Below are 68,805 nucleotides of genomic sequence, written 5' to 3'. Positions count from 1 at the left end.
AACAAGAATAAGACATTACGAAATAAATAATAAAAAGAGCGAGACCCAAACTAAATCACATGACTCAAGAGAAATTAAAGACAGGTACCCACAATGGGTTTGATTACAGACTGAGGACTCAAGACATCACTTTCAATCGGTAGGACTGAAGCATGATAATCTTCAAGGAACAACTGAGCAATGTTGAGAGATTCTGCGATAATTTGCCAGTCTTGATCTTCTTCTTCAGATTGTTTGTCCTATTCTGACATTTTCTTATTTAGACTTGATTCCCCTTCCTTGGCCAAGGTCGTATCGAGTTCAGATATTTTGAGATTTCCTTCTTCTCGAGTCATATATTCATATTCATTGCAATAGAGGGAAAAGTATTCATATTCTTGGTCCAATAAGTAAGGATTTTCTTCTCTTAAGAAATTGGGTTCTTCCAAGTCTATCTGTGTTGAAGCATACGTGATCAAAGTAGAGTTATCACGATGAGGTAGGAATAAGCAGTAGATTTCATCTGAAGTCAAGTTGAATGGCTCACAACCAGTAGTGAGAACTTCCTTGGGAACTATCATTCTAATAAGGGGAGGGCTAGGTGATTTATGATTGATTGGATGGATGAGGAGAACTGGATCAACTGGGAGACGGGTATTAGATACCATATTCAAGGTCTGAGGAGGTTGGTACGTGGGTAAAGGATTGGTGGTAACATCCGGTTGCACAGGGGTAAGGATGGTAATTTTTTTGGCATCAATGAGGTCTTGAACAGTATGACGAAGGGCAACACAATGTTCAGTAAGGTGGCCTGGATTTTGGTGAAACTCACAAAATAAGTTGGGATTGTGAGAAGCGGGGAGTGGACTTGGTAGAGGTCGAGGTTGAAGAGGGGTAATGAGCCCTTTACTTAATAACTTCTGAAAGACCACACTCAAAGACATCCCAAGATTAGTGAACTTCCTGCGCGGTCGAGGTTGATTGGGATTAGCCTGATTAATAGGTGAGATAGTAGAATGGATGGGTGTAGCAGATGTATTAGCTACATAGGCATGATTAATACTAGGCTTGGAATTGGGGAAGGGCTTTTTGAGCTTACTGTCGGAAGGATTGGAAAGGACCCCGGAAGCGAAGGCATCCTCGATTTGGCTACCGGCTTGTAACAATGACTCGAATGTGGGGAGGTATTGGGCGACTAAATGCTGAGCATAGCCTTGTGAAAGATTTTTCAATATGATCGCCACTTGTTCTTTTTCTGATGGTCTATCCCACATTTGTGCAGCTTTGGCCCTCCAACGACCAATGAAGTCAGTAAATGTTTCCCCGTTCTTTTGCTTAGTTGACTCTAAATCCCTTCGAGAGGTTTCGACCTCGGTACTATACTTGTACTGGTGCCAAAAAAGCTTTGACATATTCTCCCATGTCCCGATTATAGACGGATCCTGGGACATCAACCATCGTAAAGCTGATCCTGATAGGGTACGTTGAAATAGTAATGTCATATGCTCATCACTTAAGCCTAGAGTACGCATGTTAGTGACATATACTTTAAGGTGCGTTCTCGCACAACCTACCCCATTGAATTTTTCCATTTCTGGCATTACGAACTTTTCAGGCAAACAGATTCTAGGGATTTGATTTAAAGCCTCGATGCCTGCTGTGATTTCATCAATCCCTTTTATACTTTTCAAAGCTGTTTCCAGTTGGGTCATTCTATTAGCCAGTACCGGATTTTCATTGAAGTGTTCCTCATTTCCATCAAGCTCGTAGACATCTTCTAGATTTCTAGCAGTACTTCCTTCTGGTCCTTTGCCCCTTTGATCATCAGGGGGATTTCTTGTCGATTCAGAGATCTGTTCTAACACTTCTACCTTACTTTTGATGTTGTTTATATCCATTGCAAAGACGGTCAAGATCTTACGAATTTCTGCAAGTTCAGATTCAGAGGCCATTTCTGATGGTTCACTTGGTGCTGATGTTCGCTCTAACTGACCCGACTCTCGACTCCAACTAGATGGTAGACGCTTAAGCTTAGGAGCAATAATATCCTGAAACCCCATCAATAGTGGATTATTCGATGAAGAGCCGAGGGTAGGTTTTAACAATTAGAACTAAAGGTCCCTCTTGATAGCATTTATTAGATTAACCCCTTAGATTCAAAGTCCCTAACCGATGAAACATTCCGAGCAAGGGATTACATGAAGATGATTTGCTGATTGATCAAGGATCTTAGAAAATTTTGAATCATAATTAAGGATTGCACGACCTTCAAAAAGTAAGATCCAGATTGTACTAATCGATACATCCTTTAATAAGATTCTTTACTAATCTCGATTTTGTTGATTGTAAGATATTCAATCCATTGAATTAAATTGGCCAATAAAAAGTGATTGGGACTATGTACCCATTTGAGTTTGGGCCGGTTCGACCCAATGGATCTAAATATTCTACTTAAATCATTTCATGTAATATTTTTAAGCCAATTAGTCCAACCGGTCCACGTCTTGATCCATAAGATCCGTTTATCAATTGGGCTAATTGGTTTAAGTTGACATTGATCGGTATGTCTCACCAATTATTTATTTGGTTGGACCGGTATTGCGGGTTCAATTTGAGCGGTGTGGACCGGTCCACCCTCTTACCTTTTGGTTAATTAAGTAAAGCAACCCGGGAGCACTCTTAGTCGATTCGAGTCGTGGCCTAATGGGACCGCACTTAAGTTCAAGGTTCTAAGCTTACTATATGATTGAGGATAGGTTAGGACAAAGCTTAGATCACTTCAGCCCGAAACACCGATATACTATCCCAGTTTTACTTAGTCAAGCAGTACGTGGTGCTCCAGTTTGATATACCGGAATGTACTGTACTGAAGTTGTAGCGTTCACTGTCATCCCCTGTGTCCCGAAGGACCAGGTTAGCTTGGATCCGGCTACGGGGTTTGGAGGGACATGTTATGATGCAAATATGAATATGCATGCTCGTGAGTGTGTGCAAAGGGACAAAGTGCGCCCGGGGCATTTTCGCGAATATCCAATTATACAAATCACATTCATCCCCTCATCAAACCAATCACAACGAATACAATAATTGATTACATCCAATCACATCCCAATGAAAAAAAGGACAAAATCTAACCTAATCTATGAGTCTCATTGAGTCAACTGGGTTGACTCGAGCAAAATGTCAACCTAAGGATAGTCTTGGATCGGGTCAAGTTTGACCCTAATATCCCCAGTGGAGTCGCCACTGAAATCGCCTCGACCCTTTTTCACTAAATAGTGGATAGGGGTCTGATTTATTAAATGGGGGACTTTTGAAAAAAGGGAGTCGCCACCTAGTTTAGGTCTAGGAACCATAAATGACTCCAAATGGATATGGATCGGTCCACGGATTAGAGAATTGGGTAAGGGGTCAGGTTACGGATTTCGAAAGGTGTTAGGCACCGAACCCGCCCGATCAAGATGATCGGTCTCTACTACCATCCAAGATCATCCTATGGTCAACATACAAAAATTACAGTCAAGGTCACAGTCCAATCATCATCATCAATTTATGTTGGATTTTCTAATCAAATCCCATGGCTAAAAATTGTCCCAACTGTCACATGGCCCTTCTTTGAATTCCACAAAATATGGAAAGGTTTGAAAAAGCCTTAATTAGCTCCATGACCTGAAATTAATTAAGAAACTTCACCTGCAAATATTCCTCAAACTGTCCAAAATAGAAAATCATGAGAATATCTTAAATAAGAGGATTTCAAATAGAGACCTGTCAAATTGGGACTTAAAATATTTCCAAATTAGGAACATAAAATTTCCTAAATCAGAATTCAAGAGATATGTGCAGAATTCCCAAATTGGAAATTTCTTTTAAAAAAAAGAACATTCCTGAAATAGAAATTTTCCAAATATCACAAGTTTGAGTTAGAAACTTCTAAATTCATGAACTTTCTAAATACAAAATTGCAAAATCATCTAAATTAGAAATTGATGAGAAGTAAAATTCCTAAAATAGGAATTTATAAATATATTCCTTCCTCAAATAGACCATTATGCAATTTCCATATCAGAAAGTTCCAAATACAAATTTTGCAATGAGATTACAAATAGGAGTTTCCAAATCAAAGAATTATGAATTTATGATGAATCCTCAAATTGGAAATTAATCAAAATAACAATAGAAAATCCCATATTCAACCAATTCTCAAAATAATCAAACGGACATGTATTCACGATTTTCAATCTTTCCAAAATAGTTATCATTCAATAATATGCATAACTATCAATTCAAGGACTATGTTGATCACATGGAAAAACCTTAAAATAATACAAACACTTGAACATCATCATAGATCATGCACATCCAACTCGATCATAATAACTGTGAAAAAAGAAACCTATGATCCTACAAACATGCAAAAAAATAAAAAAATAAAAAGTAAAAATGAAAATAAAAATAAAAACACTAAGAAACCTACATAAAAACTAATGAATAAAAGATTCCCCTAACCTATCGACATGCAAAACAAACCCAACAATACATAAAAAAAAAAAAACAAACAAAACACAAAATTTATGCATGAAATAAAAATAAAATAAAATAGAAAGTCAAACATTCTCCCAACCCAATCCATATGCAAAGCAAATATGAAGAAGCCTCTAATCCTATCAAAGAAAAAATAACAAAAAAATAAAAAAAAATCAAACAAGAGAGATGCTTAAAAACGTTCCCGAATCTTACCGATATGCAAAATAACAAATAAAGCATAAAAAGGAATACATAAAAATTATCCTAATCTTATCGACATAAAAACACCAAAAACTACATAAAATAAAAATACCTTCCTAGTCCTCCTACTATAAAAATAAAAAAATAAAAAATAATAAAAATCCAACAATGAACATACCTATAAAATGAATTATCGGGCGTCGATCCCTTCAGGTATGACCCCCAAAGTTTGTGTGCACTGTGGCTGTGAAGATATAAACGGATAGCGAGAGGCGTTGCAAGCAAAGATGGAGATGTCCTTTTGCAGAGAGGAATTGAAAGAAGTTGCTGGGCATTGGGCAGCAAGAAACAGAAGCAGAGAAAGGCTGGGGTGTTGGTTTTTACGGCAACAAGTCGAAGAAAAGGGGCTGGGGAACGTAGTAGAGAGAGGGCAGAGATAGAGTGGCAAGGCTGACTGTGTAGAACGTGAGAAGGAGGGGGCTGTATTGAAGGGACTCCAAGGGAGTGTTGCAGCACCGTTAGAAGGATTTGGAGTGTTGGGGCAGCCAAAAGAAGAAGATGTGTGAGTTGAGCAGGGACGTGTGCTGAGAATAATGTGGGATGGCTGCAACAAGGTTGGAGGGAGAGATGAATTGCAAGGGGCTGTTGGGATGTTGCTGGGAGATGAGGGACGTGAGGAGAGAGAGGGCAGAAAGCAAAGAGAGACGAAGGAGGAATCCTTTCTTTCTTCTTCTTCTCTTTATTGCTGTCCAAGAGGACGTCAGGGAGATAAGAGGAAGATGAAGGAGAGGTTGTTGGGTGCTGGGCAGCAAGGAATAAAGAAAGAGGAGGGCTGGGATGTTGGGTATTGCAGCAACGAGTTGAACAGAGACCGGGCAGCGAAGTTGCAGGTTTAATGGTATAATGGAGTTGATGTCTGTGCCACACTTGAAGAGACGGCTGCGCTGCAATGGTCCTGATGCTGTAGAATGAGACGTCAATGGAGGAGCAGAAGAAGATGTGCGTGAGTGCTGGCTGGTTCAGCCCAAGGACGTTGAGAGAGGCAGCCCCTCCATGAAGAAGGAAACGTCCTTCTTTATGTAGCCAAATCTTTCTAATTTTTTATCTTTCTAATTCCTTTTATTTTTTTCTCCTTTTTTGTTCCTTTTAACATATATTTCTCTAGCTTCTTGCTTCTTTTTTGGGGAGAATGGTGGTGGGGTGATCTCCCGCTACTCGTAGCGCATTAGTGGTACCTTATTAGCCAATAGCAATTGGTTGATCAATTGGTTTTGTTTCGAATTTTTGTTGGTTGATTTTTTAATTTTGAGTTTTAGTATTTTGAATTTTTGGATTTACTTAAAAATTTTAACTTGATTTTAATCTTTTAATTTGATTTTTAATTGGCCATTTGATTTAGGTTTTATTTGGTTGATCGATTGAATTTGACATTTTTTATTGGTTGATTAATTAACTGAAAAAAATTTTTTATTGGTTGATCGATTTTAAAATTTTTTTAGTATATTTAATTTGTTGATCACGTTTTAATTTTAATTTGATCGGTTGTTTGATTTTAATTTTAATTGTTTAATTATTTGATTTTAATTGTTTAATTTGATTTTAATTTTTATTAAATTAGATTTTGATTTTTATTTTAATTTTTATTAAATTAGATTTTGATTTTTATTTTAATTTTTATTAAATTAGATTTTGATTTTTATTTTAATTTTCCTAAGGATCGAAGTCTCTAAGTTGAGTTTGGAGGCCGAGGGGCATTTCAGTCATTTTGTCGAATTTTACAGATTTTTACAAATTTTAACGTGAGATTTCTTTCAGTTTCAACGTGATTATTTCTAAGTTTCAAAGTCATATTTTCCTAGCGTAACGAGGTCTCTAGGTTATTGAACTGTGTAGCGAACCTAAGCGTGCGTAAATTTCTATGTCGAGTCGTAACGAGTAGGAGAGATGAAAAGAGTGGAAACGAAGGGAATTAGGGACAGTACTCACAAGCCTTCGAGTTCTTTACGATCATCATTAGGAATTCACGGTAATCGGGTGACGAATTGTCGAATTAGGCAGATGTCAAAATGGGGTGTCTACAGCCAACAAACAATAACTTTACGAAGATGTTTACTGTGATTCCTATGGATTCCAAAATCCTTAAGAATTCGAATTTCATCATCTGAGGCAGAGATCTTGTAAACTTAATACTCCTCCAACTCCCTAATCTAATTAAGGCTATATAGTATACCTTGAATTGAAGTCCATAAATCAGAAGTTAAACATATTTTACTAGGTGTATTTTGTAATAATTTTTTCTTTTTTATTTTTTTATTTTTAAATATTTTCATTACATCTCTTTTTAATGTTTTTCTAGAATTACTTTCAAAATTAGGAAAATACTTTTTTTGAATAAATTCTTTATAATGTATTTTTTCAATTACTAAAAATAGTATTTCTTTTATAATAATAAAATTTAACAATTTCCCGTCGCACCTTTTCTGCATCATATGACCACATGCTTATGACGTCGGTGGTTGATCAATTAAGTAGATTTTGAGTAATATCAGGTTGTTTTCTTCTTAGACACGTATTTTTTATGTGTTTATTTATTGTGCTCATTCCAATAGATGTATTAGAATAAGTTAAAAGAATTTCACAATAATTACATTTTACTTTTTTCGTTTTACTTTTGTCCAGATTTACAATATCTATTCAAGTAATATGTTATCATGCCTCGGATCGAAATCTTTTTTATTTTTTAGGAAATTAAGATTAGAAGGTTTGGAATCATTACTAGCCCCTCCCCCTCCCCCCTCGTAAGTAAATGAATTAAAATCAAAATTTTGAGGATCATTAAGATTTTGAAAATCATCGATATTAATATATTGAGAATCCATTATATAAAAATTAACAGTAAAATTAAATTTAATAGAAGTTGATTAAAAAGGAGAAAAAAAACTTAATCTAATAATATTAAGAATACAATTAGAACCACTACACCTTGTCAAAAAAATTGATGTTGATTGGTTAATCGTGACACGCGTCAATTTGATTGATTGATCTTGTTATGTAGAAGAAATTCTTGATCACTTGATGATGACTTGGTCTTGATCACTTGATGATGATTTGATCTTGATCTTGTCACGTAGAATAATATTCATCACTTGATGATCAAATTAATTGAACATAAATCTTAATTTAATCTCAATTTAATAGAGGCCTCAAAGAATTTACTATAAAATTATGAAAATGAATTAAAGAAATTGAGAGAATTCAGGGTATGTTTGATTACATGGAAAGTTACTTTCCATCGAATTTGAAATCCATGGAAAATTAGTTATGAAAAATAGGTAGGGTTGGAAAATCAAATTCCATTGTTTGATTTCACTTGGATAAAATCATGGAAAAAAATATGAGAAAAAAGAATAAGAGGAGAATGAAGAAGAAGATGAGAGGAGGGGGAGAGGAAGAAGAAGATGACGAGGAAGAGGGAGGGGGAAGGATGTGGCGACGGTGGCGAAGAAAGTGGTGGCGGTGACGGCGACGGTAGCAGCGATGGCGACGACGGTGGAGGCGGCGACGGAGGTGAAGACGACAATGGAGGTAAGTGAGGAAGATGGGAGGAGAACGTGGTGGTGGTGGTGGCGGAGGAGGTGAGGGATGGAAAAGGAGAAAAAGAAGAAGATAGAGAGAGAAGGTGGTCGGAGACGGAGCTGACGGGGACGGCGATGGTGATGATGACGATGACGACGAAGACAAGGTTAGTGTAATGGTGATGATGGTGGTGGTGGTGGTGGTAGGGAAGAATTGATGATGGAAAATATGGGTGGATTTCATTTTCCCACCCATATGGGTGGGAAAGTGAAATCCATGATTTAGTGGACTTTTTAAATGGGGTGGAAAATGAATTTCCATTTCCATGTGCAATCAAACACTTGAAAAATGTCATTTTCCATGGAAATTGATTTTCCACTGTGCAATCAAACATACCCTTAGTGTAGTGAATAATGGAATTGATTTTGGGATATTAATAAAAATAAAACATCAATGTTTAATCTCAGCCCCCCACCCCCCCCCCCCTTTCCCAACGATTTAAAAACTTTAATAATTATATTTAGGGGGGTAGGTAAAAAAAATTCAAAATTTTTTGTCCTTTTTTTTTTTGAAAAATCAGTTTCGGGTTTTATGTCGAGGGGGGGGGGGACAATAAAAATTTAAATTTTTTTTAAAAAAAGTTGGGTTTCTATTCGGGTTCGGTCTAGGGTAGCCATTCCGAAATCGGGTTCAATCCGGTTTGGGGGGTCAAACCGAACTCGAATCGATTTTTCTAGAGTTCGGACCTCAATTTTGATTTGATTTTCGCATCACGAGTAAAATGTACATCCCTATTTACCAGAGTATTACACATTCCAAACTATTAATTTACAAAGGCAATAAAAAAATGTTGGTAACTAAGTTGTATTTTTGAACAGTAAAAAAGGTACTAGTAAATATAGTAAATGCTCCTAATATTAATATAATGAAATGCTAAATTTACCCCTATAAAGTTATGTTTTTCAGACGATAAAAATTACCAAAACAATAGAAAAGTGCGATTTTGTAAATATTTTGGAGTGTGTACCATCACCATATTTCAAGATGATCTTGTCCATGAGTTGGTAAATTTCTTATGAATATAATCTTCACCTGCTATTCTAATTGCAACGTTCATAATGATCTCCATTTATACGCTCCTTTGAGATATGATCAAGCCACATTGTCCAATCCTATGTTACGTGTGGGTTCGCTCAATTCGAATTTAGGTTCTTGGTTTGCCAATAAAGAACGTACCTATTTCATAGGGGTAGATAGAGATGAGGGTCTTTAAATGTTGAAGTAATGAGTAGCGTAAAAATAGTTTGAAGAGGGTAGAACATTTTTATTTCAAAGTTTAAGATGTGGTATTTGGTTATTTTCCATCAGTTAATTAATAAAGAGAAAGGTCAAAGAAGCATGTTATTAGTTTGAAATTTTTGGGAGTATCCCAAATACTATTGATATGTGGAGGGGGTGTAAAAGAATTAACATAAAATAATATGTTGGATTTGATGAACGAAGAGCGAACCGTACCGCAATTTGCTTCAGTTTGAATCGGTTCAAGGTTCGGATCCTTAATATCAAATTAGGTAACTTTGGTCCAATCAAACACTCTTGGGAGTATCATTTATAAAAGATATGATTTAGTGACTACCGGCCCAGACAAACTCTATGATGAACACGACGCATCAGTGATATATTCACTAGCAAATGATGACCATCATTAGCATGATGAAAGCTCTTTGACAAAATCAAGTATTCATTAAATCGACTAGGGACTTTGAGGTTACTTTGTAACCAATCGTGCATTCTTTATCAAATGAAACATATGATTGAGGGAGTGTATTGGAGTAACTAGATATGATGTATTCTAATGAAGTGTATTGTGATACATCTTATCATATTCAAGAAGATTAAGATTAGGATTAGGCAGATTAGGATTAAGATTAGGTCAGATTAGGATCAGGTTGCTGATGCAAATCTTATCTTTATGACAAGATTCTCGCCTGTTATTTCCTATATAAATCCTCTTGTTATTGATCATCGATCAAATAATAAATCCAATCTCATTCTTTCACAGTAGCCTTCTCCTTGTTGGAAGAGTATTGAATCTTGGGGTACAAGTTTGCGAGTCTTGTAGAAAGACGTCAAGAGTAGAGGGAAACTTTTTTCCTTAGAACAACACATGCGATACATGCCTAAATCGAGAAGCCTGCTAATCGATAAGTCAAATCTCTTCTATTTTTAATTATTTGAATATTCTATTGTTGTTCATTGTTGATTGTTGATTTTCCATATGTTCTTAAGATCTGATAAGAGAACCTACACTTTGATAATAAGAATACTTTTCGTTTAATTCTTAAGTTAAATCAATTTTTGTTTGTCCTTGTTCATGAACTCTTTCAATTTAATTACATGTTTCTCCATGGGATTTATTAGGTTTTCTGCCTTATTTGTAGATTCTTGCCATTGTTGTGATGATTTATGGTTAATTTATGCAATTAGGTTGATCTTTTATTATTTTTCTTTTGTTTGTTAGTTATTATTTGTGATTAAATTATTTTTTGAATTCATAAAATTTAATTAAATGAAGGAAAATTACCTATCAAAAGCAATTTAAAATGCTAGACTGTCCAACATTTTAGCTTCCCATATTTATAACCCTCTACATAAATCGCTTGATTGTCCATTGATTTTAGAAAAATGAAGGACAATTGAAAGATTTATATAGGTTTCTTTTAGATATGTGAAGTGTTTTAAGTTGCTTTTAGTAATTTTTGAGAAAATATCATCTTTTAGGTAGATAAATAAAGCAATGTTGTTTTGGTCATTTTTGTTAAATAATTTTCTTATAATATACAATTTTTAATACACATGCATTTTACTAGCAACTTATAAATACTAGTCGTCTTCAAACAATTCATTGGTTTGCAATTTTGTCCATTTCATCCACAACTTGACTGTTTGGCTTCTTTAAACCTCTTAATCAATAGGTTGTTTTGACTGTCAATTGATATTAATCAAGTCAAAAACAGGAATATCCAAATCTGAAGTAAAAAAAAAACTATGATATCCAAACTCGAATTTGATTATCTTATCGGATAACCAATATTATATATAACATATCTAATAAATTATAAATATAATATACACATATTGTAATATAATGTATTATCTATAGTATGTATTATATGTAATATATGTTACACAAGTAATTTGTCTAATTGGGTTTTACTTGGATATTATTGGAGTAGATATTTGATAATCCAAATCCATATTCAATAAGGATTCAAATATAAAAGTCTTTCAGAATTAAAATCCAATATCTAAAAATTTCGAATAATAATATTTGATAATTCGAATACGGATTCGAATCATATTTGGATAATCAACTATCCATTGACAGCCTATCACTAGGGTGGCCTTTGAGTACGGATTTGCTGTTAACAAATTAGGGTGTTAAGCTCTTAAATAAATCACAAACTAGCTATCATGTGTCCCTAAAAGAGTGTAATTGAAGATGATTAATGGCCTCACCTTTTCACATTTTTTTTTTCGTGTGTTTCACTTACTTTAATTTTTATTTATTTTTTTGTTTGCAAAGTAATCGAGAATTTATAATAGAATAATATACCATTGAAAATGGGGAGATTCATTTCTCCATATTCAGTTCATCCAAATATGTGACATGAGTTTGATGTCGAGGCGATGGCTATATCTTTTGGCTTTAGTGTAGAACCATAGAATTTGAAGAAAAAAATGTATTTGCAACAACCAAATAGTGAGCCTACTCTTAAACCTTGAATTTGTACAACATGGCTTTGAAAGTAATTAGGACGATGGAAGAATTAAGGGGGTTCATCACAAAAGTCAACAGGACCCTGTATTGAGCCTATTCTTAAACCTTGAATTTGTTCCTGCAACCCGTTCAGTATTATGCTTGCTTACTAACCTGATCAGTAACACCTCTGTATCAAACCATGTGTTAGGTCCACGACATCAAGAAGTGTTAGGTAGTTTAATCAAGATTTCTCTAATGGAGGTCCAAGAGGGATCCTTCGTGCCATTTATGAAACATCCTTCAACATACCTATATTTCATTATACGAGAACCAAACTTTGCGGGTTTTGAGCTTGAATTTCTTTAGCATAAAATATGCTCAACTTTCACGGTTATATAATATGTGCTTAACAACTATTTCTAGAAGGAATGTTTATCACATAATGATTAGACCAAAATCTGCTTACAAACAATCCACACTTCAAGGTCTTGAGAAATAGTTGGCAATCACGTCGAAAGCAAGTCAAGATCTATTTTCCACACCTAGACCTTAAGAAATTGGATACAATTAAGGGGTTGTGGACCACTATTGCATGGGTTCAGATTTTCCACCCCAAGATTTCAGTATTTTATATATGGTGTCCTTTCAATTAAGAGTAGTGATGAATGCACCCAGTCTTGGTAACGGTTGGGTGCACAGGTGGTGTGGAAAGGGTACAGAATCATATACACAAGAAAAAAGATGTGCGGTTCTGTACCCTTGTCACGTCAGCCACATACCCAACCGAGTACGAAGACCGCATGCATTCATCATTATTCTTCCATTAAAAGGGTTAGAAGGCCAAGTTGGGAATGATTTGGGTTTTGGGCACCAAGCCAAACTCATTTGCATTCCAATGTAAATCTTCTTTAGAGCCTCAATGGAGCGAAAAGCTTATCATCGATCATCCTATTATCTTTTCAACACATATCATTTTTACAAATCATTGTTCCTCATTTTCGATCATACTTGGAATTGAACTATACTGATTGCTTATCTCTTACTTTTTCTCATAAATTTGGCAAATGAATTCTGATTAGTATTTAGGTTGATATGGTTTTGATTTCTTCTAGAAGAATTCTTGATATTTTATTTCTTTTTCATGAATTTTAGGTAAGACTTCTTCAAACCCAGTGCGTTTTCTAGGAGCCCAATATTTTTAGTTAGGGCATCACTTAGTTCTATGGTCATTTTATGTGGGTTTTATCCTTAAAGTGTGACTTGTCCTACGAGATCCCATGACATCTGGAAAATCTTGTCCATTAGAAATTGAGAAAGGTCTTTGAAGAGTGCGAGTTCCTAGGCCTATTTTGTTTGTCTAGGAGGGCACCTAATCTAGATCATGTTTCCCTCCATATAGGTTATACCAATCTTATAGGTTTAACTACACCATCATATAACTGTGGTAGTACATTCCCAGTAATTAGTTGGTCGACTCGTTCTTCCTTTCTTATTTTTGATAATTGATGTATGAGTTCTCTAGTCTTATTTAGATTCGACCTTCCCATTATCTCATTTTTCGGAAATTACCATGAGATATTAGGTACCACCAAAGTTGTCATTTTGATGTTTCAAGAAAGTTAAAATTTAGTACTTTATACGAAGCATTCACCAAATAGATCTGTTATAATTCTTGCTTAGACATCAAACAGTTTAACAGAAAATGGTCGTCATACCTCGAGTGATCACTTCTAGTCCCTAATCTTAATGGAAGTTGGGGAGCTAGCAAACTTTGAGCGTGTCTCTTTACATGTAGAATTCACTATTTGAAAAAAGGGGTAAACTCGACGTTAAGGTCCGTCGAATTTGCTTGCATTAAGTTAAATTCGACAATTCTTGGTGTCAAATTTACCCCTTTTTTTCACATAATGGAAATGGTGTTCCAACTAATTTCCTAATGTAGGCTACCTTCATCATGCCATTGAGATAATTATTAGCAGGAAAATTGTAGGAAGCCCATTCCATAGAATCAGCTTCGTTTTCAGGCCTAGCCGGTAATGTCAATATAAGTGAACCTTGACTTGGAATTTGAAGATCATGGCATGGGATATGTTCATTGTTGCTAAAGTTGCAACATAGCTTCAATGTATGTTTTGCATTTGAGTTATTTTATGACTCTTGCAACAATCAACATTTAATACTGAGAAATTGAAATCCCAGTAAATGTTCATTTATATTGGCATTTAGAGGCCAGGCTCTAAAGCAAAGTTCATTCTAGGGAATAATCTTTCTACTTTTCATGTTAATTAATTATCTAAATGGCATGATTCGGCAGCACATTAGGACATCAGTTGGTATACCATTTCAACACGTGAAGTGGCACGCACAAATTTTGCCAGATCCTCAACTGCCCATGGGATTAGGGATTAGAAGTAATCACTTGAGGTCGATCTGACGATCACTTACTGTTAAACCGCTGCATGTCTAAACAAGAATTTCAACAGATCCATCTGTTGAATGCTTCCTATAAAGCCCTCAATTTAACTATCTTGAAGATAACAAAATGGGAACTTTGATGGTATCCTGGATCTCTTGGGAATTGCTAAAACAATGAAATAAGAATAACAAGAATCCCTAAATAAGATAGAAATCAATCATACATCAGTTTATGTAGGAAAAAAAAAAAAAAAGAATTAAGGAACAGTAATTGGTCAAATACTGAGAACATAAATTTCCAGCATTATATAGTATACTCAAATCTGTATGATTGATACATCCAATACGGAGGGAAAGAAAATCATGATCACAATGGTTGGGAGCTTGCATTTAGCCTTCCTTAAATGTCAATAGACAAGATCGTTTTACCCATTGTCATGGAAGCTCGTAGAACAAGTCTTCTTCTAAGGATATAAAACGTACATGTAATAACAAGAACTTGATGATACACTAATAATAAATACAAGGCTCCTAAAAACTGCATCAAGTTTTCAGAACTTGTACCTAAGATTAAAAAGAAACAAAAAAATATTTAGAATTCATATGTTGGAGAAATTTAACCATGCATATCAATCTTAAACACTACTTCAAATTCATTTGCCAAATTTGTGATAAAAACTAAGAACTAAGGAGGCATTCTAGATTCAATTCCAAGTACGATAGAAATATTGACAATGAGGACTAATGATTCGTAATGATATAGTAGAATAGAATGATGTTAAGCTTTATGCTCCATTAATTGAGACCCCAAAGAACATTTCCAAGCTCCATTGGATAGAGAGTGGGTTTAGCTTGGAATCCTAAATCCAAGTCAAACCTCAACTAGGCCTTTTAAACTCTTTTAACTGAAAGAGCACCATGTCTTAGTATTCGAAATACTTAAAAATCTAGGAGCTAAAAAGCGCGATCCCTTGCATAAGTCCCACACAACCCCTTCAATCTCCTAAGATCCAAAGCATGGAAAAGTGACCTTGAGTTTACTTTCTATGATCTGCCCAGTAGATTCAGGGCCTTGAGATGTGGATAGTTTGTAAGCATGTTCTGGACTAATCTTTCTCTGATAAATATCTCTTTTAAAGACAGAGTACTGATAAGTGCAATATAACTCTAGAAGTTGAAATACTTTAGGCTTCAAAAATTCAAGCTCAAAACCCTCTAATTCCGGTATAGGTAGTTCAAATGGGCACTTCAAGTGTGGATCATATATGTAGCACGAAGGGTATCTTGTGGCTTTCCATCAGAGAAGTCTGGATTTTTTTAGCTCTTTAATGCTTCTTGATGCTGCGAACCTAACCCATGCTTTGATGCAATATATGATGGCACTCAGGCTGGTAAGTAAGCCTATGGCTGAACTAAAAAACCTCTGGCTGGAGGAAGTGAAGTAAGATCCTTTTGACTTATTCTCCTTCTTCTCATCGCCCTTACAACAAAAGTTGTGTCGTGCGGTTGAATGGTTCAATGGTAGGCTCACTGTTTGATTTTGTTATGACCCCATAGAGATATGGGCTTTCCACACCATTGATACTAAGGTATTTTTGTTGTATTGGTTTAATATCATTTGGCATCAGAGCCAATATTACATTTTGGATTTAAACCTGGGAAGAGTCACTAGTGAATCGAAAAAGATTGCCTAGAAGCCTTAAAAGAAGGATACCAAAGTACGAGCCGGTACAAAATGGACCATCACAGACATTGACTGTGAAGCATACTGGTATGCTACGACCACAAAGTGATATGGGCTTAACTTTCCATACAATTAACACCTAGGTATTTTTGATGTACCGGTTGGGTTGGTATCATGTTGTAGATGAAAAGTTTATCTTTTTGAGGTGAATATAAATCTAGGAAAAAAAAAGAAGATGAATTTTGAGAATCAAAATCCATGGTTTTCTAAAAGGGATTACAACAAGGTTGAGTAGAAAAATCAAGGGCTTTCTTGTCTAGAGGTTGAACATGAGGGCATTTAGATTATTCATCATTAGTCTGTAAAAGAAGACTGAGGTCAAGGAGCATGTCATCAATTTGAAAACATAGGGGTTTTCAAACATTCACGAAAACATAAAGGGGGTATATCTAAATCACCCCCTTATAACTCCCTTGTTCTCTAAAGACTACAACTGCTAAGTACGAATTTATTCCAAAACCCTAAACCCAAAAACTAACTCAATTTGCTCCATTTCTGTCTCTCTTCCTACCAATCTAAACCAGAGATAACGTCTCTCTCTCTCTCTCTCTCTCTCTCTCTCGCTTCATGTCTGTCTCTGCTTCCTGCGCCAGGTCCATTCTTCGCTCCAGCTCCTTCCGCAATGCAGCCGCGAGAATCAAAGCGGAAGCCAGAGCTGCTAGATCTTCCTTTGGCATCCCCACGCAAAAACCTCTTTCTCATCGCATTTTTAGGTTAGGGTTTTACTTTTGTTGAGAAATCTTAACTACATCTTTGTTTATTTGTTAAATTTATCATTTTTATACTGATTTGAAGGTCTCCTGTTGAGTTGAGTTGCTGTGTGGATTCTCTGATGCCATTTCATACTGTAACTGCTTCTGCATTGCTGACTTCGATGTTATCGGTATCTCGTCGGGCTTATGGTCGTCTTCCCGAAGGTAATCTCTCATCCTTTTGACAAAGATTCATTTCGTTCCCCTGTTTGATAATTTGAGTAGAAAATGATGAATTGTGCTGAATCAGATTGATTGATTTTGTCAATAAAGTTGGTTTTAATTGCTAGATTAGATGTGATCTTACCGATTGTATACTTAGTTTGAGTGGCACTCCTTTAATTCTATTTTTTATAATAAAAAAGCATTTTTTTTTATCTGGTTTAGTTCTAGAAGATCAAGTCATTCTATTGTTGTTTAGAAAAGTTGGCCAATGCTGTAGTTGGTATCGGAGGATTTCCACATTATTTATGACTTATTAATTTTATTTTTTGATTGGTAAGCCTGGTTTTAACGAGAGCAGTAACTCAGGCGGGAATTGAACCTAGTTGGTCTCAATATATCATTACCCATAGACTTCTTTTTTCACCAACTAATCAAGCTGGTTCATATTGCCTCTTTGTACCTGCATTAGCAGTTATTCATTAATAATATTGAGAGTTGTAATTTTGACTAAGCAAGTTGAGTACTTTCTCCTGTTTGTCAATGTAACTTATCGTATAAAAGGCCATGCTTTTCATATTATTCCCTCATTGCTTTTGTTCTATACAATGGCAGAAGGTGTCTTATCTTGGAATATTTTATCGAAGTAGGTTTTGGAAATCAATGCTCATTCTTATAAGAAGAACTTTGTTATGTTCATACCTAACCTAAAAGTTGGTAATAGATTGATAAGATCAGGTGACTTATTGTGTAAATGGGCATACAAGTAAGGGTGATGTCCAAGCGATAAATATTTGAACACAGATAGGGTAGCCATTGCATGAACTAAGCAAAAGTAAGGGGTGCAACTTGGTTCAGTTTGGGGTCAAATTGAAACCAAACCGACCTAGGTTGGTTCCACTAAACGAAGAGCCAGAATTGGACCGAATTGACCCTAGAACCGAACCAAACTAAGGTCGGTCTGGTTCGGTTCTTGGGTTTCCAATATCCTATAAACCTGCTTCCAAACAGTATTAAATCTGTTTTTTTGTAATTTTTTAAGATAAAAAGAAAGAGACCTGTGTTTGTATTTTACTTATGTTTTAAGCAGGTGGATTAGACTAACGACTTGGATTTTGTATTTGAAACCTGGGTGTAGAAATCGAATACATATGATATATATATATATATATTAAATTTAACATACAATAATTTATTTTATAAGGGTTCTGCATTTACCTAACCCATAGCCAAACTGAAACTTCTTCCAAAGCAGACCAAATGAACCCAAACCTACCGGTTTGGTTTGGTTCGGTTCACATTTTGAACCGGACCACGTTGAAACCCTAATCAAAAGACGTCAAATGGTAGTGTGGGGCTTAATAGCTTATTTGTGGAACCTTAGATTGATATGGATATTGTTTAATATGTTACCTAGTACTCAGAGTACTCAAATGCAAAGGATCCATCATTATTGAATATGCTGGCAGAGAAGCTGGAAAAAGGGATGTATTTATCATCCTCTTGAGAGTCCAAAGGATCCGTAAGGTGTTGAGTATCTTGGACCACCTGCATTTAGTAGCACTCGTTTGTATAGATTAAGAGATAAAAAAGTATCACACCGCATAACTATCTAGAGGGAAAGATGAAGGCTTTCTGTAGCTTTTTCATGCCTAGAAAACCAATCAATTTTCCAGAAGTTCTATAATAATCTCCATCCAAAGTATGTCTGTATATGGAGTATATTCATATGTTCTTACATGATACCTCTGCCTGTTAGGTTCGTTTGAGAACCTAATTAATTCCAACTAGGTTGAGAAGATCCATGAAGCAAGCAAATAAAATGAACATGGCCCGATGGTTTGTTCTAGCTCAATCTCCTGCTTCGGTACCTAGCTTTTTGTAAGTTGGCTATGCCATTTACATTGAAGCCAAATTTGTGTGTTGAGGCTGCTAGAGCCCATTTGGAAGACCATGAGTTGCCGAAGAATCTCAAATGCTAAGAAAAGAACAGTTGATTCTTTATTAGTTCCTTTTACAGTTGGCATGTCATTCCTACATCATCATTTCCCACTTCTCATATTTGGGCTTCTAAAGTCTCTCAAAGATTGTTTTCTTGCTTAGCTTGGCTCCCTAATTGATTACACTTGGGTTCCTATTACCCAAAAGTATTATAATTGACTTCTCTTCATGTGTAAAGAAATTGTGATATGGTGAATTGTCATATGTTTTAATGTAGCTGAGCTAGAAAACTTATGTGCTTGTTTTTCAGTCATTTTCGGATATCTTGATTTATGGCGAGATTTGTAGGAGAGATGTTTGACGGATGGATCAGCTAAACTATGTCGTCCAAAGATGGCATTCTTTGAAGAGTTCTTCCTATGATTATTAGGGCATTTTGAAGGAAAGATACGAAAGTATCTTTTTATGGCAATGGAGATGAGTTTCAGAATATTGTTCTCTTTGAGAAAAAACTTATGCATTAGTGGACCTTTATTGAATATAAGTGGTTTTTTGAAGATTTTGACTTTAGGTGAGATTTTATTGTTACTAAGGAGGGGTGATGTTTTTTGAGAGGTGTGGATTTTGTCTCCCCATATTTATTTTAGGGCCTCCTATATGATCACCTACTCATCTCTACCTCTAATTGGGTCAGTCCTTTTATTACCTTTACTTTTTCAGTAAAATCTATAGTTGAAAAAGAAAGAGATAAATATCTTTTCTTGTGCTTGAGGTTATTGAAACTAACTAATTCCATATGATGGAGAAGAGAGGTCCTCCTGATCCATGTGTTTAGGGAATTAGATGTGAGCTTCCAACCAAGATAAATTAGTATATGTACTTATTTTGAGAAGTTATATTTTGCTTATGATGCACCATTCATGAAATTAACAAGTGTTTAGGGGGTGAGAATAACCCTTCCCTTTTTTGTCCACCCAACTCTTTCTTCCTTGTCTTCGCACCCTTTCTTGTTCTTGTTTTCCATTGTTGAAAAAGATGCACCAGTGGAGATTGTTGAAAAAGATGCACCAGTGGCTACATGCAGTTATTGGAAGAGATTAATCATCTCTGCAACAGCTCAAGCAACCTCATGCTCTGTTGTAAGAGATGACCTCTCTTAGGACTGCTGCATCACTTGTTTCCTGGTCAAGTGTTATGCGAACCCAAACTTCAACAACTTACTATGCGTTTGGATAGAGCTTCTTGACGACTTCTGCCCCTGCGGGGAGCTAGCAAATGTTTGGATAGGTTTTTGCTCTTGCACGGAGAGGTTTTTGCTCTTATGGGGATAGGTTTTTTGCTATTTGTCGAGAAGCTCCAAGAACCTGCTCTTCCACGGAGAGGTTTTTTGCTCTTGCGGGTAGTGATTTAGCTTTTGCTTTTGCATGGAGAGGTGTATCCACACAGGGCCTTAGGCTGTGCAGGTTTTTTACCAAATCTCTCACCCGCACAGCACAACATCATTTTATTGCAAGATGATGATTGCACACCAAGCTTAACAAGTTCACATTACCGCCCCTGTACAATGTGTGTATCGTCGCTAGAGCAGTTGAAGAAGGGGCAAGTACATGCCCATGTTGTTAAACATGGGCTTGATGAAGATGGGAACAATCGGAGTTTTGAAGCGTCCTATGGGTTTTCTAAGGAATCCCACAAAACAGAATATCTCCCTCCATCTGACCATGCACCGGAGGCATGTAATAAAAAGATATAGTTGGCTGGGACAAACTGAATTCTTGGTTCCCTTTGTTATATTAGCATTCATGGTTTTCTAATTAACCCTAGAAGAAAAATCATGATAAATATTTGATTTTTCTTTATTATTATTTGTTATGTGATGTTTAATTTCCTTAATTGGTGTGATGTAAGTAAAAGTTGGTGTGGAAATAAGAGTTCTCTCTATTTTCAATTTTGTGGGCACATTCTCTGTTTGTTGTTTCTTGGTATGTAACTTGGAACGATCCAATACAAGAGATGCATTCAAAATGTTTAAATTAAAAAATATTTTTTTTGTTTTTATAAAAAAATAATGTTGCTAGTATATATAAAACAGCATCATACTGATTCACTGTATTCAATCAGCTTGCAACGATGACGTGTGATAAATGTCCAGTGGATTGAAGCCAAGTTTTTTCTACAGAATTCCTTCATTCTAAGACAGTGATGGCTGATAACTTCAAGTATTGAATGAGCTGCAAGGCAGCTGAGTTGGTTTTTGTGAGCTTTCAAGTCTAGAACTATTAGATACTTTGTTGGTTTTCACAAGTTAAATTTAGTGCTGATATTCTTCGAATATTTTATTCTAGATATGAAGCTTAGAAACATTACATGAAACACCGTATAAAAATATTTATTTAATCTAAACTGACTATTTTTTTTCATAATGTTGATGTTAATATGATCACTCAAAGGGCCTACTGAATTACTGATCTGTTGTATTCAATCAGCTTGCAATGATGACGTATGATGAATGTCCAGTGGATTCAAGCAAAGTTTTTTGTACAATACTCCCTGCAATTCTAAGACAGATTTCCAATAGTTTAGAAGTAATTGAATGATCTGCAACATAGCTTCTTCTTCTTCTTTATCCTTATTGTGGAGAAAGCCATGATAGATTAATGTGAAGACCTGCATTGGAACTCTGTTTATTTGAGAATACAATGTTGTCATTTTAGATTATATTCTAAGTGAATTTTGTCTATTGATTGTTGGATTAATACAATGGCTATTTATTTCATATTTATGTTTCAAACATTAACTACTCATTAGTCTGAGTAATTTTTTTGGCAACTTCGTGGCATATGTGACTAATTGGAAAAGCTCAAAGGGTCATGTTAGAGGGATATAATCATGAACCCAATTCGGTAACTTATTGAAGAAGTCACGATTAAATTGTGAATCTGTTTCCTTCATTGATTTAATTGCAACTTTTTCAATAAGTTGCAGCTTTTACAAACTTATCAATTAAATTGTGAACTTCATGATTAAATCAAGAAAAATGAAAAAGGAGATCACCAGTTCCAGATAATGCACTAGTAAGACGAGATGGCTCTAATGAAGATGATGGTGACCATTTTACCAATGATGCATCAAATAATGACGCCAATGCAATGACATTGAATTTGATGGTTTTGATCAGTTGAATCTTAACTTGGATTCATGATTGTAATCTTTTAGTATTTTGAACTACATAAATCTTAAATGTGTTGTGAACCTATGGTTACTTTTTCGTGGATTTATAGATGATATTAATATGGGGTTTGGTGATTTAATATTCTAATGGGATTTGATGATAGAATATCATAACACCACCTGGTAGGAACAATTACTCAATCTTAAACCTAGCCTGATTTATTCTTGTTTTTTACCCTAGTAGACTTATTCCTGAGTCCCAACTTAGTTAAAAGCTTTTTGTTTAATGTGCAAAACAAGCGGGGAACTGGTCAATCACTGTCCTTTTGCTAGGGATGTTTGGGCTCATTTTATTTGACCAATCAAAATCTCTTGGTGTTTTCCTTTTTCAGTCTTGGATCTTTTCCGAACCTGGCACCTAAAAGCAAGTGCTATCAAGAAAACAATTTTGTGGTCTAATTTGTTTTACTATTTGTCGGGGTGTATTGATGGTGCGGAATAGTAGGATCTTTGAAGGGAAAGAGCACTCCCTGTATTAGGTTATTTTGAATATTTTGGGACTGATGTTCTCTTGGAGGAAATTTGAGGAATTCAAATGAGTTTTTTTTTTTTTTTTTTTTTTTTTTTTTATTGTTTTATGTTTAGTTGGGATCAGTCCTGAGTTGTTTTTTTCTTTGTTTGTTCTCTTCCTTTTGTTTTTGGGTGGCTTGCATAGCTTCTCGTTTTTCTTCTTTTATTTGATAAAGATTAAAAAAAAACAAAAAAAAGGATGAAAGAGCTATTTTTATAGGTGGGTTGAAGAAACTTTCCAATTCTTTAAAAGTTGCAGAGAACCCTAATAGTTTTCAATGGGTATTCTTAAAGATATTTTTTCTCTGGGAGTGGTTGTCTACCTTTATTTACTAGTACTTGTAAGGATCAGTGTTGATATCCTTTCATGTTGAAATAGTTCATAAATCACCTATTGCACTTTTACCCAAGGCTTAGACTAAGTAAATGTTTAGGTATGATTAGAGCTTCTGTTTGTATGTGCATTCTGTTTAGTGTTTTCTTTTAAGATGTGATGCATCTCTTACAAATACATTATGAGCATATTTGTGCTTCTATAGCCAATAAAGTTACTCTTTCCTGTCTCACTATATTTGGCCTGCCTCTCATTAGTATTTTTGTGGAGGTATTGCAAAATGTAGATTCACGGATAATCTAATAAATCCTTGATAAGATGTATAAGTGATTACTCATGTTCAAGAAAAGGTCTTCTGGTGTATATTATTTTCAGACTAATTGTTGGTTGATAGGACTAGGAGTGTACATGCAAAACCAGAAAACCATGGAAGACCACTTGGAAGGAAATGGTGTAAATAAGTTAAATGAGGATTAAGTACAAAGCACAACTTTGGTAATGGTATGTAGAACAATGGGGCATTAGCTAAATATCGATTGCCAAGAAATACCCCAAAGAATTATCCCATGGTGAGTTGGTCAATCATGTTGTAATCCATTGTAACTCTGCATGATAGGGTTGGCCTAATTTCATTCCTTCATCTTTGTTCCATAATTTGGGGTGTTTTCCTAGATTCATGCACTCCTTCATTGAATGTTTCTCAATATGAAGTAAAATGCTCTCTTGTTTTTTCGATCAGTAAAAGCTAATAAGATGACAGGAGAAGATCCAGTATTCCAAGGAGGGCCTTGATAGGATTTGCTCAACCTTCTCAATGAATTGGAAATATAAAAATGGATGTTTGTGTAAATCAAGTGTAAAACCAAGATCCAACATTTAATTTTTATTCTAATTTTAGTTGGAAGTACATATATTTCTGATCATCTTATTGATTAATATTTAGTAAAACAAATTAACTATCGGTCCCGTATATGGCTATTCATAACTGAATATTTGTAAATATTTGAGATACCTAGCCTAAAAAAACAGTCATATTTTATCTCTCGAGTAAATTTTTTCACTTTTAAGATTCTTCTACTATGTACCACAAGCAATGTAGAACTTTTGGAGAAGCAGAAAACGATGGAATTCTGTGAAAACAAATATAGTGCATCTTACACACTGATAAAGATTTTAGGCTGAAAATGCTCAGCTACAGATAAGATGGCATGGATAAAAAATAATTTATCATAAATGTTGAAAAGCTTGAAAGATGACTTCTTCTTAGAAGAAAATTTAAGGATTTTTTTTACTTGAGATGAGGGCATTTGAATCATTTTCTGTTAGTCTTACTAGACTGGAAAGCTAAATCACCTTTGTTATACGTAGGTGTTAAATCCTTGCTCTTCTTCTTCTTTCAGACCACCACCATCATTGGTAAGCCTCTCTCTCTCTCAATTTTTCTAAGATACAATGGAACACCAAAACTTGTTTTCTCCACCCCCAATGCACCCATCCATTTTTTTTCATGGAATTGGGATTCCATGGTAAAGGGACTTGGTGCAATCAATCGGTATGGCAGGAGAAAGTTACGACTAAAGAATGGCTAGGTAGAAATTATATGGAAAGTCCCATACAGCTGCCACACAGGATACATTCTGAGTTTGGCCCACCACTTAACGAAAGCTTAAAGAATGGTAAATGGAAAATAAAAATTAGCCTTACATGCAGAAAAAGTCTGAAATCTGGAAATATCATCTTTCAATGGTTGGATTAAAAATTTTCAAGGAAAAAATAACTAATTTCTTTAGTTCAATCAAAGTTTCATTGCTATTATTATGACTTATAAAATTCCTTTACCAAATACTTTTTTCATATGTACTGCTTCTGTCTGCAAATTACATTTTAACTATGGGTCGGGATCCGTAAATCTCTTGAAAAGTGAACTCATGTGTTCACACAATCCTGTATGTGATCTCTAGTGGTTGAGATAAAAAAAGTATCCCAAGAATACATTACCACACATTCCTGTATGTGATCTCTAGTGGTTGAGATAAAAAAATATCCCAAGAAACATTATGGATCAACCGTTAAAACTCATCTGTTAGATCTCACATACACACGGTCAGGATTCTGTGTGAACATATGAGTTCACCTTCGAGTTTGTTCATCACATTTTAATGCTTAAAATAAACATTGGGGCAGAATTTTTCCAACTTGTTATGTTAATTAGGGTTAGAAATTTTGAAATGGGCTGTTTTTTTTTTATTTATGAGGACGCCAAACTTACAAGCCCCATTTTATGGAACACGTTTGACGAAATGTTGGATAAAACATTAGATCTTGATCTGGCCAATACCTTATATCTTTGAAAAGAAGTAATATCATCTGAACAAGTTCAGAGCCAATGACAAGATCTTGAAATTGAAGAAACAAAATAATATTATTTAGCACCTTTTTTTTTGTACTTCTCTCAAATCGAGGAGTCCTTCAAAGCAACAAGTGATGATGCTTTTCATCAAAACAATCCACCAACTAGACAAATAAACATCAAAACAGTGACAAAATAGGAAACTGCATATCAAGATCCACTGAGATTTGTATACCATTGTCAAACTGTTTCCAATTACATAAAAACTTCACCCAAATAACAGCTCAATAACCAGTGAATGAAAATCAAACTTACCATCCATTACGGCTTCAATCCCCTTCATTCTTACTTCTTCCAATCTCAAAATACTAACTGAAAATATATATCACTCTTCCACGACGTTCACCAGTTCATACTCAACTAGAGAGAGATTGTTATCTTCTTTAACTACAAATTTAGCAGGTTCAGTGACCTCGACACGACCCCACTTGTCAACAGCCAACCTCATTGAACCCTTAAACATGTCAATCTTTGCGTTCCTCAGAATCACAGTGGTACCAGCTTTCATCATGTCAACTGCCCAGAAGATAAACCCACAACTTTAGTGAAATCATATAAGAATAGTGGTAAGCACCCTACAAAGCTATAGTTTACAATTTTTTTAAACCAATAAATATACATGATGAGCAACATTTACAACTATTTAATAGCATTTCCATTTTACAAAAAAAAGAGAAGAAGAAGAAGAAACTGCAATAACAACAAAGGAGTCCGACTTTGAAGCAGGCAGCCCGCTTCAAAATTTGAAGGAACCTCATCGTTACCAGACATTTATTTCACGTCCTTACATTTCCACAAAATTTAAAATACCTCCTTGAAGATTCCACGTGTAATCCAATGGAGAGGGTTTCTTCAAATGTTTGAAGTAGCCTATCCGCTTCAAAGTTTTTTCCTCAACAAAGGAGAAAGTAAATTCTAGTTCCCAACCGACAGCCAGAAATATGAAACAGATACTTAGGCGACATTAATATTTAATAGTAAGTGGTAAAAATGATGATCGGCTGACCAACCAATAAGAGCATAGTGCCTCCCAACAGAATACAAGATCTTCAAAGAAGCTCCCCTAAATTTCTCAACCAATTCGGTCCAAAAAATTAAAGATGCACGATGGAAATAATTAGTTTATATCTATTGCTCCTTCCCTTAGAAAATTCAGCTGTTCCTCTCCTACCCAAGCACAAATTTCATTGAGACTTCGTAATATTTCTGTGAGATTCATGATTTGAGTGTGCTAATCTGACAAACAAATCATGCCAATGTTGATTGATCGATTGATGCACATTATGAAAGGATGACAAGGGTTTAAATGGGGTTTGATCCTAAGCTTGCTTTGACTGAAAAAATGGTTCTTGGCAGAGTTTAGTGGTGAAATAAGATTTATGTTACCAAAACAAATAATTGAGACAAGGTGTTAGATGATGATGCACAAAATTATATAAACAAATACATAAATAGAGGGTGCGGTCTTAAAAGCTTTAGAAACTATAATGGGAACCCATATAGGGGTTAAAGAGGAAGATCAACAAATATCGCACAAGTTGACTTTTTTTTTTTTTCCAAAAAAAAAATGGCGTTTAGAGTTTTAGAAAATAAACAGGAACCCAATTACTGTTTACAAAGGAAGATCAACAAATCTATGTTATATAGCGAAACGAGAATCAAATCCACAGTCATATTTTAAACACGATGAACTTTCAAGCAGGAGTTCAGGTGAACTTCGCAAGAAACTAAAGCAAATCAAAGATTCAAGATTAATACTAAAGATTACAACTTTAGGGTTTTCTTCCCTGAATTAAGATTTAAAAAAAGGGCAAAAAAATAAGATTAGGGTTTCAAACTCTCAACTATTATAAACAAAATCCACCATTTTTAAACCCAAAAAAAGCCATCCCACTCGATCAATTTCTAGGGCTCCAAAGGAAGAAAATAAAAAACAAAAACGAAAAGCAGAAACCATAGATTAGGGTTTTATACCTTGATCGTCACGAGCGGTGAAAATAATCGAACCGGTCTCGTCACCAATGAGACACTCAGCGATTCGGGTTTGGCGAAGATGCTGAGATGCAGCGCGGCCCTTCTGCAACACCGTAGTCGAGCTCACGACCTTGGCTAAAAGCGTGTGACCACTCGTGCCAGGCTTCAACTGGTCAACCTTTACGAAGACAGGCTTCCTCATCCCTGGTTTTGTGCTGGTTTTTTTACCGTCTGACGAAGTTGTGGGAGTCGCCATTGATGAGTGTGTGAGAAACCCTAAATCCAGAGATTTATATTTATAAATAAATAAAGAAAAGAAACCCTAGAATACGAACAAACACAGTAGGGGTTTTCAGACTTTTTCGTCGTTCGATATTCTCTCTTTTTATTTTTAGTAAAGTTATAATAATTTTGATATATAACCCCTTTGATTTTAGGTAAATATTTGAGATACCTCTCTGCTTTTAAGCTAATAATATCTACCCCTTGACCGAAGTCTCTTTTAAAATATTAATGTAAATAACTTAAATGCCCTCCTCTTAAACCTAGCTTTTTCTATGGTCAAAAGAGTGGCACTTTGAAAAGAAATCAAAATCATGTCATTTAAATTTGAGAGTTCACTAGTTATCCTTTATCAAAGACTTTTATCACGCCAAAAATTTAATTTTTTTAAATTTGATTCAAGCCATAAACCTATAAAGCTAAAGTGTTATTTTTTCAAAATGACAATTGGTTGACTGCGTGAAAAAGTGTTACTGAAAAGTTCAGTACATATCATTTTGTTTTAATGGATAAGTTGGACATGAACTCACGACCTTGAAGTTGTTTTGTAATATGTTAAATCAACTGAGCTATGCGTATAAGCCAAAACCCAGTAAAAATATTATTCTTATCGTCAACCTCAAGATTCTCTCTCCTCCAATCTTGTTTGATAATAAGTTTTTGGGAGGTTCAATGTGATAGATTTTGGAAAAATAATAAAGAGTTCATGGCAAGAGATTAAAGACAATGTTAAAGATAGTATTGAAGGGTGTGAAAACTGGATTTATTGGAGAGAAATTAACTGTTCTTTTAATGGAAGAAATGAATGGTTTTTTATTGGAGTAGGTGAAGATGAGGGCATTTATGTCACTTTCTAATAGTCTCTTCCGAAAGATCATAATCAAAGGGTATCTCATCAGTTTGAAAATACAGGATAATCTCAAATATTCAGCAAAACTTGGAGGGGTTATTTCTATTTATTTTATACAAATTCTTAATTGACAAAGAGTAGAGTTAAAACCGGGACAAATAACATGGAAACAATCTTGACCACAAAATTCTATTTGATTTGGTAATCTCAACCCTACAATGTCCTTTTTTAATGAAGAGAAATACAATTTATAAAGAGAGATGCTATTGCCACACCAATTTTTACTAATAAACACACAGGTGCTGTGGCGTTAGCAAAAGTTAGTGTGGCAATAGTAATTCTCTTTAAAAACTAATGAATAACTGGGGTCAAGTCAACTACATCAACCAAATCATTCTCGTCAGGAATCATATCTTTTTAATTAGCGTAGGTTTTCCACCAATTCTCTCTCACTATCACAAATGTCATTGTTGGCATTGGTTCGATGTATACAAGCCATCAATTTCAAGCTACTTTTCTTTATTTTATCTCAAAATCTGCTCTAATATCATAAACATGATTTCTTTTATAAAAAAGAAAAAAGAAAAGAGAGAGAGAGAGAGATTATAACATTAACTTATTGATAGAAATTTTTATAAAATTATGTAATTTAGATAAATTGATCTATCAGCCCATTGAACTCAACTACAAAATTTAGATAAATTGATCATTTCTAGTGTCCTTATTCTCATTAATAAATTTGAATTAAAAACAAAAAATAAGACAAATTAGACGACAATCCAATGTTGAGGTAACCTTTAAGAAGCATGAAGGATCATAGACAAAATAAAGAAAAATTAATGAATAAAGAAGAGAGATATAAAACAATAATTCCACTAACTAACCATCAATTTCCATATAAATACTATGTATTTAATAGGATCCTTCCACGATCATTAAAAGAAGAAGATCATTGATAAACCATATTCTTGATTTTTAGAATAAGGTCTTGTGGACATCTATTTCTTTGCCTTCAAAAGTCCTATGATTCCTCTCCTATCAAATGCCTTGATTTATAATAAATAAACAAGTTGTTTACTAATTCAACATTAAACTAACATAAAAACAATAATCAAAGACTCAATTTCTGAACCTCAAATTATCAATGGTAAGGTCATATTAGGGATGTTGTCTATAGGGTCTTATTCGATCAAATCATTCAATTAATTTTTCTTATCTTCTTATTCGCCTTTTTATTGCACCAATCATCTGAGGGCAATAAAAGAATCATCCAAAGTTTTAATCATTTAGACTATTTGGTTTAGATAAGATTTTGTTTTTGTTCTATTGGTAAAGTCGATATAGAATAGGTTGATCATACCCTTATTATTTATGTTTTTGCAAGTTAAATTTGTGTTAAGTTCATTTTCTTAATGGAAATGTTTCCTAATTTGGTCATCCATCTTTCTTGATATTGCTACTCCTCCCTTTAGATCGTGAAAAAGAAGGGACGTGTTTCCATTTGCAATTTACTTGAAGATTTATTAGAAGGAAATAAATAGCAGGTGTCGGTGTTTGATGGCAAGGAGTTGTGTGTCAATGAAGTTATTATCTAAGGTTGGCAATGAGTCCAAATTTGTTTGATATTCGATTCGAAAAAATAAGACACAGATTTGAAATTTGGACTTTTGGATCGGATTTGGATTGGCATTTAAAAATCCAATACAATTCTAAATCTGTTTTGAATTAAACTCAACTCGGTCCAATGAAAATTAGATCCGGTAATTTGTTAAATACAAAATCCATTTTTGTCACTCTCTGTGTTAAAAATAAAAACTAAAAAATTCATCATCTAAAACCCATTGTCCTCTACTGAATCGCCCTCCAAAACCATATTTGTTTCTTCCCCAAAACCCATCTCCTTCAACCTCCTCCATGGATCCACTTCTTGCAATCTCTCTCTGATCCCCATGACCCTCAAACAACAAGCCAACTAGTATCCTTACAACAACAACTGTAGACACCTCAAATTGCGCAAGCTTGATAAAAAAAATGGCTTTAAGAAAAACCCATTTACCTCAAAGACCTTACAAACTCATAAAGGAACCTTTGGCCTAGGCTTGTCAATAGATATGAATCGAATCAAATATGCTTATGTTCAAATTTGAATCCAAAAAAAAAAATCAACATTTGAATTTGATTTGAATTCCAATAATAACAATCTTCGATTTTTTTTTCTAATCCAAGAAACCATGAAAATTAATAATAATTTTTTTTTTTATTAATAAAAATACAAAGTTTGAACTTATAGAAGAAGTGGTTGCAAAACCCTTGATTTTTAATCAAACACAATCACATTCATCTTCAACCCTAGATTTACATCTTCAAAATGTATCAAAATCCCTCATCTTCAGCATGTTTTAAAAATCCTTATTCTTTACAAACTTATTCATCATAAACCCTCATCTTCAACCTTTATAAAGCAAACCCTCATTTTCAACATCGGTAAAAAAATCGTTGAATTTTTCTCAAACCAATTAATCTTCAACCTTTGTAATAAAAATAAAATATATGATTTTTCATCACCTACTTTCAGATTCTACATACTTCAACTTTCATACCTCAAATACAAATATGAGTTCTATATACTTCAACTTTCATACCACAAAAATCCATGTTTTGTTCTTTTGAATACGAATTCAAATCAAATTTGGATTTTCGAATATCCATTGACAGGTCTACTTTAGTCCATTTGTCTCAAAAGGTCCAAAAAATTTAAACCTAACTTTACACTTGGCATCCCATCTTTAGTTCTCCTAAAAGCTTTGACACTTGGTAACTTTCTATAAGTCAATTCAATGAAGCTTTTCACTGGTAGGTCAATACTCAAAATCCATTGGTTAGTTAACCCTTTAATGATAAATTTTTTTAATGCCCCTCGTTTAATTTGAAATCTCAAGTGAAGTACACTTAAAGTTTATATAAATATGTTGAAACTAATGGGAATGGACTATTTTACCTTCAAAAGGGAAAAATTAAAATAAAGTACATGTATTTGGTTCTTATTCTCACATGTTACTTTTTAAGAGGGTTTATTTTGAAAATATATTTTTCCTATGCTTTTTTGAGATATTTACAAAAAAAATTAAAAATCACATTTTCACCTGATATCCTCCCATTCATTCTCCAAAATCATTTTTTCATCGATCATATCACCTTTACACATGACATTCTCTAATTTGTACTTTCAAAATCATTTTTCATATATTTCAATTTGTTCATATTTTTTGAGAAAATTACATTTATAAGAACAAAAAAAAAAACACATTTTCACTTTGTATCATTCCATTCATTCTCTTAAACTACTTTTCACCTACTATGCAAATACTACTAAACTCATGCCACATGGCATTGCCCACATGGACTTTGCCAAATAACTTCATCTTAGATGATCATATCAAAATTCTGTCATTTACTCTCAATACTCTTAAAAATCAAATGATGTTGAAGGTAAATCTTATGTCTTTTCTTAAAGTCATTATGATTGAATTATTTTGCTCTTAAAAGTTGTCCCAAAACTATATAAAATGGAAGCTTTCTCTTGAGTTGGAATAAGTTTTTTCCCCACCCTAAACCTATACTAAAACTTCCAAGACTCTTTCATCCTCTAAAAAACTTCATCACTTTCCATTCTTTTACTTTTCTAAACCTCCATCAAAGATTAGAAGAAAATACAAGAAGGAAAAGATTAAGAAAATAACAAAGTGGGCTAGATTAAGTTTATTCAAATATTGCATTCCCCTTTCTACTCCCTCAACCTCTTTACTTTTCTTTTTTAGACAATCCTAGGATATGTTTAAACACGCTTTCTCACCGTTGGTAAGTTGGACCTTAATCTTGTACGTGGAATGTGCAAGGTGATTTGACTGAAAACGTGAGGGGTTAAAGCCCCTTTAAACCAATCTCTTCATCATATGTAAATCATTTACACATTCCATTGCTCCTTTGACTAAGTCTTCTCTCATAAATTAATGAGAAATGACCTAAATGCTATTTTCTTTAAAATCACTCATCGTCAAGTTCTTCAGTCTTATCAATCAACTATAGTTCACACCCATTTGAAGAAAATCTTGATTCCACGCTTGATTCAAACTTACTCGAAGGGGCGGAGCTAAGATTTTCTTGAAGTGGGGGAAAATTGTAGTTGACAGATAAGATTGAAGAGTTTGAAGAGAAAATTAAAGAGCTCATTATTAGACATTGAAGAAAAGAGTATTTAAGTCATTTCTCATTTGTCTAAGAGAGAAGGAGCAATGACATCAACTTATATATATAGGGATGTCAAATATTGATCAAAACACTTATGTGAGCTTGATCTTTTCTAGTTGATTAATACAAAATGACATCGAGAACCTCACAATCAATTTAAAATAAAAACTATTTGATTGTTATTCCCAAAGTCAATCATCTGTAATATATATATATACACACACACATTATCCTAGTCTTGAACCATAGGATAAATCTATTTAACCTTCAAACTTAAAAAATAAGATAGGATTTTTTAAAATAGAATATGAATTTTTTTGAAAGAAAATTATATGATTTTTTGGGTTAGAGGTAAGGTTCAAAATAATGGATTGGAGATGAGGTTAAATAGATTCATTATTATTATTTTTTTTATAAATTAAAGAATTTGAAAATGAATGATTTTAGGTATCAAGGGAGAATGTCTTCAATTTGAAAACATGGGCATCTCAAGTATTCATACAAATGTGGAGTGTTTTCCAAATCAATACAAACATTGGAGGGGGAGGGGCATATGTCATCAGTTGGAAAAAATTAGGGGTATTTCAAATATCAACTTAAAATTGAAGGGCATATTATAGTTTTAAAAGCAATGAGGGTATATCTAAATATTCATTAAAAATCAGGGGAGGTAAAAAATGGGTAAGGTGGTATTCAAATATTAACCAAGTAGAGGGCTATATAATAAATCCAAAAAAATGATTGGGGGGGGGGGGGGGGGGGGGACCGACTGCAAAAAATTCTAAGGGGGCAAATTAAAAATATAAAAGAATTATCATTATTCATCTGTTTACTAAGAATTGGAATCAATGGATGCCTATAATTTGGCGGTCCCAATTCCATTAATTTTAGAGTCTGAAATCGACAAAATAAAAATATGGTGAATCCGATTCTAGATACCATAGGAATAGAATCTAACCATCGATACCTCCAATGATTTATCCATATCCATTGACATCCATACCAATATCCATTGACATCCATACCAAAAACTGGATGATAACAGTCCGAAAGATAAATGATTTTTTGACGTCGCACTCTGACACACACCTCCTGATGTCGCATGTGTTAAAATCATAAAATTTTCCTTGAGATGTACAATTGCACGTATTTATAAGAATATACAATTGTGTATCTTCAACGAAAAAATCTATGATTCTGACTCATGCCACGTCAACGGGTGTGAGTTAAAAGAGAGCGTCCGTAAATCATGACTTATTACCGAAAATAATGGTGATCATGTGACAATTTTAGTATTCTAAAAATAATCATGATAACCGGACTCCCCCCACGTGACATATTCAAAATACTCTCCTGACGTGGGGTGTGCTCGAACCTTATATTTTATTTTATGGGGATAAATACTTGTACAGATTTATGGGGATGGGCTATTGTGTATCCCGAGACATAAAAGTGTATGGTTGTAGCACATGCCACATCAGAAGAGTTTTTTGAATATAGCACGTGGGGATGTCAGGTTATCATTACTCTTGTAAGAATGAGGTGATTTTATGGAAGGATGCTATATATTGCCTATGGAGTAGGTGATTTTCTATTGGATTACCTTTAGTGGGAAAAACTTTTGGAGCGAATCCGCTTCAAAATTTTGATACAGCCTTATCTTTTGGTTACACGTGGTGTCAGTAAGGAGGTATCGTAAATATTAGTAAAAAGTAGGTGTGTAAAATAAATAAAAAAAACACGTGTCAAGTTGGCTGAGCTTCAAAGTCGGAATCCATTTAATTTGGTCTGATGCACCCCATCTGTCTGTCTGCCACGTCAGCAATGAGGCCTCGCCATTTAATCAAGCATAAGTAAGACCTTCTTCGTGCTCTCTCTCTCTCTCTCACATCCAATATCCATCTCTATAAGCTTCTTCACATCAAATAGAAACAAAGAAAAGTCAATCGAAAAAAAAAGAGAAGAAAGAATAAGAGGAGAGAGGAAAAACTGTAGATTTTGAAGGAAAACCTCATAATTTCTCTTCGATCTTCGATCTTTGATGGATTCTGAACTATGGGCATCTCGACTTGCTGCGGCGAAGCGTCAATACGCGTTGCAACACCATCACAGCTCTCAATTAGGTCTTTATTTATTTATTTTTTTCATCCGATTTGATTGTCATCTTGGTTTCGATCTTTTCTGTGAAAAAAATGTTCTTTTTTTGTTTGTTTGGTGGTTGTTCTAGATCGGTTGAGCTTCGATGATTTCGAGGTGGAAGAGGAGGTTCGTCCTGATTTCCCCTGTCCTTATTGCTTTGAAGACTTCGATATCGTCTCTCTGTGTTCGCATCTCGAAGATGAGCATCCGTTCGAATCAAAAGTTACTGTACGTTGTTTTCAGATTAATTTATTTGCGACCCTTTGATTATGTAACAATAGGTTTAAGGTTTGATTTTCATGTAAAGTTACGATTTTGCAATCATAAATCGTAACAAAGAAAGGTTTATAAAGGATATTATTATTTATTTTCATGTAAAGTTACGATCTTTCAATCATAAATCGTGACAAAGAAAGGTTTATAGAGGGTATTATTTTTGTGATTTTTGGTTGTTGTTATTGTTATTGTTATATAAATTCTAATCAAAACGGAGGGTTACATGATAGAGAGGTTGAGAGAAGACTTAACTAAAAGAAGACCATTAAAGACAAAATTCTCCACAAACAAATTCTCAAACTCATTATGGATCTTAAACCATAAGAAAAATGAAAGCTTTTTTTATGTAATAACAAAAAATCATTCTTTATAGATTCCTAAATCTAGAAACAAATGATAGGATATGCAAATATGTAAGGGATAACATGGATTTGGAAAAATTCATTGAATACCAAAAAGGCTTAAGGACGATTGACATTTTCACTGCCGTCTTTGCACGTGGAACAAATATCTGCCATGATGATCCTTTGCATGAAATGGTCATCAATTTTCAAGATGGTATTGGTGTGGCAAGTAAACTAATACATCCACTTTAGAGTCCTAAGTAAAGGAAGCTGGGACACTAGAGTTTCTTAGATAATCTAACACATGATATAAGGATCTCACTAGAAGAATCATCATGTCCCTTCGTCCAAATAGCTTGTCCTTGCCCCTAGTAGAAGGCAGATACTAGGGATGTAATGAATAGAAACAAAAAATATATATCAATATTAATTAATTAAATATTATATATATATAAGGAATTCTCCACCCAATAATTAATGTTTCTTCTAAAACCAAGGTCCAATGATCTTTCATCTTTTGAAATACACCTATTCTTTTACTTGTCAAAAAAATTAAAAGAATTGTTTGCTTTTTTGACATAGAATACAAACTTGAAAACTATACCGTAAAGGAAAATCATTGCAACACCAAATTTCCCGAAAGTGTACTTTATTGCCCTTACCAATTATGAAACTCTCTCTTGTAATGAATTCAACTAATTATTCTAAATATCTTTCCATGCCTGCAATCATAACAAGGTCTTCTCTCCACACTTGCACTCGTAACAAAGTCTAACCTTACGGTTGTTCCACCCAAAGCTCCAGCTCACATAGTTATCATGGATAACTTGGAAGTTTTATGCCAAATCACCAAAGCCACTTCCCTAAGTTGGCTATAGTCACAAACTTTATATTAGGAAAGCCAAACCATCTCCTTTATCGGGGGAACAATCTCTAGTCAATTAAATGGTATTGGAGACTTATGAAAGAAAAGTTAGCTGATATTTGAGGGTATCATCCCTATCGTTCCACAACATTCGTCTTTAAAAAATTATCAATTTGATTCACAACTGCTAGAGGAATGGAAAAAAAGGTACATCGATTATACATGGATACAAGATAGGGAACCCTTGATAAGAACCATATTACCACCTTCGTGTAAGATACTGAAAAATTACCTATCTCACACTCACAAGACTTTCTAAAGAATCAATGTCGTTAATCACTTTAGCATTATCCACCTTACTTTTTGAAAGATTGATAGAAAAAAACGGGGACCACCTCAAAATAACGCATAAGGCCTCTCAATAAACAAAGTTGTCCAATGAAGCATCAACAAACACAATAGTATCATTTCAAACTGTCTTATAGTACCAAACCTTTCAGTTATCTCAATAACCCTGGGGACATGTCTACCTAAAACCTTAACGACAATATCAAACAAGAAAGGAGACATGGGATCATCTTGTCTCAGTCTTCTAGAACCTTAAAAACCAATTTAGCTCCCATTCACCAAATAGGAAAGGTTGTTGAGTCCATATTCTACCAAATCCTATCCTCCCTATCATTTAGTCTACAAAATTCTAGTTAACATGGTCATAAACCTTCAAATCAATCTTGTAGGCAACCATGGTCTTCTCGAACAAAGGTACAAAGGTTTTAAATTACTCATTCTGATATCTCATCAGGTGGCCATATTAATCATCTAGGTTTTGTTCGTGTAATTAACCCCTTCTTCAAGAGTGATTAATAGATGGTTAATATGACCACCTTGATTCTAGAGGCCATCATCGGGCTAGAACAACAAAAGTACTATGAAGGCATTTCCCTACTAGAAATTCTTTAACCACCAATATTAAGTTACTTCTTAGTTCTAACCACTCCTTTCCACTTCAAATACTTTAACTCTTGGCCAAATTAATCCAAAGACTAAAAATTGCTTAAAAACTTCCAAGAACACATCAAACATCACACCTGTCTGATATATGCTTTGATGAAGAAAGATAGTGCCACCTCCAATGTAATGGTGAGTAATACTTGGACCTTTTATACAAACATGGAAGCCCTTCAAAACCCTCCACTGCTTTAGATATAGTGCTGCTTAGTGTTTTTGTTAGATCAATGATAGAAAGGGGCGCTTTTCATCCTGTTGAGTTCATGAAAAACTGTCCAAGAAACTATAACTAAAATAGTAACATGATCATATGCCTTCTCCATTTCTACCGTACATATCATCTCTGATTCACCTACTTTGACCTTGAAATACAAACATTCATCAACAACTAAGGCTCCATCCAAATACGCCTGACTTTGACAAAAAATGCACTTTGAAAAGGAAAATAATCAATCATATCATTTACTTCAATCTTTATGTCAGAAACTGTTATTCAGCTAGTGCAAGGACGCACCTTATACTTTGGACCATTGGTTGCATTTTCTATACACTTTCAAGTGACCTAGTGTGTAAGTTTGTTTAGAAAATAATTTTCAATATTAGTTGCATTTCTGACACTATATTTCCAGAAATGACGTGGCAATGCCAACCACTGTTTCAACGTAGGGGTTTTCATTTGGAGCTGGTTTTTAGGTGATCTCATACTGAAGTGGGCTCCTTCATACATCTATTGAACTTTTTAGTCCCAATTGTCCATTTTTTTCCCTTCCCAAAAGCGATTTTATTTTTCTTTTTTCTTTTTTTCTTACAGACAGTGAAAGATATCCATTCATTTACACCATCTTTCCTATGAAAGAGGGTTTGAGTAACACCTTTCCTATTTGTGATCTAATTGTTGATATTGTGGTATGACTTCTTTTTTGGGTAGCATTTTTCTCCATTCTTGTTCAGCAAGAACGAAGATGCTGATTTCTTGAATATTTACCTTCTAAAAAAGGAAAAAAGAAGCAAAAGTCTACATTTTACAAGTTCCTTTTGCCTGAAATTTTAATTATTATTTTTTTTTAGTGTGGTTGTTTCGAACTCTTGTACACTATTGATATAAGATGTTATCTTAACCACTGTTAGTCTTGACTTTTGACTAATTTCTTAATGATACTTCATATTTTGTATTCCAACTTCTTGATTTAAGCCTCACCTTTTCCCCCCTCTTCTTGCAGGTTTGTCCTATTTGCTCAGTTAAGGTTACGCGAGACATGCTACATCATATAACGCTCCAACATGGACACTTATTCAAGATATCCTTCTCGTTTATGAAATTTGGGAAATAAAATTACATTTTTGTGTATTCTATGTTGGATGATTCTGTACATGCATATGTAATTCCTTACTCATAATGAAAGTCCATAGTTTCCTTTAACTAAAGACCACTTGCAGAGGCGCCGAAGATTACGGAGAGTTGCTCTTCCTAACAGTCAGGCATTGTCTCTTCTGAGTCGGGATCTTCGCGAGGCTCATCTACAGGTGCTTTTAGGAGGTGGTGGATTTCGATCAAGCAATGCTAATGCGTCTAACGCAGTTACAGATTCCTTCCTTTCATCACTTGTCGTGAACTTCCCTGCATCTGAAGCAGAAGAAATTTCAAAATCTTCTGTCTTGAGTGCTGAAGATTTGTCTACAAAGAATGTGACATCAACGACTTGGAAATCAAGGTACCTTCAAAGTTTTCTTGTCTTTCTTTATTGATTCCCTTAGTCTGATTACTTTTTAGTTTATCATTAGTTTATTACTTGAGATATCTGTTTTGCAAGGAAATACAAATAAAACATTATAAGGTTGATCTTTGTAATGTGGTGCCTCACAAATAGTAGGGAGTTTGGTAGTTTGCACCTTCTCAATTGATGTACATGCATTTTTGTTTTCTTATGTGATCCTGGTAATTTATTATATAAGCGCACCTTTAAGTTGGAGGATATTTTTCTTGATCAAAATAACAGTAGGACATAAATCATGTGAAGTGGGGATCTCTTTGTTTGTTATATTCTAATAGTATCCCTTTTTACCCTCATTCAGAAAGTGTATATGATGAGGATACTTCATTTTCTTAAAAAAAAAAATCCATGTCACATGTTAGACACTGCTGATACTTTTTTTTTTTCCCAAACAAGTCTTATTCTACTGAATTGCTTTTCTGATGTTATTTATATATTAATTTTAAATATATTGACTGAATAAAATACATTCCTTTTCTATTGAAAACATAATCTTACGTGTTTTAAGAATCTCTCAACATATGGAATAGTTGATGGATGTGTCAGCATGTTAGGTTCATGTGAGTCAGTGCGTCTGACACTTGGTGTTAGTATCTGGCACAGACATGCATTTCTGTTTTGATCAGCCTATCAGAGAAGAATTATTTTTTTTGCAAGACATGCTTGTTTAAATGTTCCTATCTACTTCTTCCAGATCTTTTTTGTCCTGAATATTGTTTAACTGGCTAAGTCTTGTTTAGAAGAAATATTTTTTAGACTGCTTGTTGAATTTGTCTACCAAGTGGCTTGTATTGAAGTGATTCTGAACCATTCAATCATTTCTGATACACTACCATTACCAGGATTTGTACCGTCTACATCTAATAAAACAGAACATCTTGAATAATAACTCTGTATTATATTACCAAAAAATTATGTTTTTGATAGGTTTTCAATAATGGGAAATGAATATCTATTTGAACCAGGAGTTTCTTTTATCAACTCATTTTTCTTTATAAACTAGTAACACCTCGAGATTGTGAGAGAGGAGCATTAATGCATTTATGAAACAGGTGGGAACACTAGTTTGCTCGGTAGTCTATCCCATATATTTCTGAAGCAGTTGTACGCATGCATAGGTATGTGGAGCAGTGGCTACGTTGGCATCTTATTTAATAATAACTGATACCTTCCTCATGTATTCTGGTCGTCATAAATATCAGGAGCCAAAAAACTTCATAAATGTCATGCTAGTTTTGGATAATCCCTCCCCCCTCCTTCCTCCCTTGGGCATAATTTGAGAGTCAAATTCCAATGTATGGCCCAATCAGGATCTCTATTATGCCTCCCAACTTTTGATTTATTGTTTCAAAGTTTGGACCCTGCTAATTTTTTTTTAATAGTTTTGCAGTTATGATCACCCTCCAGATTGTTTAGGTGGTTCCTGTTGCAAATGATCATTGCCTATTCTCATGTTCCATAATAGGTTAAATGTACGTTTTTAAAAACACCAAAGCCTTAAACGAAATATTTGGGGTCAGGTTGACAAATCATATTCTTGATTTCACACTGTCCAGAGAGAGTGAGTTCATATCTGCTTTCATTGTCTCTATCTAAGTTATTTTAGGTCTTCCTCTCACTCTTTTAGGACTTTGAACTTGAATATTTTTAATATGCCCAAATCATCTCAGCCGACTTTCTTAATTTATTGTCTATTGGAGATATTCCTATACTTTCTCGAATGCGTTTGTTTTTAATTTTATCTTTCCTAGTCTTTCTACTCAGCCATCTATATATTCTCATTTTTGCTATGCTCAATTTATTAAAACATGATGCTTCTTGACTGCTCTACGTTTTTTTTTGGTAGGTATATGGTTAGTGATTAGTAAAAAAAAGTTGGGTTCAAGGGGGTTTGAACTTAGGACGTGGGAACAATGTTCCACACGTTTTACCACACGTTTTACCACTTGACTTCCTTACATTTTTAGCTCCATAAAGCATAGTTGGTTATACTAATAAAATTTTCCTTCTAGTTTGATTGGTATGCCTTTGTCACATAGGATAAAGTCATACCAATCAAACTAGAAGAAAAACCTTATTAGAATAACCAACCACTCTTTATAGAGCTAAATGTAGGGCAGTCAAGAAACATCATGTTGTAATGAGTTGAGTATAGCAAAGATGAGGATGTAGAGATGGATGAGTAGAAAGACTAAAAAACTAGGGAGAGAATCAAGCTCACGTACCTTAGTGTATGTTATTTGCGGGTAATGTAGTATTAGTTGATGAAACTAGGGAGAGAATCAATAAAAAAACTAGAATTATGAGGATAAGAGCCCAAGGGTTTTAGGATAAGTAAAACCAAGACTAAGCATGTGGAGTGTAAATATGACATCGATATCCATAAAGACGAATGCCCTATTAAAACTCGTGATCTGAAAATATCTCGTAGTAACCAATTTGTTATCCCAAATCTACTATACATAAGGAGGGATAGATTAATGAAGATGACCTTTGATTTGTCAATAAAGTTTAAGACTATCCTTACCCCATCCTTCAGCAGGCTCTTGATAAAGGATCTGAGCTTGGGTCTGATCATTCTCAGGAATATAAGATAAAACCCATCATAAAAGAAGAAATGCCCATTCCCAAATCTCCTCTTAAAAAACCCATAATCAACAAGGCCCAGGAGAATGCAAAATGGTCCCTTGAAGAGACCGATGGAGAGAAAGCAAGATAAACCGAAATGAGGTCTCTCAGGATAAGTAAAAGAAATCTGAGAGTGTTCAAGGTAAGAAGTTGTTCTAAAGGGTGTTAGAGGAGAGTGATGAAATAGTGATTCTGAAGGGAATGGTAGATTTCATGGATAGGGATTAACACCTTCCGCCTATATTACTGGATTTCTTGATTTTATCAAGAAATCACTTTATGTTGATCTTACCCAAGATCAATTAAGATATAAGATTAGAAGAGTGATATCAGAAAAATGGCAAGAGAGAGAGACCCATTTTTATAAAAGCCCATGATTTTCAATGTTATAAATTATCCATGAAGATATGGGGTGAGAAGAATAAGAATATCGTGTCTTCGTCTAAACCCAAAGCTTGCTTAGATAGGTCACTACCGTTAACTCAACCTATGAAGCCTTGCATTGTAGAAATTGTGATGAAGGATGGGGTAGGGGTAGGGGTAGTCTTGAACTTAATTTACAAATCGAATGCCATATTCCTCAATCTATCCCTCCTTATGTATTATAGATTTGGGATAACAAATTTGTTTCTTCGAGATATTTCCAGACCATAGATTTTAATAGGGCATTTATCTTTGTGGGTGTCAATGCTATATTACATTGTACATACTTGGTCTTGGTTCTACTTGTCCTAAAGCCCTTGGACTCTTATACCCATAATTCTAATTTTTTTATTATTGATTCTCTCCTTAGTTTTATTAACTAATACTACATCATCCGCAAATAAATATACTAAGATACGTGTGCTTGAATATGAGTACTTACTTTATCTATAGCTATTGCAAACAAATACGGACTCAAAACCAATCCCTGATGCCCTGATGCATATTAATTGTAACTAGGAACTCATTCATCACCTTTCCATCTGCCCTCGCACTAGCTGCAACCCTTGATACATGTCTGTTATTATGTTAATTTATCCATTCGGGACTCACTTCTTTCCCAATATCCACCAAATTAGCTCTCTTGTTTTTATTTTTTTTGTATGTTTTCTCTAAGTCCTTAAAAACCACATGAAGGTTATTCCTCTTATCTCTAAACTTGTTTGTCATCCGTGCAAGTATAAATACTCACATGCTGGTTGATATACCTGGTATAAAGTCAAATTAGTTCTTTGATACATTTATTTTTGGTAGGGGGGTGGTGGTGGTGTGTGTGTTGGGGGGGAGGGACTTTATAGTTGTTCAATCACTGTTTACCATAGGCCCATCTTTGTTCTTCTCTAAAATATTGTTTCCTGCAATATTAGTAGATAGTCAGCAAGGAAATTGATCATTTTTATTTACTGTATGGCATACTTATATAGATTAAATCATGAAGCTGTTAAGATCCAATATTTACTGACAATTACCAGGCTTAATATTGTGACATGTGATCAGTGTTGAAACCACTGTAACGAACCACCCTCCTTCTAAGGCCTTTGAGTTCTAACGTTTAGTTCTTTCTTTACTTGCAGTTTTGACTCTTCATTGAGTTATGAAGAGCGGCAGCAGAAGATGATACAGGATACTGCAAGAGCCGGGTTTGTGCAAGATCTGCTTCTGTCCACTCTGTTTAGCGACTAATGGAATCACTTGGCCCCCGTAAGTATACGGTAACTGATCTACCCTATGATCCCGATCAGAGGCAAGTTTGGGTCCTACTGGTTGTTAAGTGCATATTGTGGGACCACCCAAAACATGCCTACTTTGGATGTTTTTTTTTTTCTTAGAAGCAGCTGGTTTAATGATAGTGGGAATAACACAAATCCATTTCTGCTTTTCTCTTGACCAATCTTGTATTATTCTGAAAGAAGTGGATGGTCTGCTAGTTATCTGGGATTGACCGTCTTCATGTTTCCTCCCATAAATTCATCTATTCTATGCTGAGACAATTTCATGTCTGGTTTCTTTATTGGGTTAATCTTTCTATTGTGAAATTTCTGCACGGACCATAGCTCACCTTCATGGTGGAGTTTAGGGTCTCACTAACTGGTAAGGGTACATTTGACAGTTATTGACAGCTAGAAGTGTACACTGTGACACCAAAACCAAGTCCTTAATCTGCATTCATGTCGTTTGCACTTCCTAGTATAAAATCTGACATGAATTGCATTAGCATTAGAAGTTTGCTTTGTTGAAACACATCGTAGAAGTCCTCTTTTTAATGGATGGCACGTACCTCTTACAATACTAATTTTTGAATCCAAAAGAAAGCAAATGGACCCCAAAATGTAGACTTGAAGTTGGTATAGGGTTAGTGGTTAGCAAAAGAAGTTGGCTTCAAGTGGGTTTGAACCTAGGACGTGGGAACAACACTCCATATGTCTTACTATTTAGCTAAGTTGGCACTTCTAGACTTGAACCTAAATTTGACAACCATGAAAGATAAATTGCCAAAAAATTGAAATTGTCTGCGAATCTATTAAAACGACTCTGAAAAGCAAAAAACAAGGAACTTAGAACTGCTTAGTTGATCTGGCTGAGTAGATCCTCACTGGCTACCCCAAAATGTAGAAGAATTTCTATCTTTGAACAATCTTTACAGGTAGCAAATGAGATAGCATTTGAACTCTCGGATTCAAAAAACAACTAAATTGACAGTGGAATGAGTCTAAAAAAACACTGAAGACATTTACTGGTAGAAAATTCCCATGTCGTTGACCTTAAGTTTTTATGTCATCAAAGTAATGAAATTATTTATATATAGCCTTAAAATTATACAATTCCCACAAAAAAAGGAGCAAAAGATAGAAATCTACACACTTGAAAAAAACCCACATTTAGAATATTTCCAATAAAAGTTACAACATAGGACAAAACGTTGAAGTAGCAAACATTGATGAAGGTGGGCTTGACGGGATTTGAACCAAGGTCGGTATTAACTCTCGTCAAGCCTTAACCAACTGAGCTAAGAGGCACCTTCAGCCTTATTCAAACTTAGATAACACATAATGCCAGACTTCTAAAGTCTGATTAATGATCATTAGATCGTTACAATTTTGGATACTCAACACTACCAAACATTCATTTCCATATTTTTTATTCTATTAGATTTTGCAACATATTGCCATATTCATAATTTCATTGTATGCATATAACTATAGCTCCTCTTAACTGTTCATGGATATGAAGAACATAACAAACATCATCAATGACGAAGGAGCAAGAGAAGATCCAACGCGGTGTTGAAGATCACTGTCAGATTTATTAGCAATTCTGTTACTGTTGCTTAGCGTGCCTCTGAGAAAACGATTTAATCCTTCGAAACGCATCTTTAAGAGAAGATGGCTCGATAGCAAATGTTATGCGGAGCCAATTTTTCAGTCCCACTGCAGACCCTGCAAGAGAGACATGTAGCTTAATATAATAAGAGAAATGTAACTTAACACTCACAAATTCCTGATCACACAATACCAGAAACAAAATAATAAATTTGTTATCTTCCTTTTTTGACTCTTACCTGGCAGAACAATAACAGATTCTTCTTTGGCCAACTTCAAGCAAAAGTCCATATCATCATTAATGTCTTCCAGAAGAGATACATTGAGCTTAGCCTGCATTTGCAAAATATAATCAGGAAGGTTTCCAACCAACCCAAATGTTATAAAAAATACATGACACCAAAATTTTATATTTCCTCACCATTACAAACATAGATCCCTCTGGTTTATGTGGACAAGTAATGCAATTTATCTCCTTTATCTCATCATAACAGATGTCTGAAGCTTGCTTCACTATACCGATAACCCTATCGAAGAAATCCTCTTTTGTTTTTTCAAGGATTTGAGGAACTGCCCCCTGATATATCAACCCAAGTTTGTTAAATTCAAAAATACTCTTACGTAGCACCAGAGAACATGTTGGTATTCTTTTAAAAACGAGAATCGATGTATATATTCAAACCTGAATGAAGGTTGGAGGATCAGAGGAGATACCGATACAACCTTCAATACATTCAACCATCTGAAAGTCGAAAATAAAGATTAGTAAAGCTCGATTATGAACACATCTATAGACAGAATCATGGAGGGTAGGAAGATGATATATAGTAACGAGAGGGCAGAAGAACAAGTGAACCTTTGTTTCTCTTAGGATACCATTGGGATCATTTATAACAAGCCAACCAAGTCTCCAACCAGGCACCATCCATCTCTTCGATATAGATCCAACAGTAAAAACAGGAACGATTGATCCGAACACTCCCATTGGCACAAATGGTTTACTACCAAAAGTGAGATGGCCATAAACTTCATCCGAAATTACAAAAATTCCAAGCTTTTTCGCAGTCTCAGCAATCTAAATGCAATACAAATCGAAGAATAAGTGTCATACAAATTTTTATTTGTTCTAGTATGTAAACAAGTCACAAACATGGTCCAATTATTAATTTAATTGCCCAAGTTTCCTTGGGATCGTCCCAATTGCCAATATGAAAATATCGTAACCAACTTGATTTCTTTCTGAGATGCTAATCAAGAAAACAAATTTCTCGAACAAAAAACAAGCGCAGAGATTGCATTAAGACATTGAATCACTCACCTTATTCAAATGTTCATAACTAAAGACATTTCCACAAGGATTTCCAGGGTTGATGATAACCATTGCAACAGTATTCTCATCTGCAATAGCTTCAACCGAATTAAGATCAACATCCCAACCCTTGTCTGGCAGAAGATCAAAATGCCGACATTCAAGATGGGTAAAAGCTGCACGAGCTTCATAATATGGATATCCTGGCCTTGGAAGCAGAATATTAGCACCGGGTAGAGAAAGTACTGATAGAAGGACTTCGATTGCTTGTGTAGCGCCAATTGTGACGTAAACATCATCTGATGAAATCTTGTATGGAAGATCATGAGAGAGATGATCTGCAATAGCTCTTTTATACAGAAATACCATCCATCATCATCATCAATAACAATGCCTTATCCCAACAAAAAATTAAAAACTATAAATTCTACTTAAAAAAAAAAAAAAACGTCATCATCAATAACAAGCTATCAAAGGGTCAGGTTTGGAAAGTGTTATTTGGTCCATCTATTTCTTGTGCTGGGACGCTGGGTCAAAAAGACCTAAAATATTTTAGGGTTGGCTTTGGGAGTTCGGCCCATCTAGTGGCTGAGCCCAACCTGTAAATAGGATCTAATACTTATGGTCCATGCTGGCCTTGGACATAAGTGGATTTTTATTTGACTCGGTCTGGACTGAGTGGGCTCATTAGAAATGGGCCGTTAGTGGCCCAACCCGAACCGCCCCTTAGACATCCCTCCATTCCGAGAGTCAACGTTTGAGGACCCCACCAATACCAAACGTGGTTTTAAATCTCGTCCCAGTCGTCGCCTAGGTGTCGTCCAACAATAAGACGGATATACTAGTCAAACGTATTTGACGAGATCTAAAAGGGTAATTGTAAAAGCACCCCAAGATTTAATAAAGGCAACTCACACATAGTTGAATTATTTTGTCTTATATGGATTAAGAGTTTTAGAATGATCCGATTTGGGTGAAGATGATCTCTATGATGAGTAGATCATCTACACAAAAAATCAGCCCATTTCAAAACTTCTAACCCCATCAAAACTGATTTTTAAACAAAATGGATGAAATAATTCGGCTATAGTGTGGGTTGCCTTATTAATTAGTGGGGTGTTTTTATAACTACCCTTTTCTTATTATTGAACGAGATGACTCAAATGTATTGAAAAACTCATCCGAGATGACTCGATCTCTTTTCATGGACGAGAAGAGACATCAAAACGAGTTTTAAAACCATGATATCAAATCAAAGTCAACGGCCAGAATTCATCAATAATTGAGAATAAAATGTGGCATCCATTCAGGGCCCATTTATAAGTCCTAGTGGATTCAAAACCTATCATCTCACTCTAAATGCCACATCGTTTGATCTGACTTACTGAGTATGAAAATTTGTCCCACCTCTTGGTTCACCACCAATAATCAGTTTGATCACTGATTTGTATTCACATGATGTAGAGTTTTCTAACAGTTACAATTAGTGGGTTAAAAAAAAAAAACACCCTAATTTAAGTTTCTAAGGAGAGATTATTGAGTTTACCTTCTAGCGGGAACAATACCAACAGAAGAAGAGTAAGAGTTGAAGTTTGCAGATCGAACAGCATCAACTATGGCATCTTCAGCGATCTTAGAAGTTCGAAAGCATGCAAATGCAGAAGGATCCCCATGTCCAAGAGGAATCATGGGTCTCTCGTCTCCCTCATCGAGAGATCTCATAAGCATAGTGCGAATTCCTCTAATGGTCATGTCAGAAGCACTATTGATATCTTCCTTCCGTCTGAACCCCCATTTCATCGCTCCTTCTCTCCCCATATCTCCTTTTTCTTTTTGAACTTCGACTATTTCTTTTCTTGCTTTATAGGGTTTGAAGATAAGAGAGAGAGAGAGAGAGGGGTTGGGAGTGCTATAGTTGACCATTCAGAGCATGCATGAACAAGGAGTTCATTTAGAAAAGGGTCACGTTAATATGAAAGTGTGCGTGACTAACTTACAAAGACTTTGAATATTACTAAGGGCAGTGGGGCGGGCGCACGTGGACACCCTGTCACCCAAAGAAAATGAAACAAACAAGGAAAGTTCCTCAAGCACATTTCCATGCGGCACAAAAATGTTGATCACTGCAAAATTTTAAGAGTGACGATCGAATGTGGAGGATTGAAACCCTCGTCCCACACCCCAATACACACCACACAAACCACAATCCAAGGAAATTTAAAAAGGGGATATTTAAGGCACTAATTCCATGAATTTTGGCTTAAGTGACGTGTATTGAGGTGTGAGAGGAGGGTGTCAATCGTCCACCCTAGGTGCATAATCGGACTCATTTTATTAATCACCAAAATGGGTCATTATAAAAGTAGAGTTGGGATCTTATGCACCCATGGTGGAGGATTGCGAACAGAGATTTGCTGTTTTGAAAGTTAAGTGCTAAGGTGCTGAATCAATGGCATGATGCCATATGTACTGAAAAGTTAATAAAAATAAAACACTGAAACTGCTCGCAAATTTTCTCCTGAAATTTCTCTTAGTAACCGATCAATTTCACTATGTGAAAACTGAAAATTTTAATAGGAAAATTTTATGGGCCAAAGCCCACAAATTTTAAGAAACGAATTTTGACGGCCTATGGCCGTTGAAAATTTTGATGATCCCCAATTCGATGGCTTAGAGCCATCAAATTTCTTCCCATCCTCCTTTAATTTAACGGTTTTGAACCTTCAAAAATGAAAATTTGACGTGTTGGTCCATCAAATTTTATGAAATTCGACGGCCTTGGGCCATCAAATATAAGTTTTTCTCATGTTGTGTTTATCTCATTTAATACAACATGGCATGATGCCATTGATTCATCAGTTTGGGACGTAACTTTCAAAACAACAAATCTCAATTCATGGACCGTGGTTTACGTGGCATACGATTAAGACTCATAAAAGTAATATATAAAATCAAGCCATTTGATTGAGTAAATTGTTTTTAAGACAAAAATATCCTCATAAAGTGTTCTTTTGGAAACTTTCTTTCTAAACTAATAAAGTTTGCAACTTCAACCCTCTCTCTTGTTAAAAGAATCGAATAAAACACTTCTCAACCTATTTCTTTCACATTTTTTTTTCTACCTTTGTTTGAAGCTCTTCAACAAGCCTCAAAGATATAAATGTTAATTATGATATGTTTCGACGTGTGACAGTAGACAATGAAGGATAATAAGATTTAGTCGCACATAACTTTTGCTTTTAGTGTCAATAATATATGCATTTGGAGTATTTTAAATAAATCTATTTAATATCGAACTTAATAAATCAAAAATCAAAATCATTGGGTTTGACATTTTAGTCTTGAGCCTCAACCTTTCAAAAGGTTGAGTCTCGACACTTTACTTCTTTAAAGGGTTTGGATGACGTTTTAGTATTAAGGCTCAAGAACAAAACATTAGAGTTAGACAATTTTAAACATTAGAACCTCTATTGTAAATGGAATATAAAAAATTGTGATCAATCAAAAATTGCAAAGCCTTAACCCCAAGGGGTTGCCTAGTGGCAAGCTGAGCATTGATAACCTCTCAGGAATGGTAGGTCAAGTGTTCGAAACCCCACAAAACAATGAATTCCTTAGGACCACCCTCTTGGGTCTAGTTGACACTCAATTCAACCACTTGCACAAAGGACTTTCCTAGGGGGGGTGGTGCATGCACAACGTGAAAAAAGCCTATATTTGATGGCCCAAGGCCATCAAATTTCATAAAATTTAACACACCGAGGCGTCAAATTTTTCATTGTCAAATTTTTTTTTTCAACGGATCAAAACCGTTATATTAATGGAGGATTGGAAAAATTTGATGGCTCTAAGCTGTTGAATTAGGGATCATCAAAAATTTCAACAGCCATAAGCCGTCAAAATTCACTTTTTAAAGTTTGTGGGCTTTGGCTCTTCAAATTTTCTTGTCAAAATTTTCAGTTTTTACATAGTGATGTGACCATGGGATTAGTCTCACCCGAAGGGTGAGGATATCCACGAAAAGCCAAAAAAATAAAAAATGCAATGCCTTGATATTTAATATCGCTCAAAATTAGACCATAACATACTATTTGATGGGTAGTGACTTTTCATCTTCTCCAAATTCTATTAGTGTTCTGAGGAAATTTTGGTATTGAAATGTCAGTTCTCATTTTGGATGGGATGTTTTAATGTTTATTTGGAAGTGTGATACATAATTTAAGTAATTAGGGTGCAATGGTCTTGTTAACGTGTGCCCTAAGGGCATACGTTGAAGTGCAATAGATACACTTTGGAAATTGGATTTTGTACAGAAAATGACTTTGAAAAAATTATTTTATACCAAAATACCCTCAGATTCCAATTTTCAAAGTGTATATATTGAAGGAGAATTGTTAACAAAAAGTCTGATTGCTGATGAAATTTGTTGGAAATGGGCTTATTGGAAAAATGTGACTCCTAAGTGTACCATGTATGGTTATCACCTATAACAAAAGTTTGTCCCCATAATAAGAGATTATGGTATTAAATCATGCAACACAATATTTTATTTCTTATTTATTTATTTTATGAATTGAGGTATTTAGGTGTTGTAGAGCACTCGACTAATCCTCGGGGCACATGCTGTCCCCTCCTGCCACACGCACCGAGTAATTTCTAGGATAAATCCCTGAGGGTAGCCCCTAAGGAGGGGGTCGAACTCAAGAACTCTGCTTCTTGAGGCGTGGTCTTGATCATGTAACCTATATTATTTGCTTTTTTAATGATGGTAATTGGGGTGGGGTGGGGGCACCTTAGGGAGATCCCCTACCAGAATTAACAGGAAAAACGATTATAACCAACTTAGGAGTGGTCTCTCGCATCATCCCTAACAATGTAAATCAATTCTCTTCGAAAAAAACATGGACTTGACCCTACATAGTAGCTAATTGACTTGGGAACTACAAATGGCATGGAGTAGCCGAATGGTCACTTAAGGTAAAAAATGAACATAAGGAAATAATAAAGAGAAGAAAGAACAACTGAAATGAACGATGTTAACTGAGTCGGAAATTTAAGGCATATTGTACATGTCAAGATGTTATTGTCACTGTCCTTGTTGAGATGTTATTGTGACTGCCCTTCCCTAAAATGCTTTTGAACTCCCAATTTTTTTCATTGTCCTTCATATTATGTGTTTTGGCCACTATCATTGGACAAGAAAGTCTCCAAGGCATCAAATTGTAGAAGACCATAAAAAAAAAATTATGAAACCAAGACCAGAAAACCACCCAACAAGTATCATGCTAAACATAAACATTAACAAATAATATGATATATGTGTCCTTTGGTACTCACCATAGATATCTGTGTCATCTTTTAAAGGCAATGTGATGAATCACTTCAGAATAGGTTACCCTTTGAATAAGATCGAACAAGACCCCATCTTATAAATCCCCCCAAAAAAGCTTTTTAAAATTCACAAAAATAGGAATCTACACAATCTATAATACAACCCAAAATAAATAAATCAAATTGATTCATTTGATCATGCGCTTTGAGGCATGGTGATCGACCTAACAGATGTCCAATAGGTGCACTATAATTGCAGCAAAAAGTGCTATATAGGACCTACTTTGATGTATTTATTTCATAATTTACACAAGAAGTTTCTTAAAGGATTTCAATAATATTGAACAAAGTACTTCAACATCATTATTTCTAATGTAACATGTTATACATCCATCGGTTCTCCATGTTATAACTGACATAGCTACTTCAATGGATTTACTGAAGTTGGAAGGAACAGAACCACTGAACCTATTGGAACTCAGGTTCAAGCTTCCGATTCCAACCAACATATCATATCAAATTGCAAATCAACATTTCGTATCCATACAAAACTAAAATTTCATACATCACTTCATTGAATTAATTTTAAAAGTTCGTATCCATACAAAATGTCTGAACAAACTGTTCAAGTTGGTGAAGATTGAGAAGTGTACACCCTTATACACCAAAAGTTCATACAAAATTGCAACCATATGTCAATGAAGAACCCCATAACTAAATTCAGTTGCCAGGACTCCAAAAACCATAACCCAAAAAGAGATGATCTGAATAAACCAATAATTTCGGTAACCACAACCCAAATCCATTGAACCATATACCTTTGCATCTAAAATAGAAAATATGTGAAAAGCAAACAGAGAGACAGAAGAAAAAACCTCTCAGATCTCAAGTTTTCAACCCTTTGAGTACAATCTATGATGGATAGGGTTGTGTTGGTATTTCAATTGTTTATACGGCCCCTAAATCTCTGATTTATTTTGCTTAATCTTTTTTCAACTGTGCGTGCTTGTTGGCATTGATTAGTGGATGTATCATGAAGACAGTTGTCAATTGTCTTGCTTCACATTCTTTCTTTTGTTATTATTCTTCCACAAAATTGTAAATGATCTATTCTTGCACAAGCTTTAAGAACAGATAAGGCATATATGCATGAATATTACCATTCCTTTAAACAATTTATAATCTTATATATTGAGAGAGAAATGAAAAATACAACAAAGAGTAAATATCTCTGGAATGAACAAAGGGAAAAAAAGATTATCAATGAGAGACATCATAATTCCTCCACGATCTATGTTTCTGATTGCCAAGGCCTACTATAGACTTCATTCTTCGTAGGCTGTTCAATGCTAAATCAAGCTTTCGCATCCATTTTCTTCATTTCTCACAGGAGGAAATTTTTTTAAGTGGTTCAAGAAAACTGAAAGCAGAGAATGTATTATCTTGCTATCTTCTTCTTGTGGTGTTTAGCTGGACCACTTAATGTGTTTTCTTGTCAAATTTTCCAATTTTCAAGTAGTGTAAGGTACTGAATCAATGGCACAATGCCATGTTTACTGAAATGTTAATAAAAATAAAGTACTGGAACTGCTCGCAAATTTTCTCCCAAAAGTTTCTCTCAGTAACCAATCAATTTATCTCATTTAATACAACATGGTGTGATGCCATTGATTCATCAGCTTAGCATATAACTTTCAAAACAACAAATTTCAATTCAAGGATTGTGGCTTACGTGGCATGTGTTGAGGTGTGGGAGGAGGGTTACAATCCTCCACCCTGGAAGCATACGATCATGACCAATAAAAGTAATATATAAAATCAGGCCATTTGCTTGAGTAAATTGTTTTTTAGACGAAAATATCCTCATAAATTGTTCTTTTGGAAAATTTCTTTCTAAACTAATAAAGTTTGCAACTTCAACCCCCTCTCTTGTTAAAGAATCAAATAAAACACTTCTCGGCCTATTTCTTTCACATTTTTTTTCTACCTTTGTTTGAAGCTCTTCTTCAACAAGCCTCAAAGATATAATGTTATGATATGTTTCGACTTGTGACAACAGACAATGAAGGATAATAAGATTTAGTCTCATATAACTTTTGATTTTAGTATCAATAATATATGCATTTTGAGTATTTTAAATAAATCTATTTAGTATCGAACTTAATAAATCAAAAATCACAACCATTGGATTTGACATTTTAGTCTCGAGCCTCAACCTTTCAAAAGGTCGAGTCTCGACACTTTACTTTTTTGAAGGGTTTGGATGACGTTTTAGTATTGAGGCTCAAGATCAAAACATTACAGTTAGACAATTTCAAAATTTCAAGTTTGACACTAAATAGATAAGGACGATGGTGGTTACATATGTAAGTCACTAGTACTGCACGTGCTATGCGTCTTAGTTCATGTGTTGGGGATTGATGACAAGAATCTTTCTTGCCATTCCTCTTATTCTCTCCCATTAGGATGAAATGGAAAAAACTTTGACGTGGGCAAAACTTTGAAGCGGGTAGCCCGCATCAAAATTTTGAAGGAATCCACCCCGGTGGATTCCACGTGGGATTTCAAAAGAGATATTTAGAATTTTGGTAGAAATGTAAGGGTGTGAAAAAAAAAATGCCACATGTCTTGTAATGAAGATAATTTCTTCGAAATTTGAAGCGGGCTGACTGTTTCAAAGTTGGACTCGGATGAAATCAAGCAACTGTACAGTCGTTGAGAGTATACTCAAAAGATTAAATCTTAAAAATTATGAATATTTCGCATGGAAAATGCTGGAATGACACGATATTTACTGTGATTTTCACAAGTCTGACGTGGGATGTGCACATAATCATAGATGTGTTTTCTCGCGATACGAGTAAAAATCATTTACGGTTATGTATAAATGTCCACGTCAGAATTGTGAGAATCACGGTAAATCCTGTGTCACCCCAGCATGCCATATATGCCATTATTAATTTGTTGGTCATTTATGGCGGACGGATGGACATGGACAGTCCAAACACGGAGGAAACCAACAACTTGCTACGTCTGAATCAGTTTCAACTTTCAAGTCCTCCATTGAACATTCCTTGTGGGACATGTATATTCGGGACCGCTAACCCTTGCAAGGCCTTCGGTAGATTCATACATAAAAATTTAAATTATTATTATTTTTCTGTTGTTGTTATAACGAGGTGATGCCTGTGGTAGCAGGACAGCCATTGAGCCATTGAGACCCAAATACTAACCTTATCCATAGGATTAGTCCTCCGCACGTAACATCCCACCCTATCACGTGAAGTCACTAAGTAACCACCTTAATGGTGGAGGGACCATAGAGATTTGAAGTCACGATCTTGGGAGCACACCCACTCATTTCCTTACCATCTCGTTTAGACCCGATGGATAAACATTTAATTTTAATGGTGATTTATACTATTTTAATGGAAACTATTAGAGTCCTGATAAAGTGACGGGTGATTGTTTGCTCATACTTGACATGTGGTGCTGATGACATAAGTAATATGAGAAAAATTTCTCTCTCTTGCTTGCACATCCACTGCCCATAATTTTTTATTTTTATTTTTCATATGTCGAATCTTAAAAAGTATTATGGGATCCACATGGATTATCATATTGGCAATCCAACACTACAAGCTTCTAGATTTCATGAAAAATCTCATGTTAAAAAAAAAAAAAACGAGAAAAAAAAATAACAAATTTTTTCAAACTTGATCAATGGTGTTGAAAATGGACGGCTACCGAGCACTCAAATTTAAACATAAAATACAACGGTGAAAAATAACTTAAAATTTTTTTTTAAGGTTTATAGAATTTCATGATCTATAAGACTTTTGTATTGGATCATATTTTTAAATGTGACAACATGATCTTATTGGGAAATTTCGATTTTTTACCATGGGCAGGAGAGAAAAATTCTATTATTATTGCTTATGTCATCTGCACCACATGTCAAAACGATGTTGGTCTGTGAGCAAATTGGCTCATAGCGCTGTAAGTAAACAATCACTCATAAAATGGCTCACCAGACTGACATGGACAAATTTGAAAATCGTATATCTTCTCGCTCCAGGATACCGGCTCCCTAGGGATACACTTTTTTTGGGGAAGTGCAATCATGTATACCGAGGCGTACAAATCTAGATTCTAAACTTGTCACATCAATGAGTCGATTGAGTATGCCACTTGACGAGTTATTTTATCACAACTCAAATTATAAAGGCCATTAAGGCCACCTGTGTACAAAGGGCCCCCTATATTATTGGATTTGCGATTAGGACAACCCAGAAGATGAAAGCAACCCAATAATTTTTTTTTAAAATGTCGACACTAAACAAGACTTCTTTGTTCTATGTCGACATTTTTATATATGTCGATTTCTAAATGTCAGCATTGACGTTTTCCGTGGGGTGCTCTAATAACGATAAAACTTACATTAAATTCGCCACTTTTCAATTATTAAGTTTGCCCACATCATATAATGGGGTGCCTTTATAATTTTTTCTATTTTAAACTTTTTAATTATATATACATAAATATAATTTGTTTTAGGGAAAAAATAGAATTATGTTATGTATGTTGAGTGCATATTTTCCACCATTCTCGAATCGGTCATGCCCTAATTAAATCTTCTGACCCTCTTATATTCATAGTTCTCCCCTTCTTCAATAGATCGGTCTTTTGGAGTAGATGGTTGGTTAACATGGTATCGGAGCACTAGGTTTGTATAGGTCATGGATTCGATTTTTTCTACCCTTAAGTGTCATGGTTTCGAAACCCCACAAAGCAATGAATTCCTTGAGGCCACCCTCTTGGGTCTAGTTGACCCTCGACTCAACCACTTGCACAAAGGACTTTCCTAGGGGGTGGTGCATGTACATGGGCCAGACTCGAACCCAACCCAGCCCATTAACAGCCCTAGCAACCTGGTAGGAATAGGGAATCATTCCAAATAACAAGTATATTCGGATGGTTTCAGACTTGCACCAGGTATCATCCTGAAACTTAGGGAACCCTCCTACGTGCCACGTAGCACACAATGTGGGAAAAGGGAGACCCATTGACGATGAAACTTTGGAAAGGAAAAAGCCCTAATATTTTTATTTTATTAATTTAAATTTAGATTTACCTTCTGGCGGGAAGAAGACCAACAGTGGGAGAGTAAGAGTTGAAGTTAGCAGATCGAAGAGCATCAACAATGGCGGCTTGCTTGGGGACCAAGAAGTTCACTATTTGAGGAAAATTAGAAAAGAAAAACGTTTTAAGTGACATCAGCTGATCAGCATGAGGGTCCCACTAACAGTACAAGCTAAAGTAAAGAGTATCTTTTAATAGTGTAAATTTAACCCCAACTGCAATAAATTCTTCTTCCTTTAATCTTAATGTTAATATTTAATATTATTTTATTTTATAAATAATTATTTATTAAAAGCTATTTAAATCTTACTAAGGGTGGTGAACTCACATCTTGTCATCCAAAAACATAATCCAATGCCACATGCTTTTGTATGAAATGAAATTCTAAGAATTTTAATAAATAAATTTAAAAAAAAAATCATTATTTTTCCTGTTGAATTCTAATTTTAAGTTTTAAAAATTCGATATCATCCATCTAATTTCAATATCTTAGATCAAACTCAAAACATTATTTTAATTTTTCTTTAATATATGTTTTTTCATGAAATCTAGAGGGATGTTGTGTTGAATTGCCAATGTAATGATCATGTGGGCCTAATGACCCTTTGTAAGATTTGAAATCCTATTAAATTGTTAAGGAAAATATTTTTTCTTTTTTAACATTAAAAATTTGTCAAATATTTTATTAATTTTTTTAATTTATAATTAATTTTGGAAGTCTCTTTACATATGATGAGTGGAATACCACTCTTTACTTTAACAAGGTCCACTATTGTGTTTTATTAGTTTTTTATCCTTTCCTCAGGCTTAGGTTGAAAAAATCCCATTCAAAATCAAATGGCATAATATACTATTTGATGGGTAGTGACTTTTCATCTTCTCCAAATTCTATTAGTGTTATGAGAAAAGTTTGGCATTGGAATCTTAGTTCTCATTTTAGTTGTGATATTTTAATGTTTATTTGTAAGTGTGATACATAATTTAAGTAATTAGGGTGCAATGGGTCTTGTTAACGTGTGCCCTAAGAGCATACGTTGAAGTGCAATAGATACACTTTGGAAATTGGATACTGAAAATGACTTTGGAAAAATTATTTTATGCCAAAATACCCTCAGATTCCAATTTTCAAAGTGTATGTATTGAAGGAGAATTGGTAACAAAAAGTCTGATTGCTGATGAAATTTGTTGGAAAATGGGCTTATAGGAAACATGTGATTCCTAGGTGGACCTAAAGTTTGTTCCCATAATAAGAGATTATGGTATTAAATCATGCAACACAATATTTTCTTTCTTATTTATTTATTTTATGAATTGAGGTATCTAGGCGTTGTCGGGCACCCGACTAATCCTCGGGGCACATCCTGTTCCCTAAAATGCTTTTGAACTCCCAATATTTTCATTGTCCTTCATATTATGTTTTTTGGCCACTATCATTGGACAAGAAAGTCTCCAAGGCATCAAATTGTAGAAGGCCATAAAAAAATATATATGAAACCAAGACCAGAAACCACCCAACAAGTATCATACTAAACATAAACATTAACAAATAATATGATACATGTGTCCTTTGGTACTCACCATAGATATCTGTGTCATCTTTTAAAGTCAATGGGATGAATCACTTCAGAATACCCTTAGAATAAGATTGAACAAGACCCAATCTTATAAATCCCCTAAAAAAAGATTTTTAAAATTCACAAAAATAGGAATTTACACAATCTATAATACAACCCAAAATAAATGAATCAAATGGATTCATTTGATTGTGCGTTTTGGGGCATGGTGACCTAACAGAGGTCCAATAGGTGCACTATAATTGCAGCAAAAAGAGCTATATAGGACCTATTTTGATGTATTTATTTCATAATTTACACAAGAAGTTTTTTAAAGGATTTCAATAATATTGAACAAAATACTTCAACATCATTATTTCTAATGTAACATGTTTTACATCCATCGGTTCTCCATGTTATAACTGACATAGCTACTTCAATGGATTTACTGGAAGGAACAGAACCACTGAACCTATTGGAACTCAGGTTCAAGCTTCCGATTCCAACCATATCATATCAAATTGCAATGGATTTACTGGAAGGAACAGAACCACTGAACCTATTGGAACTCAGGTTCAAGCTTCCGATTCCAACCAACATATCATATCAAATTGCAAATCAACATTGTCATACAAAAATAAAATTTCATACATCATTTCATTAAATTAATTTTAAAAATTCGTACCCATACAAAATGTCCGAACAAACTGTTCAAGTTGGTGAAGATTGAGAAGTGTACACCCTTATACACCAAAAGTTCATACAAAATTGCAACCATATGTCATTGAAGAACCACATAACTAAATTCAGGTGCCAGGACTCCATAAACCATAACCCAAAAAGAGATGATCTGAATAAACCAATAATTTCGGTAACCACAACCCAAATCCATTGAACCATATACCTTTGTATCTAAAATAGAGAATATGTGAAAAGCAAACAGAGAGACAGAGAAGAAAATACCTCTCAGATCTCAAGTGTCCAACCCTTTGAGTACAATCTACGATGGATAGGGTAGTGTCGGTATTTCAATTGTTTATAGGGCCCCTAAATCTCGGATTTATTTTGTTTAATCTTTTTTGAACTGTGTGCTTGTTGGCATTGATTAGTGGATGAATCATGAAGACAATTGTCAATTGCCTTGCTTCACATTCTTTCTTTTGTTAATATTCTTCCACAAAATTGTAAATTATCTATTCTTGCACAAGCTTTAAGAACAGATAAGGCATATATGCATGAATATTACCATTCCTTTAAACAATTTATAATCTTATTGAGAGAGAAATGAAAAATACAACAAAGAGTAAATATATCTGGAATGAACAAGGGAAAAAAAGATTACCAATGAACGACATCATAATTCCTCCACGAACTATGTTTCTGATTGCCAAGGCCTACCATAGACTTCAATCTTCATAGGCCGTTCAATGCTAAATCAAGCTTTCACATCCATTTTCTTCATTTCTCATAGGAGGAAAATTTTTTAAGTGGTTCAAGAAAACCTAAAAGCAGAGAATGTATTATCTTGCTATCTTCTTCTTGTGGTGTTTAGCTGGACCACTTAATGAGTTTTCATCGTTCACTTTCCCCACCTCTCGTTTGTTCTCTCGGTCCTTCAACTTTATGTTGATGGCCTTAACTAGTAATTCGGTCCTTGGCTCCGGTATCATTCCCTTTGACGTCATCTCAATGAAGTAATGCAAAGCTTCTTCCATCCTTCCTTTGTCGTGAAGTCCATGGACCATAATGGTATAAGATCGTTGATCAGGTCCGGCTCCATTTCTCTCCATCTCAATCCACATCGATTGTACTCCCTCTTCATGATTCCAATCCATAAACAGTTTCAAGATCAAATTGCAAGTGTCGCCTGTGATGTTGCAACCATTTCTCTTTATTCTCTCCAAAACCTCAGGAACCTCCTCAGGTTTCTTCAACGATTTGAGTAAGTAATTGTAAGTTCTAGCATTAGGCATGCAACACCCTTTCTTCTGTTCCATTTCATCCAATAGCTCATAAACCTTATCCATCCTCTGAATGCTGCAAAGGTGCTTGATGAGGGAGTTGTACGTGGCGACATCTGGGGTGCAACCCCTATCATTCATCTCCCCAAAGATATCAAGAGCTTCCGGAATCTTCTTTTTGAAGCACAAAGCATCAATCACAGAGTTACAAATGGCAACATCCGGGGTGCAACCCTTCTCCCACATGGCTCGAAACAACTTGATGGCAGTACCCAACTTCCCAGCCTTGCACAAAGAGTTTATAAAAATCCCATATGTGAAACGGTCTAGCCTGCACCTAGAAGAGATAATATCATTCCAAAACCTTTTTGCCTCGCGTAAACTCCCCAAAACACACCACCCATTGAGTATAATGTTCCAAGACTTTATGTCTGGGGGGAATTCTTTCCGCTTTGAACGAAATAAGAACTCTGCCGCTTCTACATGTTTGTATCTACAAAGAGACATTAGAAGTGTCTGGAATGCGATCAAATCAAGTGGAAGTCCAAACTCTCTCCTCTTATAGAAAATTTCAATTGATTCATCCACCTTATGAGCACCTGCATATCTATTGAGGAGAATCCCAAACGTTCTCTCATTAACAAGACCCTCTCTCTTTGACATTTCGTCAAACACTTGGGTCAATTGTTCAAAGTGCTTCATCCTCCCAAGAATATCGAGTATCTCATTGTAATCTTTGGTTCCAGGCGAATAACCACCAGTTTTTCCTCCTCTTGAAACCCAATTAAAGAAGAGAAAAGCGGGTTTCCAATCAGAACGAAGCCGACGAAGCACGTGTAGAACTAACTCCTCTGTCACCAACAACCCACACCCCTTGAGAGCCTCTTCCAGTTCCTCGACTGAGCTATTTGTGTGAACCTTGAGGATATTTTTGACCTTGGCAACATCTTGGGCCATAATTGAGGTGCCAAGGTCCGCCAATAACACCGAGGTGTCATCAGAATCAGTCCTCAAGAGTATTGGTACAGTGCCATTCGAAACCCTCGAGGAATCAATTGTAGGAATAGGATTTCTTTCCACATTCAAATTTCGAGTGGGAAAGATGTAAGGAAGGAAGTTCTGCAACAAGAGGTGGTGGTAGTAGTCATTACTGAATTGGGTGGTGTCAAGTTTGAATTTTTGTTGGATGTAGGGACGAAAACTTTCCCAACAAAAAACAGTTTTTAAAGGTTGAAATCTTCGATACATATCGGACTCTTCGTTGCATAAAGTTCTGCTGGAGTGCTAGTGCTCTGTTCTATAAATATTTTGCCCTGATCGTTGCAGTTGCCATCATCATGCCATCATTGCATATATATATATACATCTATCTCTAAAGATCCAAAACACTCGAGAGAATCCTTAACGAAGAATCAAAAGTAATTTTCGATGCCCATTCATGAAAAAATGTCCATAACTGAACCTGCAAAACACACTGATTAGGGAAAAAAAAAAAAAAAAACGTAACTTGCAACACTGAAAGCCAGAAAACTGGAAAACTAGAAACACCCATGTTTACAAAATCCAAAATTTCACCTTTTTCATCAACCTCGCCAACATTAATCCCTAAAACCCCAAAACCCTTCTCTATTTTCTTACTGAAAAACTTCCCAAACCTCCTAAATCGCCCAAAACCCAATTATCTTAATATCAACAGAGCTGCTATTGCACCTCTTTACAACATTGGAATCTAATTTTTATTTGTAGGGTGGGTTTGTGTCAGAATTTAGGATTTCTAATTTTTCCAATACACTTGAAGAAGAAGTGCAAATCGATATAAATTTAATGTAATATACATACCAGGATTGAAAACCACGACGCCGTTCGTTCACGTTCGCCCTTTTCCTCTCGAAAACGCAGAACGGCAGAGGTTTGAAGTAGTAGAAGAAACGAGTGTAAACGATTTAAATTGAGAGATTCTATTGCCACACTAACTTTTACTAACGCCCCCCAAGGCATTTTAGGCAGGGTAATTTTGGGATTTATTTTAATTAATATGGGCAAAGAGGTCATTTATCCCATTAGACGTTTTTAGCATAGATTCTTAGGGAAATCCATCATCTTTAATATCCATAAAAATTCTTTAATCTGATTAATCTGAAATCAAAATCTAATAATATGAACCATGCAACCTCCTAAACTTCTTCACACTTCGGAGTGAGCACTTTGACATATTAATATAAAATCATCATCTTCAATCCTTGATTTAATTGAAATTTGATAGTGCATGGACATTGAAATAATCCCATGTGAAGAATGATGGCTTTTTGGGTAAAAAAAGAAAAAAAAAGAAGAAGAAGAAAGAAAATATGTTTTTTAACAAAGTTGTTGAAGATGAGGGTAGTTTACGTTGTCGTCATTTATTTGTCTCTCATAAAAAAAATAGTCAAATGATTGTCATTAATCAAAAGGGCTTTTAGTGTATGGGATCCAAATGGTGGGGTTAGGGCATCGACCCTATGCATTTTGATGGCATTGGACACAAAAGCCTAATGATGAGACATAAACTTGTGCCATATGTTACAATTCCTATGTATTTGAGAGATTGGGGATTGAACAAGATGGTTCCCACTCTTCGTTATTTTGTTCTTATAAGGGAAAATTTGTTCTTTAGGCATCCAATATTCTCTTCCCATGTGTCATCATTTCATTAAAATGTGGTGGACTAATTAACGGATCAAATTTACACTACGTCAAAATGCGCCATAAATGGTTGTGCAAGACAGTCGTTTTCATGATAAACGACTGCTCTAAACATCACAAGAGTAGTCGTTTTAAAGTGAGTCGCTTTTTATTTGTGACAAACATTGTCAATAGGAAAAGTGTCGTCATAAACAACTGCTTTCAACAGTCGAAAAAAAAAGACTATTAACAACAGTTGTTCTTTTGAATTTTTTTTATAACTAACGACTGCAAAAAAAAAAAAAAAGGCTGTTAGAATTGCCCATATTACTGTTTAAATGGCTAAGAAAAATTATCAAAAGACTGAAACTAACCAAAACACACAATGTAGGACCCAAAAACAAAAAGTCCCGATGGATGCATAGAAAGCACACTAAAGCTGAGCATCATTACAGGTCACTATTTTCCCCCAAGTACAAGTAACTTTATCATTGCTTCACCCATACATCAGCATAAGGGAACTTGTAACCTGGACCTTTTTAGTTCGTGATAGTGAATCCATGGGAGCTTTCCAACGATGTAGCGTTGGAGGCTTACAGGCACAAGTACATCATCTCTATGCCATAAGTGGACAAAACCTTCGTTGTTTGGAAACGGGTTCTCAAGATCCATAGGATTGAATTCCCAATTTCTAAAACCCATCATCATGTCGTGATGGAGGGACTCAAATTCTCCTTGCCGCTTTACCTGTGCCTGAGGAAACAAAAATCAATTGCTGGGTATTAGAGCAAGAGTAATGTCATTAAATTACGATGAAAATTTGAAACTTTGAATCAGTCAGAGATGGGCGATAATTGAAGGAAGAACTAGTGAGAATAAATGTGCATCTTAATGTTCTAATAGATTGAGCACTTGAATTGAGAAAGTAAAACCAGATTTGAAGACACATGGATTAATATAAGACATTGCTATAGATAGGAAGCGAATATTCGGTGAAATCTGCTATGTGTGGCTTTAATTCAATTGAGTTAGAATTTTCGTGGCGAGAATCTAACAAAGCTGCTGATTGGTTAGCTATAAGTGGAGCAATTCAAGAAAATTTAAGTTTTTTTTATTATGATATTCTCTTTGAGGATATGAATGTTTGTCTTTTTTTTCGGCATTAGTCTTTTAATTAATATATCAGGGTGGGGCCCTTCATAACCTCAGCTTATCGATAATAAAAAAAAGATAATTCTTCTATATAACATGTTCAGCAGAATGTGCCAGTGCCAATAACTAGAAGGGAATTAAATATCTTCCAAAAAATGGTGAGTAAGCAATGTATAAAGGCTTGAAAGTTTAAAATGTGAAAAGTGTTTAGTGTCCTCAAGAAAGAGAAGATAAAAGAATTTCAATTAACCTGTTCTTTCACCACTAGCAAGGTGTCTCTATTCCTCCTGTCATCTTCCCACTCAGAATCCAGAGGCACCCATCATGCTCGATCATATCCTACACCTTTTTTCTAGCTACTTCGTGCTAATGTGCTCCATTGTCACACGTGATAATGGCCACGTTGAATGGCTATACAGTTTGGCACTTGTGTGTAAATACTTCGTTCGAAATGAAGATGGAGTCTCCATTTATCCTCCCATGAACTTGATCCAAGACAAAGTCTACATGACTAGCTAGTTAGTAAAAAGTTTATTATGTTACTAGAATATTTATTCCATATTAGATATGGTGTTGTATATGTATATTACTACTACTTCTTCATGTTAATGTTCAATTAATTATAGGTACCACCTGAAGGATTCAATTCTTGCTGAGTTGGTCATGATTCAAGGTCCATCGAAGTTGTTTCAGGCACCCTTCTACCATGTTCAAAAAATGCCGGTGGTGAAGGTAATGTGTGAGTAATAGAATGGCTACTAAGCACAATAACCACAGATGCCATGGTAGGTATGTCTGCAACATCATCTTGAACACATAATAGCACAATGTGGATGCATCTAATCACTTCGCTTCTTGAAAAAAAAATCCTTCAAAGTTGAATCTATCAACTCTAAAGTTGTCCCTTCATTCCACTGTCCATGCCTACAATAGCTCAACGTATATTTATTGAGGATAAATCCACGTTCTTTAAGTCAAGACATTCTTCTTTTACTTTGTATGGATATCCTAACTTAATCAATGAAATAAAAATGAAAATTACACCCAAATAGTCATACTCACATAGCTTACAAGGTCCTCAACACACTCTGCTTGATAAAAACTATTGTTTTTCTTACCACTCACAATCTCCAGAAGTAATAAATCAAAACTGTAAACATCTAACTTCATTGAGAACTGCTCATGCATCGCATACTCTGGTGACATATGCACCTAGAGACCAAGAAAGAGTGAAAGCAGCTCCTCAAAGATAGAAAATTGAAAAATATCAGGTCCTTAGAACATTGGTTCATGAAGAAAAATAAAAAATTAGAGTGACCAAAATAATTTTGTGGTGAGTGAAACCACAACAATGTTTCAAATATCAACAAACATCAATTTCAACTTTTAAACACAATGCCACAACACAAGTAGTGAAGAAATGCTTGAACATGACAAAACTATCAACTTGCCATTACCAAAATCCATTGCAACTAGATTTAAATTTCATCAGCATTAGTATGGAAGAACTTTTGGAAGAGAAAACACTAATGTTTGGTTAAATAAAAGGTCATTTGCATCTAGGCTTTGTGAGATAAATAAGTATCATTCCTCATCAAGAGAATTAATCCCAAAATAAGTTGGTGAAGCCTTATAGGTTTTCTCCATGAAAATTCAATTTAACGCTTTCATTCCTAGCACATATTGTGACAACCTCATCTACAATGCTTCCAACATCAGTAGGTACTAGAACAAATTATAGAAATCACACTACATAGAGTATTCTCTATAGAATGTTGACTAGAGAGTTGTTTTCATATTTGAGACTGTTTGGTTATTGGGGGAGAGGAATACTACATGAAATAAGGTGTTGTTGGATCTAAATGCATATGCAAGAGCAAAAACGGTCCTAATGTGCGAGTCTTGAATCGTTGCAACAATGTAGAGGGAGTGGACAATTCTGTTAGAGTTCCAACTAACCCTTTTTTATACATTGGAGTGGGATTGGAGGATGTGAGTGAAATTGTGGATAATTGTTTTAGGGAGGATAAGGATTTGGGTCTTAGGAAAACTTGAATGGGCCCAATCTGATCAAAACAAAGTTTTATGGATTGTGGACATAGTTTTTTCTTTAATAGACAAAATTCATTTTCTCCTTTTTATATTTCGAAAGTCTATAATTACTGTAAATAAGGTATGGATGTTATAACTTTTGTGCACAAGTTTTGCAATTTTATTCAAATCTGTGGAAGGTCAAGTCAATGTATATTTCCTCTGTTTTCTCATATATTATCTATTTAATGATGAAATGAACTTCTAGGATTTAGTATCCCCATCTAATTTATGTGGATCTCACCTTATATTGACTAGAGTATTCTACAACGAATATTGATTAGAATATAATCAGATTCGATCATGTGAGGATGTGATTAAATAGATGATCATGTTTCAATCTAATAAAATAAGTTCTATGATGCAAATGACAACTTGTACCCTAGTCTATGATCATGTTGTCTTTCATAGTCTCACCACATCCTGATAATTGTTATATTCATCCCATAAACATCTTTCTTGACAGCTCAAAATCTCGTTTTATAATGCATAGTTGAACTTATGTATTTAAAAATCTGTATCCTGATTTCTTTTGTGATAATCAACCATATATATTGCAAATATAAATGGAATTTAACCTAACGTCATATAATCGGGACATCAAACATAAGTTTAAAAGGGGCGAATTATTAAGCAACTACCTATTATCATCATAAACAATTGAATGAAAATTACATTATTTTTTCACAATAATATAATCTCAAATAATGATGGAAATCTGTTTTATGATTTAAAGAATAATGTAAACAAGTTGTTCACGATGTTACTTTTGTAGTTGTAGCAACGAACCAAAGCATCAACATTCCCCAAATGCATTCATGCCTTACGTACGACCTCATCGAAGATTGCCTCCTCAGCTTCCATATCCACTCCAACTACCTCAATTACTTTTAACATTTAAAAATACAAGTTCATTTGTACTAAAGATAACATACTAGTTACTCCTAGCTACAAAATACATATGAATCCCACATAATGAGATTACCAAATGAAAAACACATAAAAGTGCCCATATTGCAGCACCAATACCTCAACCACAAATCTTGCAAACCTGATTTTCCAAGTGCTTTAAAGGTTTTGCAATTGGCTGAAGAAAGTCTTATAATTTCTCATCAAAATTAAAAGGTTAAAACCCTAAAATATCAAATTTCAAGTATAAATTGAACTTAAACTTTGAGATAAGAAGGAAATAAGTTGTTGAATACTAACCCGTGCATCTCTGTTTGCCTTCATTGCCAATTAAATCTTCACTTAGAATTTTTTTTCTTCACTATTTCATTTTGAGATCAAACACCTAAAAAGAAAGATTGAGAATCAGATCTCCATAATTTTCATTTTGACTAATCTACTATCACAGTAACATATATCTTTACTGGGAAAGAAAATTTTGATCTACTAGTGGATCAACTCCAAAACAACAAAATCTCAACCTTAAAAACAACATATAGCATATGTAGAAAGAGAGAAAGAACCTCTTTTCAGAAACTCTAGACCCTTCTTGAGCAACGAGCCTTGGTTTGGTAGATCTCAATATTAATATAGAAAACACCCCCTATTCTCTGACAAAGCAACCTTTGAACTAATTAAAAAGGAAAACCCTAGATTTGTGTGAGAGAGAGGTTTGAAAAATGTGGAGACCGATTAAAAACCATAAATTTGTTTGTTCGTGTGAGAAAGAAAGTAAAACTCTAGCATGATTCCACCTCCACTAAAAATTATGAAAATTTACCTAGAACACGATTTGGAGAGTGTGAAAACCAGTCATCTACAAGGAATTAAATCTATTGACTTCATCTTCAAACAATCAACTTTACCTTAACCCATAAAAAATTCCATTGTCATCTACTTCAATCCAGTTTTGTTCTTCAGATTTGACGTTTAAAACATTAAAAATCGTTGAAGAAAACCCTTCAAAATGTACTTGAAGCAAATCCCAGAGCCAGCTATGTGAATCGTGCATCTATGAGTGAGAGGGAAGGATATAATATTTTGTGCATCTTCTATGCGTCATCAGGGTTTCAACTGATTGAGTGGTAACAACAGAGATAAACGACAACCAATATCTATTGTTAATACTGACATAAATCCTGAAGCACAAAAAAAAAAAAAAATGGGTGGCTTTTTTTAGTACGACGGTCTATATAAGTCGATTAAAATCCACGACTTATGACAGTCATTTTTCCCGCACATTTGTAGTCGTTTTTAATCCATTGTGACGTAGTGTTAAAATTATAGAAAGGATTTGATCTATTTCAAAGACCCAAGACTCTTTTTTATATATGTTTTGACCTTAAGCTTTCCCATCAATTAATATTACTATAAGTTAGTCTATCATATTTTTTCTTGACATAAAGGTAACACGATGGCTACTA

The 68,805-nt window shown here is 34.8% G+C and overlaps 5 protein-coding genes and 1 long non-coding RNA gene across 10 annotated transcripts; 2 read left to right on the top strand and 4 right to left on the bottom strand.

The window, feature by feature from the left end:
* Positions 1-16,579: 16,579 nt before the first annotated feature.
* LOC147390435 (protein NUCLEAR FUSION DEFECTIVE 6, mitochondrial) lies at positions 16,580-21,836 on the top strand. 4 transcript variants are annotated; one of them, XR_015182662.1, is made up of 4 exons: positions 16,597-16,918; positions 17,001-17,122; positions 21,182-21,316; positions 21,547-21,836. XR_015182662.1 is itself a non-coding variant. In XM_086457995.1 (3 exons), exons 1-3 carry the CDS (start codon positions 16,773-16,775, stop codon positions 17,469-17,471), a joined length of 279 nt encoding a protein of 92 aa, XP_086314121.1. In that variant the 5' UTR covers positions 16,580-16,772; the 3' UTR covers positions 17,472-20,101. The 4 variants fall into 4 exon arrangements, 3 of the variants coding, with proteins under 3 accessions (XP_086314121.1, XP_086314118.1, XP_086314120.1); XM_086457995.1 differs by lacking the exons at positions 21,182-21,316; positions 21,547-21,836 and adding an exon at positions 17,461-20,101 and having other exon boundaries at positions 16,580-16,918; XM_086457992.1 differs by lacking the exon at positions 21,547-21,836 and having other exon boundaries at positions 16,598-16,918; positions 21,182-21,536.
* Positions 21,837-25,689: 3,853 nt separating this feature from the next.
* On the bottom strand, positions 25,690-27,860 carry LOC147390434 (Nucleic acid-binding, OB-fold-like protein). The gene is made up of 2 exons (XM_086457991.1): positions 27,520-27,860; positions 25,690-26,061 (listed from the first exon to the last, which is right to left on the bottom strand). Exons 1-2 carry the CDS (start codon positions 27,773-27,775, stop codon positions 25,871-25,873), a joined length of 447 nt encoding a protein of 148 aa, XP_086314117.1. The 5' UTR covers positions 27,776-27,860; the 3' UTR covers positions 25,690-25,870.
* Positions 27,861-34,765: 6,905 nt separating this feature from the next.
* On the top strand, positions 34,766-43,924 carry LOC147390433 (protein DEHYDRATION-INDUCED 19-like). Its single transcript, XM_086457504.1, has 5 exons — positions 34,766-35,022; positions 35,127-35,266; positions 38,752-38,829; positions 38,963-39,243; positions 43,488-43,924. Exons 1-5 carry the CDS (start codon positions 34,941-34,943, stop codon positions 43,594-43,596), a joined length of 690 nt encoding a protein of 229 aa, XP_086313630.1. The 5' UTR covers positions 34,766-34,940; the 3' UTR covers positions 43,597-43,924.
* Positions 43,925-44,775: 851 nt separating this feature from the next.
* On the bottom strand, positions 44,776-48,392 carry LOC147390432 (nicotianamine aminotransferase 1-like). Its single transcript, XM_086457503.1, has 7 exons — positions 48,089-48,392; positions 46,552-46,891; positions 46,090-46,308; positions 45,916-45,975; positions 45,655-45,810; positions 45,473-45,566; positions 44,776-45,350 (listed from the first exon to the last, which is right to left on the bottom strand). Exons 1-7 carry the CDS (start codon positions 48,358-48,360, stop codon positions 45,232-45,234), a joined length of 1,260 nt encoding a protein of 419 aa, XP_086313629.1. The 5' UTR covers positions 48,361-48,392; the 3' UTR covers positions 44,776-45,231.
* Positions 48,393-59,820: 11,428 nt separating this feature from the next.
* On the bottom strand, positions 59,821-62,522 carry LOC147390431 (Tetratricopeptide repeat (TPR)-like superfamily protein). Its single transcript, XM_086460242.1, has 2 exons — positions 62,369-62,522; positions 59,821-61,991 (listed from the first exon to the last, which is right to left on the bottom strand). The coding sequence occupies exon 2, from the start codon at positions 61,775-61,777 to the stop codon at positions 60,089-60,091; it is 1,689 nt and encodes a 562-aa protein (XP_086316368.1). The 5' UTR covers positions 61,778-61,991; positions 62,369-62,522; the 3' UTR covers positions 59,821-60,088.
* A 971-nt stretch (positions 62,523-63,493) lies between these two features.
* LOC147390430 (uncharacterized) lies at positions 63,494-68,440 on the bottom strand. Of its 2 annotated transcripts, XR_015170344.1 has the most exons (4): positions 67,906-68,440; positions 64,976-67,727; positions 64,593-64,845; positions 63,494-63,943 (listed from the first exon to the last, which is right to left on the bottom strand). It is a non-coding gene; the product is annotated as an uncharacterized LOC147390430 (long non-coding RNA). The 2 variants fall into 2 exon arrangements; XR_015170343.1 differs by having other exon boundaries at positions 64,593-67,727.
* Between the last annotated feature and the right edge of the window lie 365 nt (positions 68,441-68,805).

Source organism: Akebia trifoliata, chromosome 11, assembly GCF_017979445.1.
Source record: "Akebia trifoliata isolate Shusen 1 chromosome 11, ASM1797944v1, whole genome shotgun sequence".
NCBI lineage: Eukaryota > Viridiplantae > Streptophyta > Magnoliopsida > Ranunculales > Lardizabalaceae > Akebia > Akebia trifoliata.
This window is presented reverse-complemented; position numbering and strand designations above follow the sequence as displayed.

Excerpts from the sequence above, each read along its gene's own strand:
- LOC147390432 (XM_086457503.1), bottom strand. The coding sequence starts at position 48,360 with ATGGGGAGAGAAGGAGCGATGAAATGGGGGTTCAGACGGAAGGAAGAT. Across the intron at positions 45,567-45,654 it reads AGGGATCTATGTTTGTAATG|GCTAAGCTCAATGTATCTCT; the intron begins GTGAGGAAATAT and ends TTGCAAATGCAG. Across the intron at positions 45,351-45,472 it reads ATCTGTTATTGTTCTGCCAG|GGTCTGCAGTGGGACTGAAA; the intron begins GTAAGAGTCAAA and ends TCTCTCTTGCAG.
- LOC147390434 (XM_086457991.1), bottom strand. The coding sequence starts at position 27,775 with ATGGCGACTCCCACAACTTCGTCAGACGGTAAAAAAACCAGCACAAAA. Across the intron at positions 26,062-27,519 it reads CACCGCTCGTGACGATCAAG|TTGACATGATGAAAGCTGGT; the intron begins GTATAAAACCCT and ends TCTTCTGGGCAG.
- LOC147390433 (XM_086457504.1), top strand. The coding sequence starts at position 34,941 with ATGGATTCTGAACTATGGGCATCTCGACTTGCTGCGGCGAAGCGTCAA. Across the intron at positions 35,023-35,126 it reads CCATCACAGCTCTCAATTAG|ATCGGTTGAGCTTCGATGAT; the intron begins GTCTTTATTTAT and ends TGGTTGTTCTAG. Across the intron at positions 39,244-43,487 it reads TCAACGACTTGGAAATCAAG|TTTTGACTCTTCATTGAGTT; the intron begins GTACCTTCAAAG and ends CTTTACTTGCAG.
- LOC147390431 (XM_086460242.1), bottom strand. The coding sequence starts at position 61,777 with ATGTATCGAAGATTTCAACCTTTAAAAACTGTTTTTTGTTGGGAAAGT.
- LOC147390435 (XM_086457994.1), top strand. The coding sequence starts at position 16,773 with ATGTCTGTCTCTGCTTCCTGCGCCAGGTCCATTCTTCGCTCCAGCTCC. Across the intron at positions 16,919-17,000 it reads CTTTCTCATCGCATTTTTAG|GTCTCCTGTTGAGTTGAGTT; the intron begins GTTAGGGTTTTA and ends ACTGATTTGAAG. Across the intron at positions 17,123-21,546 it reads TTATGGTCGTCTTCCCGAAG|CTTGCAATGATGACGTATGA; the intron begins GTAATCTCTCAT and ends GTATTCAATCAG.